Here is a 72,089-nt window from a genome sequence, read left to right on the forward strand (position 1 = left end):
GAATAACCTTACAATCTTTACATAATAACCTATCAGCCCTTCTGTTCCTCTTTAAGGCAATCCCTGTAAAATACTTTCAATTGAAACAAACATAACCTACGGAAAAGATGAAAAGAGATCTCAGTAGTGAATAAAAAAAATCAGAAACAGAATCGTGTAAGAAGCACAAGGCAAAAGGAAAATGCCGAAGGCTGATGTCTCAATACCAATAAAAAGAGGCCTCTCAGATCCAACCTCCCACTGAGCCTAAGTCCAATAACCACTAACGTTAGTGCCACATGGATATATACAGTAATAAGTAGAACTCTACAATTCAGAAGCAAAAATATCCATTCTCATTAGGTGATACCAACAACTCAAAAAGTTCTGTGCAACAATCCAAGGCAAGGCAACCGTGCCAACCTTAATCAAGAGTCCAGGGCAAAGAAAACCATCCAACAACCTCATGGGGTTTTTACCCAGAGTAGAGCTGCATTAATTTTGTCCTTAACCCATTCACAAAACTTTCCTCCCAAAGACTCACTACAAATTATTATCTTTCTTAACGATACAACAACAGACATATAAATAGTTTGGTCAATCTCAACGTATCCAACAAAATATATCACTAAGCCAAATTTCATGGGCCCAATTATTTTTAGAATTAAGATCAGGATGGGTAGGTTCTTCAAAGGTACAATGGAAGAATCTGGTAGCAACAAAAAAGAATAGTACTACAAAAATAAGGCACTGGAACATACATTCATTAAGATATAAATGCCAGAAAACATGTTTTACAGCATGAGAATTTTGTTACTCAACCTACGCAATTTCTGTCATAATTTGCTCTAAATTCAACCTACAATAACTATCCACTAAGTTCCAACACCTTGATTTCAACTTTTGGTTTTCAGATGAGTGATTAAGTGTCAAACAGCGTCAGAAAAACATCATCTTGGAATTTTGAGGCATGGGCAGTTGTCAGTAACTACCAGCAATTTGGATGCCTAGGTATGACTGACCACTAACTCATAGGAGATTAGCAATTGCGGCTCTGGGCTTTCATTATCATATTAGAACATGTAATCTTTTTCAGTCGGCTTTCAGCCTTCAGCCACCAAAACACTTCAGCCCACTAATAGTCCAAGCCCTTCGTTTGTGGTAGCTTCAATTTCTAATAGCATATATTGTATTGATTGTTCATAGTTTCTATTGTTGTCAACAGGGGAAACCAGACATTAATAATTAAAAAATACACATTATCTGTTTTTAACTAGTAAATCACCTAGCCATTGACCATCAATGCTTTGCCTCAAGAGGTCCAAATCTGCAGGCATTACCCACAGCTTTGGCAACCTTGGTAGTCGATAAAAACATGAAATACAGGAATGAAATAAACATAAATTAAAAATGGCAAGGCTAACAAGACGTATACAGAACAAGCATAGGTGCCTGTCACAAGTAAATATACCTCCAAAGCAAACTGATGTTGAGCCACATCAGTCTTGTTGAAGGCCAAAACTAGAGGCAATCGTGTCTTGTAGAGAATGCTACATGCATAGAGCATATTGCTCATGAAAGTAACAGGGCTTCCTGAACGAGGTGTATCAACCACATATGTAATTACTGTAGGGAAAGTTGAAGCAAATGCTTCAGTAATTATTGCTCCTGAAGCTGACCATGTAAATATCTCAATCTGCCCTGGAGTGTCCACAAGAACATAATCAAGCTGGTCTGCTCTCTTCTCAATGACTGATATGACCTGCAATTCCCAAACAGGCATCAAAAAGATTCAAAATACGGATAAAATATGAAAATAAATTCGAACAGAAAATCAACAACCTAAGCTCATCACAGTCATCCACACCCACACACGCATAGGTGTTGGGATCCAACATTTATTACTATCATGCAAATTTTTTTACTCATCCAATGTATACCAAGTTACCAACCATTGAACCATAGAATTCAAACACTTCCAACTTTTATTATCTGTCCATTCATATGAACCTATTGAATGGCTCAAGAGATTCCATGTCTGGGCCTCATATTCAATGGATCATAAGCTCTAAAGTGGAAGTCAGTAGAGCCACATTTATGGTAGAGGCATTCAGCACAAAATAAGTGATGAAACCATCCTGAACTAGTAAAATAAGAACAGAACCAAGGAGAAACTAAACCCAAGTGAAAACCTCATCAAACTTCGTAGAAAACAAATTAAGTGATGTCAGTATCCCCCCATTAGGACCCAGATTGTACTGCTTCATGACTTCCTTGTATCGAACGGTATCTCGTATATCAATGTTGGCACCAAAAGGAAGGGTCATGACAGCTGGGTCAAGGTTAATGACATAACCGCGCATGTTTGAAGCTTGGGTATGGCAAACCAATCGATGAAGGAATGTCGTTTTTCCACTTCCTGAGGTAAACCAGAACAATAGTCATACATTGCTGGTAATAAAACCCAACCTTTGTAATCACTTCAAAAGAGAACCAAAAAGAGAGATGTTGATTAGGTACCTGCCATTCCAACCACTATAATAATAACTGGTTTCCGCTTGAACTGAGGTGAAGATTCCTTAATGTTTAGTTTGTCCATTGAATCTGTGAGAACCTCTTTCTCTTTGCCCTTTGACTTCAAATAAAAAAGAGACCGTAACAAACAGTAAGCAAGTCCGCATTGGCACAATACATACACAGAAGACAAAATTTCAAGAGAAGGTAGAACATAATGTAAAGTTGGAAGTAGGTACATTTTTGCTTGTCGATTCCTCAGAGTCCATTTGCATTGGCACTCCTACCAATTTTGAATCATCAACGTCCATTGCTTTCAAAATTCAGAAACCCTAGAAATTCACAAGAACCATTTTGTTAGCACGTTCCGATGAAGATCCCCAATAACCAATAAAATAAGGCATAATTAGTTCATCTTAGCTAACAAAACAAAGGAGATTAGCAGTTCTAAACTGGAATTTCCTTGACCCAAGCCGATGGGAAAAATAGAGAACCTTCACTACTACTAGTAATAAGAGAAATAAGTATAAACGAGACTGGGAGGCAACAACTAAAAGGAGAACTCTTCGCCTACCGAGAAACACAGAACAGAGTCTCACCCACAAGTGATAAGAGATGGAAAGCGAGAACTAACAGAACAGTGAACAACTTCCGCTTCGAATATTAACCTCTGCTACTCCTCCTCTAGGGAGTACAAATAAACAGTGAGTTTAGGATTCGATGTTGTGTTGAAAGCCAAAGCCTTCGTTCACAGCCTCAGAAGCGACTAGACAAAGAAAAGATAAACCAACTCAAGAGCTCCTACACCTGTTCTTGTGATTTGAGCTGCTTATCTAGTTCGGTTGCTTGTTATTATTCCGATTCCCAGAAAATGAGTCTACTCTAGGATTTCCACCCTAGAATTTCGCAGTATAGATTAGAGAGACGGAGCAGTGCGTAGAGGTTTTGGTGGTTCTGCTTCCAAAAAATAGATGGAGAAGCAAGAACGAGTGATAAACAAGGCAGAGAGAGAGACCTGTGACGGAGGCGGTAGCGTCTCAGCCTTGTTAGGGTTCCCTGCGAAAGAGGAAGGCGGAAGGGTCTGTATCACCGATCGAAACTCACCCGCGAGTAGAGTCGACTATCACCGATCGATTTCCATAGCAGGGCAGCTGGGAAGAAACAACGTTTGCGAGAGAGACTAACGGCCGAAGTTGGAGAGGGTTGCCGTTTGAGAGGTTCTTGGGTTTTGGAGGTGTTTCATCGGGAATAAGACAGAAAACACTTCTTCCTTAACTACCTTCAAGTTGTCTTTATTACATATACCTTCCTTGAGGTTTGACATAATTATATCCACTCCCCTCATGTTTCGAAAATTACAAATAAATTCTGCCCAAACACCATAAGAGATGTAAATTTTGTAATAAAAAGATATAATTATCCTTTTACATATACGTTCAACGCTAAATACCAATAATATCTTTTCTCACTTCTTATGTCAAAATTCCCAAATTCTCCCAACTGAAATAGACAATGACTGAGAATAGAAACTTACTTTGTCTTGTGAAGGTGGACGAGGCTGTATTTTTTGGCGAAGTGAAGAGAATTTTTTGATGAAGGTAAGTTGTTGTAGGAGCTATACTTCTCAAGTTTTATTTCCTAGGATTACGACACAAATCATCACCTATTTTCTCACCCAACTGATGAAATAAGTGTAAAGATGTTCGTTGTGCCATTCATTGAAAACCTTTAAGATATAGGATGGATGAGAGCGCTATATGTACTACAAGAAAAGCAAGTTTCTGTTACGGTAAAAAAGCGTCTCCGAAAATATATAACCATTACCAAAAATAAAGGTGACAAAAATTTTATCCGTTGTCGTTCCATAGCCCATAATGTTGTAGACGAAAATGAGTTACGGTAAATGGGCTACCGTAAGGATGTGCATTTCAGGTGACGCTTATTTTTTAGCATCACTGTAAGTTACATTTTTAGCAATAGTTTTTTTTTTTTTTTTTTTGCCGTCTCCATAACTCATTTTTGGGAGACGATAGCATTTTTACCGTCGCCTTCGATTACATTTTCGATGACGGATTAATCCGTCACCATAAATAATATTTGCTATGGCTGTTTTTACCGTCACCGTAAGTTACATTTTTAGCGATGGTTTCTTTTTTACCATCTTCATAGCTCATTTTTGGGATACGATAGTATTTTTACCATGATCTTTGATTATATTTTCGGCGACGGATTAATCTGTCACCATAAGTAATATTTGTTATACCTGCTTTTATCCGTCATTGATAAATGTAATTTAAAAAAAAATTATATTTTTAAAATTACAATATCATTGTTACCTGTAATTATACCTGAATGCATTCTTCATTTCATAAAAAGATATATCAATTACACATCTATATAAATAAGAATTCATTGTTTTCATTTAACTTTAAAAAACAAAAATGTTTACAATCATGAAATCCATTTGTTTCATTACACTTTCTACAAACATAGTATAAAAAGCAATGATAAAAAAAAATATAAAAAATAGTATAAAAAGCAATGATAAAAAAAAATAAAAAAAAAATTCCAACCCAAATGCTTGTGTTTGAACCTATTGGTGCCAACCCAAAGAAACAACTCTCTTCTTAGCCCCAAATACATAGTAATTGCTAGTATTGATCCTTAAAGTTGTACAGCTACGTAGGATGGTACCTGCCATTATAAATTATGAGTGGAATATTAGGAAAAAAAAAATTTACACTACCAAAGTAAAAAGAGCATATGATTTTCATAATCAAGATATCAATATATTATTATTGATCACTAATATCTAGTTAAGCCAGTATCACATCCAAAACTTATCAAAATCATCAAAAATTTACACTATCAAAGTAAAAGAAGAGCATATATTTTAATATATGATACCCAGTCACCACCAAACAATCCAATTCAATCCTTCTACTCATTCCTTGTATCACATCCTTTTAGTAAAATAGCCAGAAGAAATTATGGAACGAGGCATCTAGGGGGTGGAGGAAGTACGTGAACACTAGAGCGTCCAGCATTAGTACGGATAATACCTTATTAGCCTATTGATACCCCATCTCTAGCAGGGCAAGGACAACTCTTCTACAAGTGATGATAATTTATTATTTAAGCACAGGAAGAACCAAAGTTGCAAGAAACCTATTTTCCTCGGAGAAAATAACAGTTTCAGTGGTCATTTAAATTATTTAGAATGAAATGTACGGGTTTCTAAAAAAGTCAAGTCATGGATCCAACCCACAGTTCTAGCATACCACACTATATAGTTCGATTGAACAATCACTTGAACATGAATCTAAGCCAAGGTCTCACTGAGAAATTTTCAGTCCAAACTAGAATATAAGTTAAATTTATTAATACCCTATATATCCCTTTTTATTTTCTTTTAGTCCCTTCTAATGGGCAAAGATTTGGAAACTTATTCCTCCATTAGGGACATTCAAATTCAATCAAAAGACGACAACTAAACGACTATCATTAAATTATTTCTTGACCTTGACCACCCACCATTAGTAGGATTTTCTAGATCTCTGATTTATTAAGAGAGTATTTCAAAACATGCACTTGAATATAGTTTTTCTATAAAAGTCAATACATTGCAAGGCTACAAGTTAGACACAATTTGCTGGGATGAGTGAGGAAGAGAGGTTTTTGACAAACTTTCCAAAGTATAAACCTGTTTTCATTAGCAATTTTTTTTCAACACACAATATAGTATATCACTTGTATGTATCATAAATAACATGAAACCCATTATAGATTCCCTACCTGGAACATTAACCATTAACAGTGAAGGGAATCTTGCTCTTTTAGATGGAAAACAAAATCTCATTTGGTATATAAATGCTTCTGCTTCTTCAAATAATAGGATTGCAATACTAGATGACTTTGGAAACTTTGCCCTTAAGGATTCAAATGGGTCATTAGTGTAAGATTTTCAATTAAGTGGGCTAGCATAGTCCAAGATTTGTTTTCAAAACCTTTTTAGTAGTATTGACTACAAATGGAGTAAGTAGAAAGAATCCAATATTATTGGTAAGTGATCTCAATGGAGATATTGGATTCTATTAGCACACCTTAATGGTATGAAATATTTATTACTATGTGTGGACCTAAGGTATTGTTTCATTAATGGGGAGGAAACTTTAATTTCTTTGCAGGGTTGGTCCCTACCCTCACCCCTATATATAGTTATCACTGACCCATTAAGTGAGGCTAATGACCTAAAACAAGAGAGAAAGATGATAGACTAGACCAACATTGATCATGTTGTACAAGGAGTATACAGAAGACATTGAGAAGTTATTATTCTTTAGTCATAGATTCAGGTATGCCTAAATCATGTCTTTGTAATGTTTATTATACATGCTCATCGATCTCCATGAATCATTTCCGCATTTATTTTCTATCAATTAGTTATTTGCCAGAGTTTTGATCATCCATCCAATACTTTCATACCAACACATGAAGCTTTGAGGGAATGATGAACTGGGAATTTATCTAACGTTAACATCTTGGAAAAGTGAAAATGATCCAGCACCTAGGAATTTTTTCTTAAACCTCTATTGCTAGTGTTATGAACTAGACTAAAGAAGTGAAGCATTGGAGATCAGGTCAGTGGAACGACCGAAGCTTTATTGGAGCACTGGGTATGCCTTAAGATTACATTAATGGTATCACCTTCACAAATGATGGCTCTGGAGGGTAGTACTATATTTATTCCACTTCTAATAGTTCTAACATTGCCACTGAGGTTCTTGATTCTAATGGAAATATAGAGAAAAAAGAATGAGATTAACAAAAGTAAGAAGGGGTTAATGTATGGTTTGCAATCACTAGCCAATGTTATATTTATGATACATATGGACCTTTTGGGATTTGTAATAAGAAGGAAACAAGCATTTGTAGATGCATGAGAGTGTTTCAACCTAAGTTTTCTGAGAAATGAACCCATGGAAATTGTCCTGTTCTAACCAAAGAAAGAAAGGCATCCCTTGGGTTGTTACAAGTTCTAACCTTTTCTTTTCAAAACCCCTTTTCTCCTTATCTCCTTAAACCCCACCACCCCATAGACCCTGCAAAAACTAAATAAGTTTTGCTGTAAATTTCACCCAAGTTTAGTTATAAACTAAACCTCTTTAAATTCTCATAGTCTCAGCCCTTGCTTAATTCTTTTGTATTATTATCTTCATTTTTCATGTTAAACAATGCCTTAATGATATCAATGCAATCTAATCTAATGATTTGGAATGTATTACAAGGTTGTCAAATTAGTAACTTGCTGAAGTTGGAATCTTGTTTTAGTAACATCCAAAAAACAAAACTAAAACATAACAAAAAATATCAAAATAAAAGGTGAGAACTTTGATTTTTTTTTTTTCTTTTCTTTTGCTAACAACGGGTATCCAAGCCTTTGGCTTGAGAACTTTGATTTAACAATAGTGAATCGACAGAGAAAGTGAATATGGGAAATAGAAACTATCAAAAATAGAATTAGAAACTATAGAACTGTAACAAATAGCTCAAAAATTGGCAACTAAAAACAACATAGAAGTTGGAGATGAAATTACAAGCTAGTGAAAACAAATCAACAACAAAATAGAAAGTAGTACAATAGTAGAAATTTTACTTACCTACATTAGGAAGTCTGGGTCATGTTCATTAATCTTTGTGTAAATGTAAATGATGCGGAAAAATTTGACCGGACTATCTCTCCTGCAGTTCCTGGTGCTTTGGCCGACCTGCACAGAAGAGATGACAATGAGAGCCGGGCTAACCCGACAGGGGACTCTCTGATGCCTAAGTTAGACCTTTCCACAACAGATGCTCAAGAGAGCTTTTATAGTATGAGAAGTGAGTAATCGATCCTTTGTGATGGAGGCTTACCTTGGTATTTATAGGCTGCTCATGGAGGGCAAGTGGGAGACGATTGTGAAGAGTCCTGCTTAGGCGTGGAGTCCTCAAGGGGAGTGGCTCTGTGATTCTGGGAATATTCTTAGAATATTCCCCTCTTAACTAGGAAAGATCAACCGTGTGACGTCATGATGACGTGTAGTGGATAGAGTCCTGTCCTCCGGAATAGCCTACGTTCCTTGAATGTAGTGGTGGACGAAAACACGTTTCTGGAATCTTTAATCTTGACGCCACCTCGGCCAGATGGAGGCCGAGGTAACAGCACGGCGTGATGGATGCCGAGGTGGAGCACGGCATGATGGGGGCCGAGGTATCAGCACGACCAGATGGATGTTGAGGCAGTAGCTCGGCCTGATGGAGGCCGAGGTGGAGCACGGCCTAATGGAGGCCGAGGTGGAGCACGGCCTGATGGAGGCCAAGGCAGTAGCTCGGCCTGATGGAGGCCGAGGTGGAGCACGGCCTGATGGATTCCAGGTTTGCGTACATGCTTCAGCCGTGCTGAGGAATGTGACATATTTTGCCTCATCAGTAATCATCCTGAACTCCATTTCAGAAAGCATCCAAGACTCCGTGTCAGCTATCTTCTGATCCTACTGAGAAATCTTCTCATAACACTCATATACTTGATCTTTCAATTGTGAATTCTCTGAAATCAGATCTGCAATCTGTTGAGAACTCTTCTGGGTGTGCAATCCCTCAATGCCATACATTGTTTTTGGGGTTACTCTAGCACCCACATTGCCACCCTCCCATGAATATCTGGTCCCATTACTTTTTTTCAAACGGATTCTTGATATTTAGGATCATTTTGTAGCTTTTCACTTACCTTTGCAAGTTCTTCATCAAACTTCGTCTGCAAGTAACATTGTAATATTTTAATGTGACGGCCATAAAAAGAAAAAAATAAAAATACAACCACTTAGTATGTTAAAATATGCAAACCATTCTCTTAGCTGACTCGATGTCTATAGCAGTCCGAGTCTTCTTGGACTTGTGAGTTTCTCCGAATAACCCAATATGAGTGGAAGGAATATGATCTGAGTGCTCATTTTGCTTAGAAATAAAACATAAATAATGAACAATAAGTAAATATTAGGGGTAAAATAAATCCAAGTACAATGTATTCGTTATTAATATAAAACAAATAGATCATTTACTATCTTATCACATATGCATAAGAAGTTGCTCCAGTCGTATAGCACATTTTTTGTTTGGACTTATTTGCTTTATTTCTTTTACAAATGGCCTAACAAGAATATTCAATTCAATTAAAACCATTATGAACAAAATATAATAAAATTAATAATTAACGAAAAAAAAAGATAAAGACTTTAAATTATTATAACCTGAATTTTTTTGTCCTCCCACAGATTAAACATCACATTTCATTGTTCTCTTGTTATACGCTGAAGATCAACGTTCGTACGTCGTTCTGAATTAATTTCATACTTATCATAAAACATGAATTTCAAATCCATTTTGTGATCCCTCTATCGGTCATTCAATTTATCCATGCCCCAAACCTTGCTCGTTTCAATGAGGTCAAATTTCTCCTGTTAAAAAAAATAAAATTAAGATATAGTTACATAATTTAACTAAGCATTTTTTTTATTAGACTTACAGATTATATTATGATAAATATAATACCATTATTTTGTTCCAAGCACCCTCTTTGTTGGGCTGTGGCACTAATTGCCAATCAGGAATTGTTACTAGTAAAAGTAGGTAGTTTCTTGCATGTATACCAATCCAAGTATTCAATTTAGTAACAGAGATACGATCAATGCAAGGTTGGCCTTTCTACATATTATGATATGAATGTTTTGTCCACTGGGCATGGTTGCAATGTCATGTGCCATAGTTCTTTCCCTCTGCCCCCTATGTCTACGGCCTATGAAAGATTAAATAGAAAAATAAATTAAGTTTTCAGAATAGTAATACTTGACATTAAGTTTAAAGAGTAATTTTAAAATTGACTTGATCTGGACCATTTTGACTCGTGCTACCACCTTCCGTATAACTCATCTTCCAAACAATATTAGAAAAACTTATTTTCAATGAAGTTAGTCATATGCAATATGTATGACTTTATCACAATATAAATTGTATGAATAACCACTAATATTTGAACCACAAAACTGAAACCACATCAAAACTGTTTGAGATTTAAAATGTAACCGCAAGCGTACGAATCAGTGTAGCTACGGGTCGAACACAGGGAGAGCAGCCACCTTATTTTTTATTTCTTTTAATAATGCGAAAGTGAACTGATTAATGGTTGTGATCTAATTCTAATTACCGTCCTAAAAATAACGTCCTAACCATTCGTCATCTAAGAATTTAAAGACGCAAGCCACACAATTAAAAATTAAATAAATAAATAACTAAAAGTAAACAACCCACGCAATTAAAAAAAAAATAATAATAAAGGAAAAAAATGCTGAAATAAAAATAAAGTAAANATGATCCAACACCTAGGGATTTTTTCTTAAACCTCTGTTGCTACTATTATGAACTGGACTAAAGAAGTGAAGCATTGGAGATCAGGTCAGTGGAACGGCCGAAGCTTTATTGGAGCACTGGGTATGCCTTAAGATTACATTAATGGTATCACCTTCACAAATGATGGCTATGGAGGGTAGTACTATATTTATTCCACTTCTAATAGTTCTAACATTGCCACTGAGGTTCTTGATTCTAATGGAAATATAGAGAAAAAAGAATGGGATGAACAAAAGTAAGAAGGGGTTAATGTATGGTTTGCAATCACTAGCCAATGTGATATTTATGATACATATGGACCTTTTGGGATTTGTAATAAGAAGGAAACAAGCATTTGTAGATGCATGAGAGTGTTTCAACCTAAGTTTTCTGAGAAATGAACCCATGGAAATTGTCCTTTTCTAACCAAAGAAAGAAAGGCATCCCTTGGGTTGTTACAAGTTCTAACCTTTTCTTTTCAAAACCCCTTTTCTCCTTATCTCCTTAAACCCCACCACCCCATAGACCCTACAAAAACTAAATAAGTTTAGCTGTAATTTTCACCCAAGTTTAGTTATAAACTAAACCTCTTTAAATTCTCATAGTCTCAGCCCTTGCTTAATTCTTTTGTATTATTATCTTCATTTTTCATGTTAAACAATTCCTTAATGATATCAATGCAATCTAATCTATTGATTTGGAATGTATTACAAGGTTGTCAAATTAGTAACTTGCTGAAGTTGGAATCTTGTTTTAGTAACATCCAAAAAACAAAACTAAAACATAACAAAAAACATCAAAATAAAAGGTGAGAACTTTGATTTTTTTTTTTCTTTTCTTTTGCTAACAACGGGTATCCAAGCCTTTGGCTTGAGAACTTTGATTTAACAATAGTGAATCGACAGAGAAAGTGAATATGGGAAATAGAAACTATTAAAAATAGAATTAGAAAGTATAGAACTGTAACAAATAACTCAAAAATTAGCAATTAAAAACAACATCGAAGTTGGAGATGAAATTACAAGCTAGTGAAAACAAATCAACAGCAAAATAGAAAGTAGTACAATAGTAGAAATTTTACTTACCTACCATTGGGAAGTCTGGGTCATGTTCATTAATCTTTGTGTAAATGTAAGCATCCTGAACTCCATTTCAGAAAGCATCCGAGACCCCGTGTCAGCTATCTTCTGATCCTACTGAGAAATCTTCTCATAACACTCATATACTTGATCTTTCAATTGTGAATTCTCTGAAATCAGATCTGCAATCTGTTGAGAACTCTTCTGGGTGTGCAATCCCTCAATGCCATACATTGTTTTTGGGGTTACTCTAGCACCCACATTGCCACCCTCCGATGAATATATGGTCCCATTACTTTTTTTCAAACGGATTCTTGATATTCAGGATCATTTTGTAGCTTTTCACTTACCTTTGCAAGTTCTTCATCAAACTTCGTCTGCAAGTAACATTGTAATATTTTAATGTGACGACCATAAAAATAAAAAATAAAAATACAACCACTTAGTATGTTAAAATATGCAAACAATTCTCTTAGTTGACTCGATGTCTATAGCAGTCCGAGTCTTCTTGGACTTGTGAGTTTCTCCGAATAATCCAATATGAGTGGAAGGAATATGATCTGAGTGCTCATTTTGCTTAGAAATAAAACATAAATAATGAACAATAAGTAAATATTAGGGGTAAAATAAATCCAAGCACAAAAGTATTCGTTATTAATATAAAACAAATAGATCATTTACCATCTTATCACATATGCATAAGAAGTTGCTCCAGTCGTATAGCATTTCTTGTTTGGACTTATTTGCTTTATTTCTTTTACAAATGGCCTAACAAGAATATTCAATTCAATTAAAACCGTTATGAACAAAATATAATAGCATAATAAAATTAATAATTAAAAAAAAAAAAAAGATAAAGACTTTAAATTATTATAACCTGAATTTTTTTGTCCTCCCACAGATTAAACATCACATCTCATTGTTCTCTTGTTATATGCTGAAGATCAACATTCGTACGTCATTCTGAATTAATTTCATACTTATCATAAAACATGAATTTCAAATCCATTTTGTGATCCCTCTATCGGTCATTCAATTTATCCATGCCCCAAACCTTGCTCGTTTCAATGAGGTCAAATTTCTCCTTTTAAAAAAATAAAATTAAGATATAGTTATATAATTTAACTAAGAATTTTTTTATTAGACTTACAGATTATATTATGATAAATAAAATACCGCTATTTTGTTCCAAGCACCCTCTTTGTTGGGTTGTGGCACTAATTGCCAATCAGGAATTGTTACTGGTAAACATAGGTAGTTTCTTGCATGTATACCAATCCAAGTATTCAATTTAGTAACAAAGATACGATCAATGCAAGGTTGGCCTTTCTACATATTATGATATGAATCTTTTGTCCACTGGGCATGGTTGCAATGTCATGTGCCATAGTTCTTTCCCTCTGCCCCCTATGTCTACGGCCTATGAAAGATTAAGTAGAAAAATAAATTAAGTTTTCAGAACAGTAATACTTGACATTAAATTTAAAGAGTAATTTTAAAATTGACTTGATCTGGACCATTTTGACTCGTGCTACCACCTTCCATATTACTCATCTTCCAAACAATATTAGAAAAACTTTTTTTCAATGAAGTTAGTCATATGTCAATATGTATAACTCTATCACAATATAAATTGTATGAATAACCACTAATATTTGAACCATAAAACTGAAACCACATCAAAACCATAGTAATCCATTTTTTATTTTCTTATTAAAGAACCAAGACAATCTCAACAAAAGATAGACAAATTTTTTGGATAAGAAATATAATAAAAGAGAAACAAATGACGATTATGGTTGTAATCAGGTTTTGGATAGGAAACACAATAAGAAATAACAGATGCTTTGTTAATTCAATTATTTTATGTGTTGTAAGATCTTTGATGCATTAAAAGAATAAAACCTAAGATAGAATTCTAAATCCATATGATTCTAAAAAAATATGTGACTTACTGTGTTTTTATGGTCCATCAAGTTGATATATTGGCATCTGAACTTTCCATCATATCTACCAATTCAATGGAGGCATCAACTATAGTACCTTCCACATCAAATCTTACCCAACTAACATAGGCATCACCGTCACCCTCTGAACGTTCTATAATTTGTCTATTTTGTATTATACTCTATGTATACGTCTGAGACTCTTCATTATCCTCCCCTTCCAAGTAAAAAATGTCCCTAATCTTTGTCCATCTGGCAACTTGCCATTCAGGCCTATGGGGATCTATAATGTAAAACACCTGCTCTGCTTGTGATGGAAATATAAATGGGTCGGCAAGCTGATCACGAGTATTATATAATGATTGGTTAAAATTGACAAGTACAAATCCAAGCTCATCTTTCTCAATTCCCTTTCTATTATCAGCCCAATTGCAATGAAATAACATTACTCTCAAATCATCTACATATTCTAACTCAATTACTTTCTTTCAAATACCATAATATGAGACCATTCCCTCAATAGGGTGTTTTTCATTTGCACCACTAAAGCTTTCTGCGATGGCATTAGCAAAGACCCCACTATTCTGAGTTTTTCTATTACTCTCATGGGACTTGTTATGAAACTTGATGCCATTGATAATATATCCATTATAACTTCTCACATCCAAGTTAGGACTTCGAGCAAGCCATCTAATATGATAAGGCACCTCAGGCCCATTCTGGCGTAGACACAAAATCTGATCATATACTAAAATAAGTTACATAGAATATGATGTTGTCTACAATTTAACTCCCTTTGATTGAAATTGTCACCCTTACATGCTCATTAAGCCATTTTGAAAACTCTTTGGCAGCACTTTTGAAATCTTCCAAGGGCGACCTTTATGACCCATCGATCTTTTAATCTGCTCTTTGTGGAGCCTAAAAACTACATAAAGAAGCTTTTAAGTAAACTGAAGAAATATATATAATTTACAAAAACATCAATAGGAAATTAATTTGCTTACTCTCAATATTCATTTAAGCCATTATAGTTAGTTAACATGTATCGATGTGCATGGTCTCTTTCTTTAATGTCTAGCCATATCATATCACACTTCCTAATAGGCCTACCCAATGTTGAGAATATGGAGGATGTATCTTCTCATTCTACTAAACCGGCATTTCTGATTGGTCTATTCGACCTTGTTTCCACACATTCATAGTATCTAGAGTAGAAGGTCAAACACTCATCCTCAATGTATCCTTCTGCTATTGATCCCTCTATTTGACTTTGGTTGTGCACATAGTCCTTAAGCCGCTTGAGGAACCTAAACAACCAAATTTATGACTATTGTTCATTCAACATATTATAGAACCTGCATAAGTAGCTTTACTATTTAAGGTAAAAAAATATGTTCAAACTGACCTTTTTGTTGGATACATCCAACGGTGTTGTACTGGACCAGCCAAGCTAGATTCATGTGCTAAATGAATAACAAGGTAAACCATAACATCAAAGAATGAAGGTGAAAAAATCATTTCTAACTTGCAAAGTGTTAAGCAAACACTTTCACCAATCCTCTCGAAGTCCTCCACTTTCCCAACTTTACTACAAAAATCTCAAAAAAAAAGTACATAATTCTATCAATATAATGCTAACATTCTTAGGCAATATACCACGCAATGCAACGGGAAGAAGTTGTTGCATCATTATATGACAATCATGGCTATTTATTGCTGATATTTTATGTTCTTCAACACATTATGAGATATTACTACAAAGTCCATCTGGAACCTTCACATTCCTTAAAACTGTGCAAAATAAATCTTTGTCAGCGTTAGATATTGTGTAGCAGGTTGGAGGTATGAATAATTTATTTTTCTCTTTAATGTACTTTGGTTGATGCTCTGACTGTATGTTCATCTCTCTTAGATCTAAACGGGCATTCCTGAAATCCTTTATCTTCTCTTTTAGATCCAACAATATGCCTATGATATTATCACAAACATTCTTCTCAATGTGCATCACATCTAAATTGTGACGGATTAAATTAGTTTTCCAATATGGAAATTCAAAAAATATACTCTTTTTCTTCCAGTTAAATAGAAGCTCTAGTCGATTCAATCTCCTTTGGCTCTCCCTCTCACTCTTTTCAATGTCTTTACCAAATTGGGAAAACTCAACACCTTGTAACTGCTCTAAGATGTTGTTCCCTGATAGTGGTATCGGCCATACTCTATGCTCCTCATGGCCATCAAAGCTTCTTTTATCACATTGAAATCTGTGATCTAGGGGAAAGAATCGATGATGGCCCAAGTAACAATGCTTTTCACTATATTTCAGCCAATGGGAAACTATTTCCTTATTGCAGCATGGACAAGCTAAAGCACCTTTAGTACTCTAGCCCGAGAGGACTGAATAAGTTGGAATGTCGTTGATGGTCCATAATAAACATGCATTTAGCTTAAAATTCTCCTTCTTATATGCATCGTAAGTCACAACCCTGATATACCACAATTCTTTCAACTCTTCTATCAATGGTTATAAATATATATCTATATCATTCCCAGGTTGTTGTCGTCCAGGAATAAGCAAAGTAATAATGAAGAAGTCTTGCTTCATGCACATCCATGGTGGTAAATTGTATGGCATCATCACAATAAGCCATATGCTCTTCTTTGATGTCAATGATTTGTTCGGGTTGAATCCGTCACTTGCTAACCCAAGTCTGATATTACGAGGCTCCTCACTAAAATTTGGATGAAGCTTCTCAAACTCCTTCCATGCTTGTCTGTCAGCTGGGTGCCTTAACCTTTGGTCATTTGTGCAGTCCTCTTGGCGCCATCTCATATGAAATGAGGTTTTAAATGACATGTATGACCTTTGCAACCTTGGAATCAATGGAAAATGACGTAATGTCTTCGTCGGAATTTTCTTTTCTAGAGTTGCATGATGTGCCATATTTGTAACAAGATTTGTCTTTCTTTGCTCCATTATAATATAGCATACAATTATTTGGGCATGCATCAATCTTTTTGTAGTTAAGCCCCAAAACTTTGATAATCTTCTTCGTTTCATAAATATTGTTTGCAAAGTATTTGGTTTGGGAAGTGCTTTTTTCAACAACTCCAATATCTTTGATAATGCTTTTTCGGTCATTTTGCAGAGACACTTTATATAATATAAACAAAGAATAAAGGATAATTTGGTAAACTTTTCACATCCTAGATATAAGTCCTTCTCTTCATCTTCTATCAATTTCTTAAATTTATCTGCATCTTTACTCGCGCCCTCTATACGCTCACCTGTGACACCATCCATAACTTCTTCATTCATATTTTCACCCTGCATCTCATTTAATATGGTGTGTGTAACATCACATGTTTCACCCTCATCATGTACAACAGTGTTAACATGGTGATGTGTATATAAGGATGACCCTTCCCCATAGAAACTCCATTTAGTATAATTACATAGAAATCCATCACATACTAGATATTCTAACACATCATCTCTAGTCATCCACAGTTGATTTACGCATTTTACATATGGGCATAGGATCCGATCTCCCATGGCTGCATTAGAAAATGCATATTCTATGAATTTATTGACTTCTAGTCTATATTGTGAAGACAACCTGAAACAGAGATCCTTAGAATTTTCAATCCAACTCATTGGCATTGTTCTCGCACATGACTACTAAAAATCAAAAGGTCTAGTGTTAAATCAGCATTAGCAAAAACCAACCAAAATGAATCTAATTCTAAATATATGCCTCATAAATGGATATAGAGAAATCCAAAACATGTAATACAAAAAGGCCAACTGAGAAACATTAAATTAATAAAGAAACCTGTATCCGTAAGCAATAGAGAATGCAAGAAATTAGCATATGAAAGACGTTACAATGTAGAATAATAGGAATTTGAGTTGATTTCTAAAATGTTATCATATTTTATGGTAATGATTAGATGCTTAGAAGAAGAAGCAAAGGAATTCTTTCTTAAAATACTACAGATATCAAATATGAAAAGGCTTTAACCCCATCTTCTTAAGGGGAAGTATAAGGATCAACAACAACTACAACAATAACAACAACAACAACAACAACAACCACCATCACAACAATCACCACTACAACAACAACACCAACAACCCAGTAATAGAAGAAAGGCTATGGAAGAAAGTCTAATAGGTAGCCTTTCACCTGAAAGAACCAGGCCAAGATTAAGTAGCTTAAACATGGTTTGATAAATAAATAGTAGTTTCCCTTTTACAAGAACAAGGAGATCCCATAAACTCCTACCACTGTTTTTTTTTTTTTTTATTCTCTTTTCTCATCCTTCACAATGATACAAGATGAAAATAAAAATTTAAAACCTAAAATGAAAATATTTCAGGAATATATGTAGATCAATATAAGAAAGTACAGTATAAGGACAATATATCATTTGGGAAATAATTTCTTATGTTTTTTTTATTTTATAATATATATCTAAGTGAAAGATTTCATATGCGATAATGTATGAATACAATCAATACTTCAGCTGTTGAATAAAAATACTCAATTCTCATATGCCTATCTATTTCAATTTAAATTTTAAATCAGGGGTTGCTAATATGAAGTGTGATACCCTGCTTTTCTAAACCTGGTCTAATTTTTTTGTTGGTTCGATTTGGTCTTGCAGGACCTGAACCCGAGCGACCTAAGGCGAGTGCCTTATGGAACATGATGGCAAGGGTGACTCTGAACTTAGGTTGACCAAATGAGTTGGAGTCAGTACCTAATGAAGTCCACGTACCCAAGCCATGCACATGCACATATCATCAGGCTATGTACACACAATAAAGGTACGTAGCCATATTTTATACCAAGTACGAGTGTTAATCGATTACCGAGAGGGAAATACGTGTCGGGGCCGAGCCCCATCAAAAATCTCAACACTTCAGTTAAGTTTTGGCCGAGTGGTGGGTGGTCATAAGTGGGCCGAACCCACCAGTGTGACCTACCACTCTGATCTCTAGATGTTTTGACCCCACTATAAATAGCATTTATTACCTTTCTTTCCCCACATTTATTGTTTTACATGGTGGGTGAGAAAAGTAAAGAAGAGAGAGAAAAGAGGGAGAGAGAAGGGAAGGGGGGAGAAAATGCTCATTGTGCGTCACTGAGGTTGAATCTTTCGATTTTGACGTTGGATTAACGATCCTCATCTTGACATCTATGATTTTCAGGTGAGTAAAGTCTATATTCTTTAAACCCTTATGAAACCCTAAGTGAAACCCTTCAATTTGGGTAGCAATCCTGCGGATCTTGTTATTATCTCTTGAGAATGTGAATAAAAGGTTTAATCAAGGTCCTACATGTTGTTTATGAAGGATTTAGAGGAAGACTTGCAATATTTGTGAAGTATTTGTTGATCTCTTGAGCTAAAGAGAAGATTTAGGGTTTTGAGGTGTTCTTGAGCAAAGAGGTAAGATCCACGCTCAAGATTTTGGATCGACCTTAGATCTAGGTTGGAATCATGATTTGAAGCCTTAAATTTGTGAAAAATTTGATCAAATCAACCCATGAGGGTTTCCCCAAGGTGGGATGAAGAATGGGAGAGAACAACAAAATCTAAATTTTGATTAGTGGGCGCCTGGGAATGGTCGGACCCACCAATCTAGTGCCCACCTATCCTAAGTTGGCTACTGGCTCGATCGATGAGCAAGATCGGTGGGAAACCTGGCCAGTTGCTCCTGACCCGTCGGTCTAGGGAGAGTCCCTAGGTTGAGCGACGAGCAAGGACTGGTGGGTGCCTCGCCACCGATTGACCCACCATTCCAAATTCTCAGGTCCCAATTGGACCTAAATTTGTCGGGTAACCTACCCTAGTTATTCTAAACACATTGGGATCAGCATGCCTTATTGGTTATGACCCTAAAGTGGAGGTAAACTAAACCCAACTCTTTTCATGATAGGTTGTACTAGAAAGTCGTGTCATCGTACATCGGATCTTCCTTGTACCAAGGGTGATCTTCGTACACAAATAGGTAAGTGGGAAGAGGACATTGTATCATTTCATTTTGGTTGTAGACTAGCCATATCATCATATTATTATTGTGTAGACTAGTCATCTATGAGTGCCATTGCATGCATTGACGTGTGCATTATAAAATTCATTTATGATTTGACATGCTGACATCTTTAATTGTTAAATACCTATTCATGCTCGTGATATGAGATGGATGACTTTAACCTATTGAATATGATGCTTTACTAGACTAGATATCATAGTCGGCTTGGACACAAATATATTGGTGGCTCGTCGAATGGAACGCGGTGGTACTGTGCAGTCATACTATCTCATATAGGAGCATGTAGTTAGGAATGACATATCCCTGTGATACGACCCTTCCCATTAGGGGTTTAGGTGTTGGGTATATCACTGGGGGGAAGCCCAAGGTTGTGTACGAATGGTGGCGGTTAGAAGTACGCCCCACTAATCATTAGGATTGTCGGCAACTTTGGTGATATAACAAGAGGGTCAATCGTACTACTTTTAAATTAATGCAAGGCAAGACCCATTTTGCTTTAATGCAGGGTAAGACCCATTTTACTTTAATGTAAGGTAAGACCCATTTTACTTTCTGGTACCCACGGCTGGCCTTCTCTGGCAACCCTATGGGCGTATTACGGGATGGGATTCACGGATCGTACCTGGAGCATATGCACACTGTGGTTACGAGTAGCATATGAACTATGACTTAGAATTATTGTCTAAGTGGACTAAGATAATAAAATGAACTGCACGCATTGAGGTTCATTTGTAATGTGCACACTTGTTTGGTCTTTCTTTTCATTTATTGGGCTAGTGAACTCATCCCACGTGTGCACCACTTTTTAGATGATCTAGCAGGTTATCTGGCTGAAGAACTATAGCTGAGACCCATTGTAGAGTTTCCAGTTAAGGATTGGTGGGTCCCTGAAGATCTTAGGCATGGGGCCGAGTGCCCTGCGATAGTTGTTTTGCGGGTCAACAACATTGATACCAACCTAGATTTCTTTTGATTATTTTGAAATGTTACCCCTTTTGTGCTCTAGGTGTTTAAATTGTTTTTCTTGTCTATATATCATACCTACGGGCCCAAATATAAATGCATTATATAATACAATTTGGGTATCAAGAGTATTGGAGTATTTACAGGTATGTACATGTAAGACTTCCGCTGAAATACAGGATTTGTTTGACTTAGCGTGTGTGTATGTTGTGTTGTGGTTACTGTATTAGATGATCCTGACATGTTTTGGGTTAACAATTGTTAACTCGGTCACCGATCCGATTCTGTATAGAACCGGGTGTGATAATGGTGGTATCAGAGCGTGATGCTCTACCCACACACAACATACAAGTTAGATCCCATAGAGTTATATAATAAAACCCCAGGATCGGGTAAACATAAAAGCCTTAAAGGAATAAAATCTATAATAAGATGAAAAAGTCTAAATATTTGCATTCCATGGCATGCATGGGACTAGAACTTAGATAGATTAACAAAAGACTAATTGGTCAATTCCATAAAGCATTAACTCAAAATTTAATGAAAATTTTGGCAACATAACGACACTATTTAATTTTCAAAAATTGTGCACAAGTCACTTGATAAACAACATACATAAATATAATCACAAACTAGGGTGACCCACTGTCACCATTAAACCACAACAGAATAAGTTAAAATAATTAAAATAACCCAAAAGTTATAAATCACCACAGAGTACTATCCAAGTTTCTAACCATAGTAAAGTATATCAAAATGTACAACCATCAAAGTATCATAATCATCACCATCAAGTAGAATGAAGGATAGGAAAGAAGGAATGTGGATGGGGGGCTGCTACTTCATTAATCATCCTAGGGTGCGATAGACGAACTTCCTGCCTTAGCCACAACTTGTAATGGAATTGGTAGTCGAAAAAGTCTAATCGATTGTTTATTAGGACCACCTGCCTTTGCACGTGGTGGAAGTCAGCGATGATGCCCTTGAAAACTTTATCCATGTCCTTTGTTAGGGTCTGAAAATTAGTCTCCATTCTCCCCAGTCTAAGCTATATTGCCAACTCCCAGGCGACACTCTCCTCTACCTGCTCAGAAATCCGATCATGCCCTTCCTTCAGGGCACCAATACTATCCATCAACCTCTGAAAGTCAAAAGCCCCACCTATAGGTGGTGGAGCTCCAAGCTGCGGATTCGTAGCCGTAGACTCTAGAAGCTCCTCCTCGAGGATCTCATCCTCATCAATCTCCTCCTTGTCTGAATGAGGGAAATAATCCTCATCCTCCTCGCTCACATACTCGGCCTCCATGTCATCTAGCACATGCTCATCAGCCTCCTGTGGTGCTCCCATCGGCATTGGTAACTCCATCATCTTCAAGTTCTCTTTAATGAACTTGTCCCCTGGGTATTTCCCTTCCTCACCCGTAAAATCCACTTGGAAATACTCAAACACCTTGGTAAGCAACCTACCATAGGGGAACCCAGAGTCACTAGGATGAGCTGTATGGTACTCCATCGTCTTCATCATGACATTGGGGAGGCAAAGTTGGGAGACACCCTCTTCCAAAGCCCCAAGAATGCAGTAGGCAAGGTAGATAGTCGTAAAGCTTACCTGATTTCTGCAGCTGGCTCTGGGAAGTAGGTTAAACTGAGCCAAACGGGAAAATACACGAGCTTCTGTATTATAAGTAGTCTTGGACAAGGGATGCTCTTTGTGCCCACATATGGTCTCAAAGATGTTCTCTTGCATCTCAACACTCAAACCAGGACCCACAGCCTTGATACTCGGAGGATTGTGGAAATAGGCACCCTCAGCCGAGATACTTAGAATTGCCGCCAATAGATCCACTGTTAGAACAATGTCTACCCCCTTCACTAGGCTGGTGAGGGAGTACTCCCCATTCCTAAAAGAGACCTCTAAATTACAGTAGAAGTACCGAATAAGGTCCTCGTGGCATGGGCTATTGGGGTAAAGTATGGGTTCCCAACCCAAGGCCGTGAATCTCTATAACATTTGATAAGCACTGAAGTCGTCAGTCACGACAGTCTTCTCCATCATAATCGACCTTATGGAGATGGTGGACTAGGCAACAGCTACCACAGTGTTATGGAATAAACTCTCATCGTAGTTTGTAGGGTCGATGAGGGGTTCCTAACAGGCTGGGCCCATGAGGAAGAGGAACTAGTGTAGAAACGCAACCCTAAAACGATGCAGAAGATAATAGACAAACAAAACAAACAATGCACATGGATTTTACGAGGTTCAGCAAGGTTGCCTACGTCCTCGGTGAGATGAGATCCTGCTTCACTATCAATGGAGAATAGGGTTACAGCGCTCGTCCTCACACCTCTCAGTATTGCTTGCATTACAGAGAAAGAAACCCTCGCTACAAATATATAGCGAAAAAACCCTAAGCCGGATTAAACTACAATTGCCCTCAAATAAAAAATTCGAGCGGGGGGCTGCGCCCCCTACACCCCTTGCTATGCAAGGGGGCCTCCTGCCCCCCTTGCAACCCCCACAGCCCACTAACCCGCTAGCGGGACCGCCGTCCTGCCTGTCTAGGTGCTGCACCAGTACTCCCTGGATTAAACTGTGACGGAATACAAGACATCATACACCAACAATCTCCACCTTGGCTTGAATTCTGTCAAGCCTCCTATAAAGATAACTTGTAGACGTCTTCATCATTATACTTCATTAGAGGTACAAACCTGCACCTATTTGGTGCGTCCCTCATCTTCAACAATGAGTAATATTAATCAAGTCCAAACAGGACTCGAACTTCTCTGTAGTAACTGGCTTTGTAAACATATCTGCAGGATTGAGATCTGTATGAATTTTTCTCAAGTGAATACTGCCTTCTGACACAAGCTCCCTGATCTTGTGAAATCTCACATCAATATGCTTTGTCCTTGCATGAAACACCTGATTCTTTGCAAGATGTATGGCACTCTGACTGTCACAATGTAACACTGTACCTCCTTGCTCCAACCCCAACTCACGAACCAGTCCAGCCAACCAGACTCCTTCCTTGGCAGCCTCAACTGCTGCCATGTACTCTGCCTCTGTAGTGGACAATGCAATTGTAGACTGAAGCATCGCCCTCCATGATATAGGTCCACCAGCCAATGTAAACACATACCCTGTAGTAGACCTCCTCTTGTCTAAATCACCAGCATAGTCAGAATCAACACAACCTGCCAATTCTGTAGAACTTCCCTTGCCACTGAACATAACACCTATATCTTTAGTCTTGCTCAAATATCTGAAGATCCACTTAATTGCATTCTAATGCTCCTTCCTTGGATTACTCATGTATCTGCTAACAACACTGACTGCATGAGACAAATCTAGCCTGCTACAAACCATAGCATACATGAGACTCAATTGCGCTAGCATAAGGGACTTGAGACATCTGTTCCACCTCCTCATGTGTTGTAGGGCATTCCCTTTCAGATAACTTGAAGTGGCCAACTAACGGAGTGCTAACCAGCTTAGCCTTTTCCATATTGAAACGCTCTAGCACCTTTTCAATATACCTCTTCTGAGTTACCCAAAGTTTACCTGTATTTCTATCTCTAAGGATTTCCATGCCAAGGATCTTCTTAGCGGCACCAAGATCCTTCATCTCAAATTCAGCACTCAACAAAGACTTCAAAGAGACTATATCATGTTTGTTCTTTGCAGCAATGAGCATGTCATCAACATAAAGCATCAACAAAATAATGGAATTATCACTTGACACTTTATAATAAACACAACTATCATACTCACTTCTTGTGTAGCCAATCTTCATCGTGTGAGAATCAAAGCGTTTGTACCACTGCCTAGGAGATTGCTTAAGGCCATAAAGCGACCTCTTAAGCAGACAAACATGGTCTTCCTTTCCCTGCACCTTGAAACCTTCAGGCTGCTCCATGTAAATCTGTTCCTCCAAGTCACCATGAAGAAATGCAGTTTTCACATCAAGTTGTTCAAGCTCTAAATCATACATGGCCACCAAAGCAAGTAGTACCCTGATCGAAGTGTGTTTCACCACTGGAGAAAATATTTCATTGTAGTCTATCCCCTCCTTCTGTGCATAGCCCTTGGCTACAAGTCTGGCCTTATACCTTTCACGCTCCTTCTCAGATGCTGCCTCTTTCTTACGAAAGACCCATTTACACCCAATGATTTTTCTTCCCTTGGGTTTTTCCACAATCTCCCAAGTCTTGTTCTTCTGTAGAGATTCCATTTCCTCCATCATAGCTGTCATCCATTTATCATGCTGTGCATCACTCAAAGCATCATGGTAGGAAGATAGACCACCTGTACCTACAGTGAGGGCATAGGCAACCATATCCTCAAACCCGTATCTCATAGGTGCTTTGTGAGTACGCTTCCCTTTACCCTTTGCCACAGTATAGGGAACTTCTATTACTTCATGTTGTCTTGGTAAGTCACTTGATGACTCATTCTCTCCTGTTGTTTCTAACTCACCTAACTCCACCTGCACAGTAGAACCTTCTTTATTTTCATCAACTGCTTGTGAATTGTAATTTGACTTCATTATATGAGACTCATCAAACACAACGTCTCTGCTAACCACAACTTTCTGTGAACTTGGATCCCACAACTTGAATCCCTTTACACCTTTCTTAAAACCAAGAAAGATACATTGCTTAGACTTTGAGTCTAACTTGGAACGCTGCTCACTCTCAACATGCGCATAGGCTGGACAACCAAATATTTTTAGAATAGAATAATCTACTGGTTTTCCTGTCCATACCTCTTCAGGAATTTTACAATCAATCGCCTTTGATGGAGACCTATTGATGAGGAAACATGCCATGTTCACTGCTTCTGCCCAAAATCTCTTGCTCAACCCTGCATTCAGCCTCATACTCCGAGCTCTTTCTAGAAGTGTTCTGTTCATCCTTTCAGCTACACCATTTTGTTGTGGTGTCTTTGGAACTGTGAAGTGACGTGTAATCCCTTTAGCTTTGCACAATTCTAGAAACGGCTTGTATGTGTACTCTCCTCCATTGTCTGTTCTCAAGTATTTAATTTTCTTTCTGTCTTCCTTTCTACCTCAGCCTTCCATTCCTTAAATTTAGTGAACACCTGACTTTTATGCTTCATGAAGTAGATCCAGACTTTCCTTGAGTAATCATCAACAAAGGTCACGAAGTATTCTGCCCCACCTTTAGATTTTGTTGTTGAAGGACCCCATACATCGTTGTGTACATAATCAAGCACTCCTTTACTCTTATGTTTTGCAGTTTTGAAGCTAACCTTGCACTGTTTTCCGAACAGAAGTTCAGTTTACAAGTTTTTACTCCCTTCAACATTTTTCTTTTATGAAGCTCCATCAATCCTCTTTCTCCCATATGCCCTAACCGCATATGCCACAGATAGGTATCATCTGTATCAAATACTGCATCTGTAGTCACAGATGCTCCACCTATAACTGTGCTCCCTATGAGTCTGTATAGGTTTCCTGCTAGCTGTCCCTTCATGACAACCATTACACCCTTAATAACTTTGAGAACTCCACCTTCTGCTATGTACTTGCAGCCATTTGAGTCAAGTGCCCCCAAAGATATTAAGTTTTTCCTTAATTCTGGTACATGTCTCACATCTGCTAAGGTTCTTACTATCCCATCAAACATCTTGATTTTGATAGTGCCTATCCCAATGGTCTTGCATATGGCATCATTCCCCATTAGGACAGACCCACCATTATATGGTTGATATGTATCAAACCAATCCTTATGTGGACACATGTGATATGAACATCCAGAATCTAAAATCCAAGAATCAGAAGGTTGATTCTTACCTGATGATATAGAGAGTACATCTCCATCATCTCCATCTGAACTGTCAGCCACACTAGCTTCCTCAGATGCCTTATCTACACCTTTCTTCTTTAAGTCTGCCTTCCTCTTCAAGCACTCTCTCTTCAGATGACCTTCCTTCTTACAATAGTAATAAGAGACCTTTGTCTTTGCCCATTTTGATTTCGATCGACTCTTCCCAGATCCCTTTTGATTTGATCTCCCTCTTTCCTGCTCCTTATCACCTCCGAAAAAACCTTCTCCTTGAGATTTTGTACTACTAGCATTCTTCCTTGTATCATTGGACATGAGGGCAGCTGTGACTTTATCCATCTCAAGGGTCTCCTTCCCGTACAAGAGAGTCGTTACTAGGTGATCATATGATTCTGGGAGCGACGACAACAATAGTAATGCCTTGTCTTCGTCCTCGATCTTAACCTCTAGGTTTACAAGTTTACTTACGATCTGATTGAACATGTTAAGATGCTCTAATAGATCCGTACCTTCCTCCATCTGTAGAGAATACAATTGCTTCTTCACGAACAACTTGTTTGTTAAGGACTTCGTCATGTAGATGCTTTCAAGTTTCGCCCATAACTGCGGTGCAGATTCGATGCCCACAACATATTGTAGGGCATCATCAGAAAGATTTAATCGAATAGCACTTACCGGCTTTTTCTCCATCTCTTCCCAATCTTCGTCAGTAATTTTTGCAGGTTTCTTCGACTTCTCCAACAACGTTTTCACCAAACCTTGCTGTATCAGAAGATCCTTCATCCTTTGATGTTAGAGGGTGAAATTGTTCTTCCCATTAAACCTCTCGATGTCATACTTGACATTCGATCCCTTCCCTGCCATCGTGATAGTAAACCCTAGAAAACGGAAACCTAGAGCTCTGATACCAATTTGTAGAAACGCAACCCTAAAATGATGCAGAAGATAATGGAAAAACAAAACAAACAATGCACACGGATTTTACGAGGTTCGGCAAGGTTGCCTACGTCCCCGGTGAGATGAGATCCTGCTTCACTATCAATGGAGAATAGGGTTACTTACAGCGCTCTTCCTCACACCTCTCAGTATTGCTTGCATTACAGAGAAAGAAACCCTCGCTACAAATATATAGCGAAAAAACCCTAATCCGGATTAAACTACAATTGCCCTCAAATAAAAAATTCGAGCGGGGGGCTACACCCCCTGCTATGCAACCCCCACAACCCGCTAACCGACTAGCAGGACCGCCGTCCTGCCTGTCTAGGTGCTGCACTAGTACTCCCTGGATTAAACTGTGACAGAATACAAGACATCATACACCAACAACTAAGGATAGCATTCCTTCCCTAAGAGGTAGTAGTCTTCCTCCTTACCCTTTCTAGAAGACATCCTGAAAATACCAAAGAAATGAGTAAGTAAAATGAATAGGGGCTATGAAAAGAATGTGATATGCATTATTTAAAAAAAGGGGGGGGGGTGAGATGAACCCTATGAAAAATGACATGGATAATAAAACCCCGAAGTGCAGGGATAAATACCAAAATGCAATGATATTAAAGGAATGAACTCGGAAGGAAATGAAAATTTTGTGATAAGGAAGCGGATGAGTGTGAGAACCTACTTAATACCCTAATGCAAATTGAAGAGAAGTGATAAGTTCAATGACGGAAATGGTTACAATTGAATCAAAGAAAAGGAATGGAAGTCCCCAAACATTTGATTGAAGACAATGGAGATTATGCATGAGTAAAAGTGGAGATAATTTTAAGGGAAAATTCATGTATCCCCACAATGAAGTTATTAAAACTATTTTATAAGCTGTTGATAGAGGATGGACAAAATGATACTTTTATTCATAAGAGAAAAGTGAAGAAAAGGAAGAAAACCCCCGAAATTTCTAAAGAATTGATCATAAAAAGGGGTTATGTATATCAAAAGAACGGAAACATGTTCACACACAAATGGAAATGGGTGCATGCAATGAGAGTGAAGAATAACATTTGAAGTATCAATTTGAACCAAAGAAGGGAAAATGAGAATAAAACCCTAAAACAGAGAAATTAGAGCAAAAGGTTGAGATTTCTCTCTATAATCAGTCAAGTGTGACCAATAAGCAATCGAAATCACAAATAAACTACTACATTGTTAAGAAACAAACTTTCCATAGAAGAAAATGGGACAAAAGAAGAGATTCTAAGATTCTACCATGAGAGAACACCGAAAACATCCTTCTCAAAGAGAAAAAGGAGAAAGAGAACTTACTTGTGGATTTGAGGAGATGAAATGGAGTTTGGAGTTGATACGGTGAGTCGTTGAGTAGAATTGTATGTTGAGGTGTTGGAACAGACCCTCAAATTTCCATAATTGAGTTTGGAAAGAAGAAAAGAAAGTGCGAAAATGGGATTCTAAAACCCCCTTTTCAAAAGGTCTCAGACGAGATCGCGTGGGCCCCTGCCCAACCTTGCTCATTGGCCTTGCCCGCTAGTTTGAGTACCAAGGCCCATAATGGTATGTGTTTGGAATTTTTAGTATTCCGTGCCTAGTGAGCCCTAATTAAACACCAATACGGGTGTTTTGCCACATGGTTAAACATCGTTGTGAGACCGAACTATGTATTTGGTAATTAAGTGTGGGTGTGGTGGTGTGGTGCATCGATGGAGCCTGTGATATAAAATGCATTTGATTGTGAATATATATACAAATGTTGTGACACTCAACCAATGCTTATATTTTGGAATAATCTAGGTACAAAACACCATGGTATGCACTAGATCCGGTGGTCGTGCCCGTGGTACCTCTTTTGGTCGACCACCCATTTTCCATGGTCCTCGACCCATGGGGCAATCCTCACATCCACCACCACAAGTGGATCATGATCTAGAGCATGTTCAGGGTAACCCACCCATGAACGAAATCCCAGGTCCCTGGTGGTGTGGTAACTCTTATACAATAGTTGCAAGGGGCCTTTCAGCAACAACAAAATTTTATGGCAGCTATGCAACAATACTTGAACCCTACTCTGCAGGGTCAGCCTCCTAGAGGGGTTACTCCATAGGATCCTCCTATGGGGTCAGGTATTGGAGTGCAATCCGAAGAAACACTGCTTTGAGTTATACCTCAAGATTAACCGGGAAGTATCCCTCAGGATCCACCATATGGCACTCCGCCATTTATGATGCCTCCACCCTATCCGTATTATCTATCTTATCATCCACCAACCACCACTCCGCCATTGATGATGGAATCTTTTAAGAAGTATTTTCCACCCATCTTCACCAAGGTCGGTAATGACCCGTTAGAGCCGGATTAGTGGATCCAAGAGTTGGAGAAGGTATTTGATATTATAGAGTACATAGAGGCACAAAAGCTTATATGTGCAGGGTTGCAACTTAGAAATGAAGCTGATTCTTGGTGGAAAGCTTCCAAGCCTATACTGATGGTAACTCACCAGAGCCTACTTGGGAACAATTCAAGGAATTGTTTTTATCAAATTACTATCCAAAGAGCTTCAGAGACTGTAAAGAAGCGGAGTTTATGGCACTAACTCAAGAAAGCAAAATTGTTCTATAGTATCAACAATAGTTTGAAAGTTTATTCTATTTTACTCCTGACTATATGAGAATAGCTGAGGAAAAAGCCCATAAATTTTTGAATGGGCTGAAGACATCTATTGGTATAATGCTGGAGGTGTTAGACTTAACTAAATATGCATAGATTGAGCAAGAACCAGGAGAAGATAAGCAGAAAGGAGAGCCACCCCTTACATTGGGACTGTGGAAGAGGGCAAACCCATATACTGGTTCGGGTAGCCCGAGTAAGAGCTTTTGTGGGTTATACTCTTATGGTCCCTCCATCGGCAGCCTTTCAGGCCATCAGGTTATCCTTCCCGACCTGCTAGTGGATCAGGCAATACATCTTTCTGCCTTAACACTAGTGTGGTGCCTACAGCTCTGAGACCCCCTCGTCCTCCAACTACACCAAGAACAGTACAGAGAGCTCCTGCTTCGTTTTAGGCACCATTGAACCGATGCTATAATTGTCATTCGTACGGGCATTTTGCCAAAGATTACTAGTACCTAGCAGTGGCACCACCTAATCAGCCACTTGTGCATAGACCTGCATTGACTCAGGGAAACCAGCCTCAGGGAAGGATGTATGCCCTAATAGCTGAGGAGGCTGAAGCCAATATAGAAGTAGTATCAGGTACACTTTAATTAAAAGACTTTGTGATTAAAATTTGAGTGACCCATTACACTTATATGCAATGCAATGCTAGGTGTCTTATCTGTATCAGGTATACCTACATGTCTTATTTGACTATAGAGCTTCGCATTCATTTGTGTCTAAGAGATTCACTAGAAAGCTTGATATGCCATCTAAGACTTTAGAATGCAAGTTAGTGGTTAGCACTCCTACAAGCACAGTAGAACAGTTGAAAGAAGTCTATGGGCCGTGTTCAGTTGAGATTAATGGAAAGAAACTGGATGCTCAGCTTATCAAATTCAACAAGCAGAATTTTGATGTCATTCTGGGCATGGATTGGTTGTAGTCTCATCGAGCAAATGTGATATGTGCCGAGAAACAAGTTAAGATAAAGGATGACGAAGGAGTAGAGCTTGTGTATCAAGCTGAAAGGTCAAGGCAACCTAAAAAGACCATCATCTCTGCATTGCAAGTAGTGAAGTTATTAAAAGATGGATGTCAGGGCTAACTTGCATTAGTACTAGATGTGGATGCAAAGGTTCCCTGATGTCTTCCCAGATGATCTAACTCAACTTCTGCCTGATAGAGAGATGGAATTTGCCATTGATATGATTCTTAGAGCTGCCCAATGTCTAAAGCTTTGTATATGATGGCAGCAGCCGAATTAAAAGAGCTACAGACATAGTTGCAAGATTTATTGAAAAAGGGATTTATACGCCCAAGTGTCCCTCCTTGGGGTGCACCAGTCTTATTTTTTAAGAAAAAGGATACTAGTTTACGTATGTGCATCGCTATCGAGAACTGAACAAGTTAACCATTAAGAACTGGTATCCGTAGTCGCGCATCAATGATCTCTTCGATCAACTGTAGGGTGCTAAAGTGTTTTCAAAGATTGATCTCAGATTGGGTTATTATTAGCTTAAGATAAAGAGCAGTGATATATCAAAGACAACTTTTAGAACCCGATATGATCATTATGAATTCGTAGTGTTGTCATTCGGATTGACCAATGAACCGATTGCTTTCATAGATTTAATGAACCGGGTATTCCATGATATCCTCATCATCGTTTTCATTGATAACATCTTGATTTATTCAAATTTGGAAGAAGAACATGCAAGACACTTGAGGATGGTGTTATAAAGATTAAGAGAACAACAATTATATATCAAATTCAACAAATATGAATTTTGGCTCAAGTAAGTAGGATTCCTAGGACACGTGGTGTCTAAGAATGGGATTGAAGTGGGCCCAGACAAAGTAAAAGCGGTAGTAGAGAACGGGTCAACCCAGATCTGGTATCAGAGCCGGACGGACCAGGGGAGAGTGCGTGCGTGTCTATCTAGGATACTACCTGTGTTTTATTGAAATTTTTTCTTGAATTTTGATGCCGATGACTAAGTTGACCAGGAAAGGCATAAAGTTTGAATGGTTAGAAGAGTGTGAAGGGAGAGAGAACGGGTCAACCCAGATCTAGTATCAGAGCTGGACGGACCAGGGGAGAGTGTATGGGTGTCTATCCAGGCAATCCCTCGTTTAGTCCCACATCGCTTGTGGATCCTGTTTGTAATCTATACTTAAGTCCCTGGGCACCTTCTCCTGATAAGCCGATTTTGAGGGAGAGAGAACGAGTCAACCCAGATCTTTCGAGGACAAAGGTATCACTTACAAAATTATAGTGAGGGTAGACCTAGGCCAAGAACAGCTGAGGAATTGTTCAATCATAGACACTAGTCCCTACGCAATGTTATTAAGAGAACATTCGGTGTCTTAAAAAATAGATTCCGCATCTTAAGAAGTATGAAGGCATACGATATAGAAGATCAGACACGAATCGTGGTCATTTGTTGTGGGATCCACAATTACATCAAGGAACAAGATATTGAAGATTAATTATTTAATGAGCTTGGAAGCAAACAACATGTTGATGACCCTATGAACTCTGATCCTTATACGTACCGTGCTTCGACATCTGATACGTCCCAGAGACATTCAGTGAGACAAATATCCATAGTGCGCCTAAATATAGCCAACCAATTGGCAATTTCTAGGAGAATGGCTACGATTCCATTAGATGAATATTGAATGTTTGCCAATCACATTCATTATGTATTATATGTTTGACAAAAAAATTTAGGCACTTTTTTGCTTCCAATCTATCTTTATGGTGTCACTAATTATATTTTTTTCGCTTCACACATTATAATTTGGTATGAATTGTAGTATTTGTGCTCTATATATGTCTTCAAGTGACACCGCAATGGCAAGATATGAATACTGTAATAGTTTGTGCAATAAGTTCACAATGAAACATGGACCTAATAGAGGTAGATCTTACTTCAAATGTCTGAGGCATAATGAATTTTTTATGTGGGTAGATGAATTTCGTTTATATGATTGTGGTGAGGGACAATGTAAGGTTCGCATCGCGAAGACAACGACGAACTTTAATCGTTGATTCTAGTGTTGTCCTAAATCCAGTGGGGTATAACTATTATCCTTATTTTTTGAAAGTAAGATATTTCCACCTTTATTATGTGAATACATTTCGTAATTCAGTTGAATGTAATTGCAGCCCCAAGAACGAGGTTATAATTTTTTTGAATGGTTTTATGGAGACTTTCCTTCAACAAGTGCACTTTCATCTGATTGTAGAACAAGCAATTCGATGGTTGGAGGTCACTCTTCTTCATCAGCACCATCCTCTGATTTTGTGAAGGGGTACATGGAAAGAGCAATTAAAGGTGAAGAGGAGAAGTCAAGAGTATTGAAAAATAAAATAGATGTGCCTGAGGAAAAACGAATGATATATACAGATATCCTAGATGCAATTAATAATATGGAAATCAACAAAGGTGGTAGTTAGCGGGTAATGACAAACTGGTGAAAATATGTAAGACATTGTGTACCTAGAATATTTGCATTGTCTTAGTATTGTAGGTTGATATGTTTTATTAAGAAAAATATTTAGATGTAAGTTAAAATAAGGAAATTCGAAGGTCGTTTGGTTGTTTGTCTTGGTAGAATGAAGGGTTATGAGTTTCTATGACAATTAAATAATGTGGAATTTTTTTGATTAAAATAAACATCAACTCATGTCCGAAACATTTCCAGAAACAATATTTATCAAACACCTTCTTTTCCGTTTCTGTTTCCAGAAACAAATATTATCAAACACCTCATTTTCCATTTCTGTTTCCAGAAACAAAAACTACAAAAACGTTATCAAACGGACCCTAAGATGAAGAGGTGGAACTTTATGGTAGGAGAGAATGTGGAACAATTGTATTTTCTTTATATAGTTAATATATTTCCTTGTTTCTATAATAATAATAATAGTAATAATAATAATAATATCACTTTTATTACCACGAAAAGTCTTTTTCTACCAAAAATATTAATAGCACATTAAGAAGAAATGATTATTTTTTCTTTTTTTCTTTTTTTCATTTTTTTTTTTTTTCCAATGAGGATGAAGTAATGATCTCTTAATTGTGTGAGGCGGTGGTCCTTGCCAACTGGGGAAGGGATCCTCTCTAGCACACATCCCATAATTGGTAGCATTTGGGTATGCATTCCGAGTTCTACTTAGCTGTCGTATGTGCATTAGGCACATTGGTGGTTGTTGAGGATCCGGTCTTGCCAACTAATCTACTCCTTAGGATATTACCACTATAACTTGGTAAAGGAAATGCATCTCTTGGTCTCTCTCTCTCTCTCTCAAAGGGAACACTATAAAATCTTAAAAAAAGTGTAAGAGATCGATACCTAGTTTTATCGCTCATCACTAGTGTGAGGGCCCATGAGAACGCAAGCAAGGGAATCAACAAGGATAGAGATTTATTATTTTACATGGGTTGGGCGGTAATTTCTCACCCTCTTGTGTTTGGGCGTAGAGTCCATGTGACCAGGTATGGTTTTTCTTCGAGAAAAAAAGAAGAAAAGAACATTGCCTAATCTTGTGGCTCCTATGCCCAAATACAAGAGTATGTGAAATTACCATTCCTCTTCCATGAAATAAAAAATGTCATCTATGTTGATGCCCATTTGGTAGGGGTGTCAATCGGTCAAGCCAGGCCGATCTCGATCGGGCCTAATCGGGCCTGGCGGTGTGAAATCCTTGCACCGTGAACGCCTGTTTACTTAAACGGGCCTGGGTTTGGGGGACATAGTACGGTTTGTAATTGGACCAATCGGTGTCGGGCTTTAATCGGGCTACCTTAAATGGGTCTTAAACGGGCTATAGGCCTATTTAATTCTAAACGGACTCTAGACGGGCCTACCATAAAATCATTTTTTAAGCAGATTAAACTATTGACTTTACAATTTAAGGATTTTTCTTAGAATTTAAGAAGATAAGATTCTTAGAAAAGATATTTACAATTTAAGGATTACTCATATTTTGTAGTATTAGTGGTTAAATAAGTATTTACAATTTAAGCATTTTTCTAAAGGGGGTTGGGTCAATTGGACTAAGTGAGTCGGGCCGGTTGGGCGCCCGACGTGCTACTACTCTGCACCGTAAATACCCGTTTAATAAACAGGTCGGGCTTAAGTTAGACCTTAAGTGAGTCGGGTTGGGTCGGGCCTACCGGTGCGGGCTGAGGATTGACACCCCTACCATTTGGGTTTTATTAGGCCGGCGCTGGTGCAGGGGCCACGCCATGAGCGGCAATCTCTTGCCCGGTAAATAATTAAGAGATGATAGGAAAGCGTTGATGAAGCTGCAACTCAAACTTGGTCCAGCCAGAATTCAGAGAGTCGAAACTCAGTGTCAGAGGGGGGAGCTGATGAGAGAGAGAAAGGAAGAAGAAGAAGGACGTACAAGGGCAGCAAAGACGGTGCCGCCTTGTGATCTTAGATGCAAAGGCAAAGCTGCCATTGAGTTCCTTGATGACCTGAACATCGGAATAAGGCACCCTTTCTCGGAGGATACACGGTAGGCTTCGATGATCAGCTTGATGGTGTTTTTGGAGAACCTAACCTACAAATTTGATTTTATTCCACCATAGATTAAAAGGGAAACAAAATTGAATTAGTAGCAGAGCTTGGATATTGCTTCCTTCAATCAATCACTGTTCCAAAGCTACAATTTTGTGGAGAAATAAACATATATTTTACAATGCCGCTGGTTGTGAAGGCAGTAAGTTCGAGCAGGACGAACGAAATTAAGGGCACATATGGAAAGACGATAAAAACAAGGGGGAAAAGGATAACGGTTGGTCACCAACCAACAGTCCAAGAATGAGAAGATTCGTCGGTGAACCCCTACTTTCCCCTTTTCAATGGACTTTGCTGTCTCTTTCTTAGTCTTGAAACCAGCATCATATGGGATCCACACTCCCAATTTTCCCTTAAGCCAAGTGGAAATACCAACAGTGAAGAGTGGAATGCATGAATGAATGAGAGGCCGGTTTTTGGGGCAAAAGCAATCTCACTTTGTTAATCAACCATGCCGATTTTGAAAGCAGGGAGTAGGCCACCATGGGTTGGTCTAGGAGCTGCAGTTTGGGTTCAGATTGCAGTTGGAAATGGTTTCAACTTCACTCTCTATTCCACTTCTCTGAAATCTGTTATGGGTTTCAGTCAACAGCAGCTCACCATACTTGGAGTTGCTAATGATCTCGGGGAGAATTTTGGCCTTCTTCCCGGTGTCGTCTGCAATAAATTACCACCTTGGATTGTTCTATCCATTGGAGCTTGCGCTTGTTTCTTGGGTTATGGAGTTATCTGGCTTGTTGTGAGCGAGACTGTTGAGTCTCTGCCTTATTGGGTGGTGAGTTAACTTCTGCCCTTACTCATTTCAGGATATGGTTTTGCTTTTATTTACAATTTGTCTGGTGAATCCCCCCTTTTTTTATTTTTTCAATTCTAATTGGAACTCTAATGAGTAGAGGATTTTGATCTCGTTTGTTGTTGTTGTGCGAGTGTGATTGGTCTCTTCTGTTGCAGGCTATGATGTGTTTCTTGATAGAACTTCTGAAAATAAAATCTCAATTTTGAGCTCGATTAAAAGCTTCTGTACTTAAGTGGTTTGTAGTTGTTGCCTTTTAGCAGTTTCTGCACTTGCTTAAGTTGTTCAGTGACTTGTGGATTATTTTTTTTTTGGGTGAATAGTAAATGCATTAATAGAAGGTTTTGAAAAACCTTTTGTAAGTGATCCAAGTGGGAAGATAGGGTCTTGCTGTAGATGAGGATGTCATCACAGTAGACCACTAAAAACTTGCCGATGAATGGTTGAAGCACCTAATTCATTATTCCTCATGAAGGTGCTAGGTGCATTTGACAAGCCAAAAGGCATGACTAACCATTTGAAGAGGCCATCCTTCATTCTGAAAGCTGTCTTCCACTCATCTCCAGGCCTAACCTGAATTTTGTGGTACCCGCTTTTGAGGTCAATCTTCCAAAAGATCGATGAGTTGGCCATCATATCCAACATATCATCAAGCCTAGGGATAGGGAATCTATACTTGACAGCGCTCTTATTGATGGCCCTACTATCAGCACACATCCGTCAGGTGCCATTTTTCTTTGGCATGAGCAAGGCAGGTACCGCACATGGGCTAAGGCTCTCCCTAATGAATCCCTTTTGTAGCAATTCGTCCACTTGCCATTTGAGTTCGGCGTGCTCTTTGGGATTCATTCGGTAGTGGGGTAAGTTCGGGAGAGAGGATCCTAGAACTAGGCCAATGGCATGTTGGATGTCACACATAGGTGGTAGCTCATCAGGTAGTTCCTCAGGGAATAGCCTCTCAAATTTTCTCAACAAGGGTTGTACCTCTCTAGGAGTCTCAGTGAATTTTTTTGACATAACGGTATTACTCTATATGGCAACTAGAGCATAAATAAGCCCTGACTCTTGGCACTCTCCCTCAAATTGTTGTTGATTTAAATTATTAAGTGTTTTGGAAGGGCATGTTTAGAGGTACTTCCCTTGTGTTCTGGAAACCTTACTTCCCTAGGGGCACTGGGGGTCATTCTAATCTTTTTCTCTTTGAATTCAAAGACATAGGTGTTGGACTTCCCATAATTGGTGACATCTCGTTCATATAACCAAGGTCTTACTTAGGATGATGTGGGCAACATCCATCTCTAGGACATCACACCACACTCGATCCTCGTATCCTGCAAAGTGTAGGGGAATTAGACACCTCAGAATAACGGGAATGGTGGACTGATCTACCTAGGCAACCTTTTAAGGTTTTGGATGGGGCTCTGGTTTGAGGTCCATTCAAGCAATAGTGCTCTTGGCGACCACATTCATGCAACTCCCGTTGTCTATGGCGACGCAGCAGTTCTTGCCCTGATGACATATGTAAGTGATAAAGATATTAGTTCGTCGCCAATCGTCGCTACTCTTAAGTTGGGAGACCATGCATCGCACAATACCTAGCTTAAGGTCACCAGCCTCTTCGGCATCCTCATCAAATATGGTCTCATCTAGCCTATGATCCTCATACTCATTGTCCTGAAAGCCTTCTTGGTCACCATCTTCAGGATCTTACGCTCCCACAAAAAGATTTCTGTTGGGGCATTCCCTAGAGAAGTGACTATACCCTTAACACTTGATGCACTGTTACTGACCACTCTTCTTGGGTGCTTCTCCCAAAATTCCTTTTTCCCTGTTGTCAAATTGATGTTGTGGTGCAGCAGGGGGTTTTGGGAATCCGGTTGAACCTTGGAAGGGTTTCCTAAAGTGGGGCTTCCCAGCTTGAAAACTCTTCTTCTGAGAATAAATTCTCATGGAGGATTTTACTTTAAGGGCTACCTGGAAGGCCAGTGGAACATCTCGCACTAGGTGGGGTGTCATACGTGATTGGATTTCGGAGTTGAGCCCAGTAAAGAACCTGGAGAGTGTCTGCTCAACATCCTCACAAATTCGGCTTCTAATTTTCAATTCATTGAACTTGCTCATGTATTCGGTCACAGTCAACTTCCCTTGCCTCAAGGTATTCATGTCATTTAACGATTGTAGCCTATAGGTGATAGGCAAGAATTCCCTTTTAAGCCTCTCCTGCATCTCTACCCATGTTGTGATTGGCTCAAGTCTTAGGCTGGTCTTTTGGTACTCTAGGTCTGTCCAGAAGTCCTGGACAGCTCCGATAAGCTTGAATTTACCGAATCTGGAGCGGACTTCCTCGGTTATATCATAAAACTCAAAGTACTGATCCATTTGCTTAATCTAGTCTAAAAGGATCCTAGCATCGATTTGACCATCATAGGTAGGGGCATCTACTTTAATCATTCTCCTGACATCATAGCCCCTATCGTACTCTCATCTCTATATTGAGTATGGTGCCTTAGACCAGGCTGTCGTCGACCCCTACCCTGACCTTTACCACACCCTGTGCCTAGGAAGTTATCCCTTATCCGGTCATATCCATCAATGTGGTTGTCATAATTCTCTATCTTAGGGCTAAGGGCTCTTATTCTAGGTAATTGTGGCCCTGGCGTCCGTCTGAGTTTAGGGCATTTGTCTCAAGGGCAGCAAACCTAGTGGTAATGGTCTGGAGATAAGCAGCATGTGCTTCCCAATCAGCCGCCTGTGCTTCTCGATCATCCCTACTGGCAGCTAACTCGATTTGGAGGTTTCTTAGGAATTCTTCATTTTGTTGAAGATCCCTCACCCATTACTCTGGCTGAATGGAGGTACTAGGAGGGTTAGACATGTCTTGGTATGCTCTACCACTACGGGGGGACATAAAGGAAGGGGGCAGCCAAGGTATGGTTGCCATGCTACACCTCAAGGACTACTCAGAATCTCCAATTGAGATAGGTAATTGGCTCTCTCGATCTTGAGGTCAAAGATGTCCCTCTCAGGATGTGCTTCTAGTGGGAATAGCATCTGATGCTATTTGGTCCCACCAAGCTAAGGAGGAAGAGGGTGTCTTCTAACCTAAGGTAACACTCTCTCAGTTTAGACTCAACTACGGAAAGGTTGTGATGAAGATTAGACCTCGACAGACAAGGCATATAGACAGAAAACAGCAGCACCCAATCATGTTAAAATCAATCAACAACCATGCTCTGATACCAAGATGATGTAGGAGGATACCTAGACAACCAGACTTCCTACAGGTATTGTACACGTGGACAAAGATAGGCTCACTAGGGCTTAGATTGGGACTGGGATTAAAGGGAGAACAGCACAACACATTAATAAGCATGCATGAATTAGAAGACAAATAAACAAAGTAGCAGCAGTCAATGACTCAATACTAATCTAGAAGGAAAAGCACATAAACTACCTAGACTTCAAGTGGGGAATATGGGGAAGGGAACATGGCAGCATATTGTAGTTTAAGCACATGATCAATCCAAGAAACAAAAGAGTAAGCAACACGCATCTCCTTAATTCAGTCAACTAATGAGAAAACCAGCAGGGATTCAATAATAAAATAAAAATGGCTAGGCCTGAAAACAGTAGTAGCAGTCTAGGTTTCAGCAGCACAATGATGGGGAAAAAAGGGGAGAAGAGGGGAAGGGGAAGAAGGAAATAAGCTTACCTTACCTGCTGTCCAGATCTGAGGAGAAAGGGAGAAACCAGGTCCACCAAGAAGGAGAAGTGCAGCTCCACATCAGTTGCTAGAGGCGGTGGAGTGAGAGGCAAGAAAGGGAAAGACAAGAAGAGAGAGAGGCAAGATAGAGAAACGAGAGAGAGGGAATCGAGAGATAGAGAGAGACGTTAGCTTTGTGCTTCATTCATTAATTCATTAAAAAAAAGTTGTGGCCAATGGTCTTACATAAGTAGTGAGATAATTACTAAAAAAAAGAAAAGGCCAACTAGGAAAATAATCTCATAATAAAAGAAGTTTCCTAAAACAAATAGGAATATTATTTGGTTTCCTACTTATCTCAAAGGTCTAAATAAATAAGATACTAGGAAATAAACTAACTAAAATAACAAATCAGCAATGGGGCCCACACAATCTTGGGCGATAGGAGAGAGGGAGAATCGACCAGCGATAGGGCAAGGCTGGACGATTCCTCCCTTCTTCCTTCTTCTTCCTTCCTTCTTCTCTTCTAGTTTCCTTCCATGAAATCATCCTCCAGCCATAGTGAATGCGGATATGGCTGGTTCTTGCGTCGGCATCACTGGTACACGTGGATGTCCCCATCACTCCCTCTGATCTATTTGAAGCTTTATGCTCATAATTGTTCCCCTATTTTGGATAGGCTTCATAAGAGGTTGGAATTATGGAAAAGGAAGATTCTCTCTTTTATGGGCCGACTTGGAACTTTTTAGATCAATTATGCAAGATTCTTATATTTACTGGCAGTTGCTTTCAATCATCCAGCTTTTACCATCTCTAAGATTGAATAAATCATGACTTCTTTCCATTGGAAAGGCCATGAAAACCCAAATTTTTTTCATCTCATGAGTTGGGAAAAAATTTTCCTTTCGAAGGATGAGGATATGCTTGGGCTTCGCAGGGTTAAGGCTGCTACTCTTGCAGGCATTATTAAGCATATCTGAAAATTTGCATATAAAAAGGGAAGTACTTGGATGGATCGGTTACTCTAGATACCGTCTAACCATAGTTCAAAATCTTGTTTCAGTAGACCATTTTGATCAGATCGAAAACTTGTGAAATTTCGTCAAAATAGTGCTTTTTTTGCCAAATTGTTTCGGTGCCGTTTCGGTGGATAAATGGTTATATTAGGCTCCGATGATATAGGGAAACCTTATTTTAGCCTATATAAACATATGTAAACCTTCATGCATACATACAAACTCAGCCTTATCACACAATGTGGTGGTTTGGATTTGCACCCTTAGTTGACAGTGTATGCCAAACCCTATTATATACCTTTTGTAATATTTCCTATTCTACACATTTGTTTTAGTACTAAAAGATAGAAAAGACAAGTAAAACAAGTAAATTCTGCACGATTAATGAAGAAACATAATATTGATTAATTATTTATGAAATAGTACAAAGTACAAGCATCATAGACACCCAAATCTGTCTGCTAATACGAACTATGATGTGCTGGATCGAGCCAACTTAATGTAGATGATGTAAGACTAGAATCACAAGTAATCATAATCCAGGCAGGATCTGAAAAGCTGGGTTGGAATAGGAAAAAATTGAGAACTCACAAACGTAGCACAGATGGAGCTGAAGCTTGGAGTAGATGAAGGTCCTATATGGGTCAACAAACCCTCAGAAGATGAGACAGCTCCAATGGTTGAATTGAGAGTTATGTTATCAACAGGAAAGAAGAAACTTTTGACCACTCTTCAGAAACTAGGGTTCTGGGCATCAGATGATCCTCAAAATTGGAATGAAGATCATTTGTAACCTGTCTAGGTATCATTCAAAAGTTGAGCTTCAACTGCTGGTTGGTTTGGGAGATCTGGAGCTCGATCCAAGTTTCCAAAACCCTAACAATGGCTGCAATCGATTCTGATCTCCTTGGCTGTATTTGACTGAACTTCAGGTCTTCAAATAATTCTCTGACACTCTCTCACAAAGGCTAAAACAGAAAATAAAAGGGGAAAAGAGAAATTGATGGAGGGGTTGAGAAGGGGGAAGAAGAAGGTTAGGTTTTGGGCATCTCACCCCTCAAGTTTAGGCATCTCACCTAGGCCTCTCACCGAACTGTATCCCACAACAAAACAGCATAAGGCATCTCAAAATAAGCTTCATTAACTTGTGAAATTGATTATGGTCTCACTTATATACACTAGGCACAACCTTATAAATTAGAAACAAACCAAAAAAAGAAACTAACATAAAATAGAAACTAGTGACTTCTAGTAACTAACTACTGACTTGTACTAAGAAACTAACATAAGAAATAGGGAAACATTCTAAAGGGCTAAATATGACTTTGGCTACTTGTTGAAGAAAAAAATAAATAAATAAAAAGGGCCAAAAATACTGTTAATGGGTACTGTTCACGTGAACAGTAACAAATTTTTTTTCCCCGCAATCTCTATCTATTTTCTCTATTGCCACTTTCAGTTTGCATATCCTGGCTAACAACTTAATTTTATTCTGGTTTGGGCTTTATCTATGTGTGTCTTACAACAGTGTTAATATTATGGCAGATTTGGCTTGCTCTTTGTCTCGCCACTCATAGCAGTGCCTGGTTCAGCACGGCTGTGCTTGTAACTAACATGCGGAACTTCCCTCTCACAAGGGGCACTGTTGCTGGCATTCTCAAAGGCTATGGGGGAATATCTGCTGCAGTATACACCGAGATCTACACTACAGTAATGCAAAACTCTTCTTCAAAGCAATTGCTGTTCCTCACACTTGGTATTCCTCTTGTATGTTTTGCATTAATGTATTTTGTTAGGCCTTGTACGCCAGCAGCTGGAGAAGACTCTGCAGAACATGGCCACTTTCTTTTTGTCCAAGTTGCCAGTATTGTTCTTGGCATCTATCTTCTCACGACGACTATATTGATCGATGTACTCAACTTGAGTGCTCCCTTTACCTACATATTTGTTGTTATCATGGTTCTCCTTCTCGTGGCTCCATTTGCAATCCCTCTAAAGATGACACTCTACCCTGCTGACCGTAAGAAACCAGGTACACTTGGCCTACCTGTTGGTTATTCAGATCATCAGATTCCAAGTGAAGACAATTCAGACAGAACAGAGCCATTGTTGACTCCATCTTCATCAGCAACACAGCTTGGAAGTTTTCATGAAATTGATGATGCTTCCGACATTGATATACTTCTGGCTGAAGGTGAGGGAGCAGTGAAGGAAAAGAAGCGACCAAGGAGAGGGGATGATTTCAAGTTCCATGAAGCTATTGTGAAAGCGGATTTCTGGCTTCTCTTTTTGGTTTATTTTTGTGGGGTTGGGTCTGGAATAACTGTTCTCAATAATCTGGCTCAGATTGGGATTTCACTAGGTGTGGATGATACAACAATTCTGCTGTCTCTCTTCAGTTTTTGCAATTTTATTGGCCGTCTTAGTGGAGGTGCTGTTTCTGAGTACTTTGTCAGGTTAGTATAATTTTCCCACTGGTATCCTATTTGTTGGGAAGCCCTCTCTCTCTCTCTCTCTCTCTCTCTTGGGGAAAATAGCACATGAAGTTCAATTATGCACTAAACGCTGGACCATAGCCTAAAAATCACACGGACTGGAAACTGCTGATTTTGATCAATTAAGAGAAAGTAACTAATTGGACAATCAGAATTGGAATTTTTTTGGTCATCTATTCCATATAAATTAATGATCTTTATACCCTGAGATCATATTTCTAAAACTTCTGATTGGATGACCCTTTCTTTTACAAGCATTGTCCAAAAGAAAGCAGTTTTGATGATGATTAGAATGATCTGATGGTGTCAATATCTCTTCTATGACCCATCAATGAGGTGATCTTTCATTTTTGCTGTCTGTGTTGGTGAAACCATATACTGTTGATTTGTGGCAGCGAAAGACCAGAGAGGACACTACACTATCGACCATATTTCCTTTTGATCCCAGATAAGTTTGTTCTGATGTGTGAGATTCTTTTCCTTGCAGATCAAAAGCATTCCCTCGGACAATTTGGATGACATGCACACAAGTAATCATGATCATTACATATCTTCTGTTTGCTTCAGCTCTCAGTGGTACCCTTTATGCAGCTACTGCTTTACTCGGGATCTGCTATGGAGCTCAGTTCTCTATCATGATTTCAACTGCCTCTGAGCTTTTCGGGTTGAAGCATTTTGGTGTAATTTACAATTTCATGGGGCTTGGTAATCCTCTCGGTGCATTCTTCTTCTCAGCTCTTCTTGCTGGTTATATATATGATGAAGAGGCCGCAAAACAGCATGGGTTGAATTTGCTCAAGAAGAGTGTTTCCTGCTTGGGTCCTGATTGTTTTAGGCTTACATTCTTCGTTCTAGCTGGTATCAGCAGTCTGGGCTCTATATTGAGCGTAATCCTCAGTATTAGAATTAAACCCGTTTATCAGATGCTATATGCTGGGGGTTCCTTCTGTCGCACTCAAGATTCGGGTCACTGAAAGCGAGTTCAGTTTTTTGATACATGAATATAAATAAAAGATAAAGCGCTTCTATGGAGAACACTTTGACCTAGCTACTTCAGCTATTCCAGTCTATGCTTGCCTCCTTACATGCCCAAGAGAATTGGGAGTTCCATTTCTACTTGAAGATCTTGCAGTTTTGGGGATATGTGTAGAATGCTCAAGGAAAGATTCTTTCCTCCATTGTTGTAAATTGATGAGATCTTGCAGTTTTGGGGATATGTGTAGAATGCTCAAGGAAAGATTCTTTCCTTTATTGTTGTAAATTGATGCATCTTCTTCATGCTAGTCCAGAAAAGATATTAATGGTATTGGAGGTTTCATGTATTAATGCTTGGAATATCAATTTTTGTTTCAAGCCTTTCTTAAATCTCTCTTCATTGTAAACAGAAGGTTGCATCAATAGTTGATGCATTCAATCTAGTCTTAAACAATGATAGGTGTGGTAGGTACCATACTGTAAGGCTGGAGGGAGGTATTTTGCATATAAAATCTCTGTTTTAACTGCAAAACATGAACTTGAAGATATTTATATCAGAACTTCATTATATACTATTATTTATTTATCTTCTCTGCCTTGGTAAATTTGAATAGTGACATTGATTATTCCTGCAAACTTGTTTCTTCCGTATGGATTTATTTTAAGCCACAAATGTGCTTCCATTATGAATGGTGGGTGAATAGTGGTTGAGAAATTGGTTGGATTCACCTATAATATATATATATATATATATAGATATATATATTTTGTTTGTGTGTGTGTAATACCCTGTGACCTCCCAAAATCATTTTTCTTGGTATCTTTCTTCTGCATTCACAAGGATTGAAGCTGGTTGGATTGTGGCATTCTCTTTAATCATGCAAATGAACAGAGAAAATTAATGGGAACTCTTAAACATTGAGATCTACATGCCTACACATCTGTTAAGTCTTCTTTGATGAACAACTAATTAATGGGGAAAAGTATCTTGTCTGCTTGCATGTATCTACACCCGGACTCAGGCAGGTGCAAAAAGATGGCATTCCACTGCCCCTAGATGCCTTTGGGGAACCTCACATTGACCTGTATGCTAGCTTAGTGTTCGCTTGCCCCCTTATTATTATTATTATTAAATCTCTTGCCCCTATTTAATGGAGAAAATAATTTTTTTTTTAAATAATTAATATAAAAAAGAATAAGGTAAGTGTTGAGTGTGTTGGGACTCAGCAATCACTAGGTAGCCTCCACTAGGCAACAATGGTTTCAAAAATCAGACCAGGATCGGATCGGTCCCGAGTCTTGACAGAATCGATACCAATCCACTGGTATGACAAAGGGTAAAAAAGTAGAAACAAATTTCTTTTAAAAAAAAAAAGAGGGGGGAGGGTTTGAAATCTGTCCAATGCAAGACCAATTTGGACCGATAACAAACACCAATCCCAATTGGGTACCCAAGATTAGAAACCTTGCTAGCCACACAGAAGTTGCCACATCCACTTGTTAAAACCGGGATATAATTCATTCCTAAAAAAAAAAAAAGTCTTTCTGTGCCTTCACATCAGATTATTCATATCCAATCTACATTCGATGTGAGATCGATTGCTTTCGTGTGGAATCCTAATAGTAAAATTTAACAAACAACAACTTCTTAAAAAGTTGTCGGCAGCGGGGAAAATGCCAGAAATGCTAATTTGCATCTATTGATAGAATCATTTGAGTAGCTGAATTTCTTACTCCGACCTCATCAAAAGAAACCAACGGTCGTTCTGAATTTCTTAGTAAGAGAATATGTGAAGATTTAAAACCAATCGGGGAATAGCTAGATTCATTACTAAACTCTTCAAATAACATGGTTTTACACACTTGCCTACTATAATCATTTCCATCACAAACTAAACTCTTCATGCTTTCTTTCTAACACAGCAACAAAAAAGAAGAGAGGGGGAAGGTGGGGAGGTAGGGAGGTGGGGAGGTAGGGAGGTGGGGCTAAGAAGGAAAATGGAAAATAATGAAGCAAAGCGGACATTTTCAAGACAAAAGCAGACCCTATATGGAAGGTAAAGTGGGTTTCTTCATGGCCCTCATCATTACAAAAGAAAAGAATTCTGTAAGAAACTAAGGAAAAAACTCTGGTGGAAGAACTGAAAAACCATCTCTCACCAATTTAAGAAGACTGATTAAGAACTTCATGTTGGTTTCAAATCCTGAAACATAGCATCCCACCTGATCTCTTGAACAGCACTAGCCCAATATGTATCATCCTCAACTTTGTCATCATTGCAAAGTTGGTAGACCACTGGACTCTTCCCCCCACTACCATTAATGGGAGGAGGCCCTGCAACCATTGGACTTCCATTTGTGAGCATCAACCTCTCTTGCTTCATTGTCATCACCCTCTTATTCCTCTTCAACATGGCTCCCCTCCATCGCTTACTATAATTAGGCTTCGAAACGACGACAAGAGCAGAGTCATTGCGATGAACCCATGTGTGGATATACTTGGAAAGAGATCTCTTTGTTTTCTTGACTGCAGCTATAAGCCTAGACACAGGATGTAACCTTCCACCCTTCTCCCTCTTAGCAAGCTTGAGTATTTCTAGCCTATGTTTGGCAATGGATATGCCCATACTTTGGAGGAATTCATGGTTGAAGTAAATTATATCTTCTTCCTCAAGCTCATTGTGTGCAAAAGCAAGGCCATATTCATATACAAGAGAAGGCTCAAGATCAGTTTTGGATAACCAAGAGAACCAATCCATGGTTTTCTGTTAAAGATTGGTGTCTTGTGTGGGATGGTATTGGGGGATATATATATATAAAGAAGGAGATAAGGTATGGAGTGTAGACTCATGAATGGGAGTGGAGGAGTTGTTGGGTTCACTTAAATGTTCTTGCTTTAGTTATACTCTTTTATGTAATTGCAAGGTAGTTGAAACTTGAAACTAAGAGATGAGAGTGAGAATTGGTTCTTGGGTCCCTCCAAAAAAACAGGTCACATGATCAAACACTTGTGAGTGATCCACTGAGCTCCCTAAGTTTTTCTTTTTGGAAAGATGGGCATCAATCACGGCTTGGAAAAAGGATGGTGAGTGGGTCACATCTCCCCCTAGAGTTGCGTGTATTGTGGGGGGAAGAAATGTATAGAAGCTCAATAAATTCTCTGGTTCTTTATTGAGTTAGGTTAATCTAGATCAACCTCTTTTCCAAAGTGACCCTAGTCAATAAGATTCAAGTAGAGCTTTGGAAAATTTAATGCTAGTCTACACACCTTTATCCACACCATCCTTTGAATGGTTTAAGTTTTGATTGTGGAATCTTGACCATCCAATCCAAGAAGATTTGAACACTATAGTGCTGATCCATGATCTGGATTTCAGGGTAGTTATGGCCAAATTGATTAAAAAATAAAGTCTTCAGAGAACCCACTCCCCCCCCCCCCCCCAACAAACTGATTAGCCTTGAGGGCATAAGATGAATGGATCATCGTGGCCTTTAAGAAAACTCGATCTTTGATTAAATAAGAAAGTATGATAATATGGCATCTTAGTTTGTACATTATCAAATATCAAATTTCAAAGTAGCGTATCAAAGGTTTGTCCTGGTCGGCTGCGAATCTACTTTCTGTATAAAAAGCCATTTGGGTGAGACTTGCAAAAGATCTATTTGGGGCAGTGTTTGAATTGACTTTGATTTAACTTGGTTGTCACTAACTAATTTTTAGTTTATTGACTGACTTGTACATCAAAATGATATTGTAATGGCATGAATATCCTCTTTTTTTTTTTTTTTTTTTTGGATTTTGTGGAGATTCATGGGCATTGTCTTCCATATAACCTCACAAAATCAAAAAAAATTTTTTTTTGGTGAAAACAAAATCATTCTATTTAGTACCATCATAGTACATACATTAGTGCATTTTAGTAACCCTAAGTACAAGTTTTCAACCATATTAATTGGCAACTAAAGAATATTTTAGTCCACAAGTATATGTAAGCTCCCAGAGAACAAACTGATGTTGCAATCATGGCTCATCTAAAAACTGTCAATACACCACATAAGGGTGTCAATTAGTACAATTTTAGTTTGGTACAGTAGATAAAATGGAGAAACCAAAGTCATACGGTATAAGAACTCGAATTCATTTTCAATACCAAAACTGTATCGATTCAATTTGGTTTCAATACAGTTTTTATTCGGTTTTAACTGGTTCCTTATGGTTACAGTTTTTATAGAGTTTCATAAATCATATGTTTTTTCTTTTCTTTTTTTTTTTTTTTTTTTTTTTTTGTAACGAGGAACCCTTGAACCTGCCCGATTTTATGGTTTAGGCCCAAGGGTAAACCCCGGTTATACAAGGCCACATCTGACCGGTGTAACAGAATAATCATGAGGATACTCGAATTAGAGACATCTGATAACACACAGTGCCTTTGGACCAGTGGAGCTACACCCAAGGTGTAACCATATGTCGTATATTATATATGAGATACATATATAATCTATGCTTAGATACATAATATATAATTACTATACATGTGTATACTTGATTGGTTAAAAATAGGTAATTCGGTAAGATTCGGTTCGAATGGTTTTGCATTAGATATAAAAACTGAACCATACCGAAGACGATTCATTTTCTTGATACTAAAATCGTACCGATTCTTATTCAATTTGATACAATTCCAAATGTTCGCAATTTTAGCATTCGATTTTGATTCCAAGTTGACACACAAGCTTCACATGTAAGGGGAATGACATATCACATGTTGAAAAACATGATAATGAAAGGACCAATGAACATGGGCATGGGGAAATAAGATTCTAACCTAAAAACTCAAACTAGTAAATGGAGGGACTAACTAAGTACATGAAGACACCCAATGTCCAAAACTTTTAATCGATGTGAGATTATTCCTAACATCTTTGGCCTTAATAAATCAAATGGAAAGTTGTACAGTCCACATAAAAACATGATTTAAGTATGGGACCTACTTTTCAAGTGGCTTTAACAATCTCATTTTTTTTTAACTTTCCTGATTAAGTCATGCATGACATGTTTGCAGTTAATACCTTCAAGTTGTAATCATAGTTATCAGAAGATTCAGAACTGTAATGGCTAGACATTATCTAGTCTGGATCGGTTTGGTTCAGCCAAAAGTGCTCTATAACATCCTTGGCCCAACTACTTAACAAAAACCAAAAAGACAAGTCATTTTTTGGTCTGATTATACAAAATTTTCCTTGGGTTCCCGGTTCAATGGGCTGGTCTGGTCTGTCTTTTATGGCATTATAAAGTATAAAACCGCATCATTTCAATATACTGTTAGTAATGGATGCAGCTTATGAGTTTGTGGCTGTAATAATTGAATTAACAAACACACTCTTTGCTCTTTGAGGATGGTACATCAAAACCCTAATTAAAAAACTGATGATTTGATCCACCTTATCTTAATTGCATGCGCAAACACACAAACCCTCCCATGGATTCCAAAAAAAAAAAAGTAATTAATTAAGGTATTGGGCCCAAGTTTTAAATTCGGTTGAGTTGGGTCAAATCTGACCGATTTCGAGATAATTAGAATCAAAATTGATGAAGACTGATCTCATACCAAAGTATGAATTTTATACCCTTGCCTGGGCCGACAGTTTTGCTAAACATGTCGGTCATATGAGAACTGAGAGGGATTGGATATATTACTTGTTTGGGTATACAGTGATAGGATTATAGTGACCAAGTGATCTATGGTCTAATTATAGGGAACGTAGGTCCATAATTAATGTGGCCCAACCTGGCCAGGCCTGGCTTAACTGTTAAATGACAATGTTGGTTACTTGGTTAGGCACAGCCGCACAGGTAAGGATGAGGACAGTCCAATGGTCCACGGTCAAAACATGGTTAGGTTAGGAGAAGGGCTAGGCCCACACTTGGTCCAGCCATGAACGGGGCGCCAGACCAGCCCGGTCAGTTTCACGTCAGTTCAATATGCCATGTGTTATTGTCGCGGTCCACAACTGTGATCACGGTCGTCTTCTTCTGGGTCAAATCCATCGCATATGGAAGCACTTAATGCGAATGGCTCTAATAAAGAAATGGATATTAGGATTTAGAAAGGGGGTTAGATGTGGGTAGAATTGAGAATCGTTACTTATGATAAGAAATAATAAAGTATGGAGGCTGAATTGACAAAACAACTTTCAGTTAGGGGCTTGAGAAAATATTTCTGTTTTTTTTTTTTTTTTAAAGAAAATATATGTGACAAATAATCAGAATTACCATATCTCAGCGCATATAATCTAAGGGTGTCAATCGGTTCCGGATCTGGTTTTGGTTCCAAGAACTATTAGTGCGATTCAGAATAGGATCAAGTCCCATCTCGGCTCTGAAAATTGGTACTCATACCCGACCTATCCGGTTTTGGTTCCTATTCGAGAACAAGCGATAAACAAAGGCAAAGGTCCCTAGCCCAATTGAGATTTGTCTCAAACGCCCAATTATCAGCAATGTGGTAGATTGGATGAGTTCCAATATCATATCTATTGATAAACAACAATAATTTTCAAGTTCCATTTAACAAAAAAAAAAAAAAAACACATATACATCAGAAAGATAAGAAAACTCATACAAAAAGTTACAACGCTATCGGAGATTGAAAATCAAACAAGTGTAACATTGTAAGAGATGGAAAACTGACCTACTGTAATGTAGTTGAGAATAATCGACCGATTGGTCGTCGAAAAATCGTGAGAAAAGGAAGAATGAAAGCTTTCAGCCACTACAATTTTGTCTAAGACAAAAAATCGTTGCTATGCTAATCGTGAGAAGAGGAAGAACAGAACACTTCAAACTTGAAGAGTTACATTTAAGTAGATTATTTAACTCATGGTTCATGAGTGCTAAGGGGAAAAAAAAAGGATTTATAGTTGAACTATCATTGTATCGCTATAAGATGATTTATCATTTAAGTGATTAATTATATCGGATTTCCATATAAGTTACGTCAAATTTTTAGTTAAAGAGGAAAAAGTGACATTAAGTTATTCGGTCCGGTTTTGGTTGGATCCAATGGTTCTTGGCATAAATCCAGATCCGAATCGAACTGAATTATAAATATTTATTTCAGATCCAGGATTTAACCATATTATAATGGATTGGATTTGGTTTAGGGTATTCGGTCTAAAACTGGATTTGGTTTTCAGTTTCGATTCCGAATGGAACCCTTACTTTAATCCTGAGTAGCAAAGAACGATACGCTACCCATTTTTCGTTGCAGTGCTTGTTTCAGCCTAATAAGAGTTGCACTGGCTGTTATGGCTTCATATAAATAGCTGCTAGAAGAACATGATTTTTAGAGAGAATATTATTATACGAAAAAGACTATTATCAAATTCCCAACAAGAACGCTACATATTGTAGAAACGCAACCCTAAAATGATGCAGAAGATAATGGAAAAAAAAAAACAAACAATGCACACGGATTTTACGAGCTTCGGCAAGGTTGCCTACGTCCCCGGTGAGATGAGATCTTGCTTCACTATCAATGGAGAATAGGGTTACAGCGCTCGTCCTCACACCTCTCAGTAGTGCTTGCATTACAGAGAAAGAAACCCTCGCTACAAATATATAGCTAAAAAACCATAATCCGGAAAGTACACAATTGCCCTCAAATAAAAAATTCGAGTGGGGGGCTACGCCCCCTACATGCAGGGGGCCTCCTGCCCCCCTTGCAACCTCCACGGCCCGCTAACCGACTAGCGGGACCGCCATCCTACATGTCTAGGTGCTGCACCAGTACTCCCTGGATTAAACTGGGACGGAATACAAGACATCATACACCAACACATATTACCTAACCCTATGGATTCAAAATGACAATTCTCAGGAGTTTCTACAGTGATCATCTATTTTGTGGGGGAAACTTCCCAAAGAAGATTTATTTTCAATAGAATCAGATTTCAGGAGAACTGAGGCTTTACCAATGTTGCTGGACTGAATTCCAACTCCCCTTCAATTCGATTGATGGAAGAGCCTTTACCACTACCACTAGGCCAAGCAAGTCATTATGGTATAGGAGGAAGCTAAGGTTTAAACCTGGCATTGAAACCAAGGTTTCCTTTGTTGGTACTTCTTGTCAGATGATGATAATAATCGAATTAATAAGGAACACTTTAGTTAGATTAGCCAAGTTTCAAATTCATTAGGCCTTTGAGCCAATTGGGTTGTGACTCGCTGGACGCTCATTGTAATACTGATATCTCCCGAAGAGGTAGATAATTACCAATTGATCCTTTCACTAATTAATACCACTTAACAAACTTTAGGGCATGTGTATAAATTATCATCTCATCCCAATCTCTCATAAATTAATATACGATAGATTTTGAGTAAATGATTGGACCAGATGATATTTACAAAAGTATATATAAAGCAATATTAGGATATATGAATTAATTTTCAAAATACTTTGTAAATTCTGTATAAACATGTTACATGATTCGAATTTCTATCTAAGTATATACAAACAATTTCTCAATGATCTTTTCTTAGAAAATAATGGATTCTATGTTGATCATTTCTTTGGTTCATTAGGAATATAGCATACCAATATATAGTAATAGTCGTAGCATCAATCATTGGTATGCTAAAATCCATAATAAGTAATTGTAATGATAAAGACATCTTATTCATCCAAAAAAAATGATAAAGACATCTTAGATCGGGGACTAATCACAAACTACTAACGAGATCTTGTACTTGATCGACTGAAAGTAGCACATGTAAGATTCACATATGATCTAGTTCAATGTACAAATATATAAATTCCCATTTGTGTCTTGTAATCAACATCACAAAGAAAATATAGTGTGACAATCGTATGAATGTGGTGCCTAACTACAGCCCTACCATTGACAAGTTTAGGGTGTAAACCTTGGACAATAATAAGCCCATAACATAATCTTGCAAACATAATATTAAATAAACATTTATTTATAAATCTGATCGATTTATCAAAAAAAAAATTATATATATATATATATATATATTTGATAGACACGTATCAGTAAGAATAATTTTGAAAAAATACCATATGACAGATGTTGAAAATACTGCCAATAAATTCTGGCCCATCATGCATTAACTTGTGGTTGCATGCTTCAATTGGATTATTGGAACACTTGCAATTGTGCTTTAATCGGTGGCAGCGGGAATGGATTAACATGATCTACTTTGTGAATTGGTTCAAGGAGGCGTTTTTAGTGGAAAGATGCTCTTCAATTACATATTTTAAAAAATAATAATAATAATTAAAGGAAGAAACAATGTTACTTGCCAGCTTATGTCTACGACTAAATACAATATATGCATAAAGATTGGACTATCTTACACGTCTTTCCATTGACCGGCATATTAGGTGTTTTTGCGCCAATAGGTTAGCGTTCTCGTACCTATAAATAAATAAGAAAAAATGTTTTTTAAAGCCATGAACTAACTTATAATAAGGGGAATTTCTTTTCTTACTATGTAAAGCTCTCTTCAATCTCTTATAGCACATGGAAGAAAGATTAATATTTTAATGAAATTAGAGTAAACCATAGTTTGAAAAAAAATAAAAATAAATTAAAATGAAAAAAAAAAAATTTGGTAAGCATAGGTATCAGCCGATTCTGATTTGAGTCGATTTGAATTGGTCGATTCATATTGAATTTCTACGGTTCAAATCAAATCTTTACAATTCCACTAATTGGACCATGTATGTAGTAAACGCATTGCAAGCCTGATCCTCAGCCCAGTAATGGAGACTGAAGCTTCAAACTTCCTTTCGTTCTTAATGAATTTTTTTCAGCTCTTTATCTGCACTTCATAAGCATTTCAATTTGCAGAGTTTTGTGTCTATCAAAACATGGAATAGATCAAATAAATTAGTGGAAAATGAATATTCCCTTGTCATGTCCAGACACAGCGGGTGGCATAATGATGTCCCCACCTCTATTTAATATCATGTGCATCCCTTTATTGAGCCTCATGCTAGTGCTGGAGCTGCACAACCAAGGAATCTTTTTTTTCCCTATACATAAATTATTTTTGATATTTAAACAGATTATTTATTTATTCTTCAGTGTTCTTCCCTCTTCACATTTTTATGACCATTGCAAATTGAAGAGCCGTAATGAGCCATCAGATGCGATCATGTATGCAATCCATATATGATGGTATTTATTTCCCCAAAAAAAATATGTATGATGGTTTTTTTTTTTGATAAGAGTATGTTGGTATTTAAATCATAAATGAGACCATTTTGAATATCCACTCTCTTCAGGTCGGTGGAACACACTTGGTAGTGTGTCTTGAGCAAGGTTTGAGAAGACGAGATCAGGGGTGAAAACGGTCAAGTCCACTACAGATTTGAGCTCGATTCAGAATCGGCTTGAATTGGACAAAAATACATCTGTTCAAAAACTGTTTTACACTTTATCCATATCAATTCACGCACCGATATGGTATTATTGACTCTTCCTACACTTGACTCAAGTGGGCTGACAATATTAAAAACTAAAGGTACACCATGGGGTTTCGGAAAAAAAGATTTTATTTAAAAGAAGTAAAAAAAAAAAAAAAAATGATGATTGAGCCAATTTGACCAGCCTAGATTTAAGTGGGACTCATCTCTTAGCCCAAGGACTCTTGACTACAAACAAAAGTCTTTTTTGGGGAGATCTAAGGTCCGAATTAATGTAGTCATGCATGAACAAGCTCTTGATCAATTAATGACCAAGGCCACAACCAAGTGGCCGTAAAAGTAGTTTTTTTTTTTTTTTAAAAAGCTCCAAGACAAGAATGGCAAAAATCAATTACAGAGATGGGAGAATCATCTCCATTTCTCTCCCAAAATCACAAATCTGAAAGTTCATTCCTGAAATCCATTTTTTCTCTCTCAAATCCCTAAGAAAAATCTACGAAAACCTCCTAAATCTCTCAAAAAAAAACTCTGAAAATCCTATCTCCCTAGCTGAAACTTGTTTCCCATTCTTTTTCTTTCTCTTCTCTCAAATATCTCAACCCCAAATAGCAAAAATCATAAAACCCCTTCTCCTTGCTGAAAGCACTTTTATAAAGAAGAGGAATGCTTCAACTATGGATTTAACATGGCTAACATGAAAGAAACCTCTCTCCCAAAATTTACCTAGTAGTTATGTAACTTATATTAGGAGATAGTTGTAACAAACCATGAGTCTATAAGCTTCTCCAAGCCTTGATTCTCTCACTTGCAAGAGGTTGAAGGAAGGTGGTTGTTGCTACAACTTCTTCTTCCTCCCTTCCCAACCATTTTCCAAAGAGAAATATTTTATGAAAGTGAAATGTCATATCTGCCCCTCCCTCTTTCTTATTTTCCTCTCTCTCTCTTTTTTCTCTCCCTTCCAACGTTGAAAAGTCAAACTACTTTTTTCCTCCAATCTTTTCCAATCACTCTCTCTCATGTGAATGATTAAATTCAGATTCGGGAATTATGAAGAGAATTATTCGGATTAATTCATTTCATTAATTCAACGATTTGGTCAAAAAAACGGAGATAATAAAATTCGAGTTTGGATTCGGATTCGAGAACTATTCGTTTACAAAAATAAAAATCGGACAAAAAATTCGGATGTTATTTTTAATATTTGCAATACTTGTTTCATATTATCTATCAATTATCATATGTACATAATATACAAATGATCTAAAAATTAAAATTTTAAATTTTAAAAATAAAAATATTATATTTAGCTTTTTTTTTTCTAAACTCATTTTCTATCACTCAAATAATTGAATCAGAGAAAGAGAGATTGAGAGGGGGGACTGAGCACAAATTCAGCTAGACCCATGTTATCCACTATGCATGTTTACCTTAAAGATTAAAGAGAGAGTAACGATGGTAAGACTTAGTCAAACCAAAATGGGATGAGAAATTATTTATTTATTATTTTTTTTTTTGTAGAAGTGTGAGAGATTACCTTAGGAAAGATAAGCTTTGTCGATTTCTGTTAACAAAAGAAGAAAAGTAACATTAGGATAATAAATGCATAATAATCACACTATTTTTTAAAGGCTTATTGACTTATTCAAGATAAAGTTTTTTTTTTATTTTTTACATGGGATAAAATTCGGTTATAATTCGAGTAAAATTTGGTTTGGCCTAATTATTCATGAATCTTAAAAAATCCTATAAAATTTGAGATTTTTTTAGAATTTTTTATTTGATTCGGATTCGGACCAAATTATTCGTAAAATTCGTTAAAATTATGTTCAACTGAATTATTCACTAATAATTCAAAGAATTTAATAACTATGAGAGGGAGTGGGTTCAATTTTTTTTCTCTTTTTACTTAAATATTTTTATTTTATTTTCTCCTCTATTTTTTATTATTTTTTTTTTTATTTTGGGTAGGCCTCCTCTCTCTTCTCTCTTTTTTCCACTCTCTTCTTCTGCGTGGGATTGAGAGTGGGTATCATTTTTTTTTTTATGTGGTTTTTATTATTGTGGGGGTCGAGCCAAAATTTGGTGCCTACAGATACAAAATAGTAGCAATGGAAAGCATATAAAAGATAAATTTCATATCAGATTAGAGAAGCTTATTAAGATTGATGATGGGAAAAAATGTATCTATAATGTTTTTTATTTTTCATTTAATTGTTTGGAATGGTTTTGTTGAAGCCTATTTCTTATGAACGTGTATTTTTTATTTTTCATATAACTCTAGTATTACATTATTAACACCAAATTTTTTGGGTTATACAATATTAAAACACATTAGGACTCTTTCCACCATTTGGTTACCATGTGTACTGATACGACCAAATTGATTGCCCAGTAGGGTAAGAACACGTGGTATCTAAGGAGAGGACACGTCTCGCTCACCTGTTAGAGTCTGCAAGGAGTCTGACCGAGTCAACCACGTGAAGAGAATATTCCCCACGAAGGAGATAAGACGTATCCGAGTAGTACTTAAAGAGAAAAGGAGGCGGATCCGAGGAGGACTCCTCCAAGGAAAAGAGAAACCCTAAACCCTAAGGATTATAAGAGAGGGCCCGAGCAGAGGAAGAAAGGTATGCAGAAAAACCCTCACCATTACCCTTGTGAAAAGCTGTGCGGCCGATCTCTAACTTGGGCGTCGGAGGACTAACCCCGGATAAACATCCAGGCCTCTGCCTTCTGTATTTGTGCAGGATCAACTCATACGGATTTTCAGCAACAACAGATTGGCACCGTCTGTGGGAACAATAGTAATGGTGGGGAGAACCTACAATCGTAAGAAGACGAGAGCAGCATCGAACATGAACATGGGGGAGGAGGAACCTTCAGGAGGGCTCCCTCCCTCGACGGAAATCAGACGAGAAAGGGGAAAAGATGATCGGGAAGGTTTCGCGAGGCACCAACATTCGGCCAGATATTCAGTGCACAGAGATAGTAATCCTCCGCCCCCTCCTAGAGCGCAGGAATATGTGACAAGGGAGCAGTTCGAAGCCCTCCAGGAGAAATATGACCGAATGGCCGAGGCAATGAAGGAGGTCTCCAAAGCTATCTCTCAGAAGACCGGCGGAGCACCGCGAGGCCCCCATATCCAGCCCAAGAGAGCTCGAGACGAGGACCGGAGCAGTACAGGATCGATAAGGTCCGGTTATGATTTTTGAAACCGAGCAATGAGAGAAAGTCCCGCACCCAGGGGAAGGACATAGCGTGCCATCGGAGACTGACATGGGGAACCACGCCAAGGAGACGAATAGAGACACGAGGACTCGGGGTTGAAGTAGATGATCCTGGACCTGAAAGATGAGATCAAGAAAGTGGCAAAAAATCAGATGGGAGATCGCGAGCTAGACCTCACTATTGACACGGCTCTAGCTGATGAGGTCATGAGGGACCCGCTCCTGATCAGCTTTCACCTGCCAAAGTATGACACCTACGACGAGTCTGGGGACCCCATCAATCATCTGAAAGGCTTCAAGGTCGCTATGCAGTTCCATCGAGTCTCAAAAAACATCATGTGTCGTGCCCTGCCATTGACAATCTGTGGAGGCCTAGCCGCTGGAGAAAGTTCAGTCTAGGCCAGGAAAGCAAAAGCCTATGCGAGAAGCGTACATGTGGCTGAATGGTCGAACAAGAAGGCGAGGACGGGGACGGTTATTTCCTTCTTAGACGATGATCTAGAAGGGGTGCACACTCTGCAAGACGATGCCCTGGTAGTCACCATGACCATAGCGGATTACAGAGTGAAGAGGATCTTAGTGGATAACGGCAGTTCAACTGATATCCTGTTCCTTGAGGCTTTCCAGAAGATGGGCCTGGACGAGGGAAAGTTGAAGAAAGTCGAACACCCATTGCAGGGATTCTCCAGCGTCCCAATAAAAGTGGAGGGATCGATTGAGTTGCCAATAAGAGCCGGCACCAGAGATCGCCAAGTAACAATCATGATCAACTTCCTGGTAGTAGGCATTACCTCGGTATACAACGCCATACTGGGGAGGGTTGGTTTGAACCTACTAAAGGCTGTCGTCTCCACACCCCATCTCAAGATGAAATTCCCAACCAAGAACGGTGTCGGTGAATGTCGAGGCGATCAGGAGGCATCCCGGAGGTGCTACGCCACTACCTTGTGGGGAAGAGAAAAGGCGGGTGAGGCGCTCCCAATAGAAGATCTACGCGATGACGCCAGTTATCAACGGGAGGAACCGACTGAGGATCTGGTACAAGTTGAGGCCGAAGATGGGCATAACGCTCGGCAATTCCAGATCAGGGCTATAATGCCAAGGCAACAATGAGAAAAACTCGTCTCATTCCTCCGAAACAACTCTGACATCTTCTCCTGGTCAGCTTCAGACATGCCTGGAATAGATCGAGAGGTATTAGAGCATCATCTGAATGTCAACCTGGCAAAGAATCCCGTGCAACAGAAGAAGAGGACTTTCGCCCCCGAAAGGCAACAGAAAATAGATGAAGTAGAGAAGTTGTTGAAGGCCCAGTTCATCCGCGAGATCCAATACCCGGAGTGGATATCCAACGTGGTGATGGTCCCGAAGGCAAATGGAAAGTGGAGGATCTGCATCGACTTTACCAATTTGAACAAGGCCTGCCCGAAGGACGGATAGCCCCTGCCGAAAATAAACCTCCTCATTGATGCCACTGCAGGATACGAAGCGCTGAGCTTCATGGATGCGTACTCGGGGTACAATCAGATTAAGATGTCAGAGGTTGATGTCCTGAAACATCCTTTGTGACCAAGGGAGGACTGTACTGCTATAAAGTCATGCCCTTCGGGCTAAAAAATGCAGGGGCCACCTATCAAAGGTTGGTGAATAAAATCTTCAAGGGGATGATCGGCAAAACCATGGAGGTATACATGGACGATATGCTTGTAAAAAGCCTAAAGGTGGAACAACATATTCAAGACTTAGAAAATGCCTTCCAGGTGCTGAGGCAGTACGACATGAAGTTGAACCCGGCAAAGTGTGCATTCGGAGTAGCCTCGGGAAAGTTCCTCGGCTTCATTGTCTCGGAGAGGGGAATTGAAGCCAACCCGGTGAAAATACAAGCCATTTGAGATATGAGGTCACCCCAAAATGTGAAGCAAGTCCAGGAGCTAACAGGCAGAGTCGTCGCCTTAGGGCGATTCCTATCTCGGTCGGCTGAAAGATGCCTCCCCTTCTTCAGAGCCTTGAAGGGATCCAAGAAGTTCGAGTGGACGGAGGAATGCAAAAAGTCCTTTGAACAACTAAAGGAGTACTTGGCCGCACCCCCACTGCTGACAAAGCCAAACGCCGGGGATACCTTACAATTGTACCTTGCTGTATCAGCGGTAGCTGTAAGTGCAGTACTGACGAAGAAAGAAGGAAGGCAACAACGGCCGATATACTACGTCAGCTGAACCCTGCTAGATGCCGAAACAAGATATAAAAAGGCAAAGAAAGTGGCATACGCTCTGGTAACAGCGGCAAGAAAGCTAAGGCCCTATTTTCAATCGCATACGGTATGCGTGCTCACAGACCAACCCTTAAAGAAGATACTACAACGGCCGGATATGTCCGGTCGCTTGGTAAACTGGGCCATAGAGTTGGGAGAATTCGACATCCAGTACAAACCAAGAACCACAATAAAAGCACAAGCCCTCGCAGACTTCATAGCCGAGACGACGCTCCTTGACAATCCCCAGGAATCTTTCGAGGACCAAGAAGAAAAGGCTTGACAATTGTATATGGATGGTGCTTCCAACAGCGCAGGAAGCGGCGTAGGGATCATATTGGTTAGCCCCGGAGTTTCAAGATCGAGTATGCCCTACGGTTCAACTTCGATGCCTCCAACAACGAAGCAGAGTACGAAGTGTTAATAGCCAAAATTAATCTGGCACAGGCTTTGATGGTACATGAGCTGGTGGTGCATAGTGATTCACAGCTCGTGGTATGACAGGTGAATGGAGACTACGAAGCCAAAGAGTAAAGGATGGCTGGGTACTTGAAGACAGTGCGAGAAAGAATAACATCCTTCAAGGAATTTGAGGTAAGGCAGGTGCCACGAGAAGAGAATGCTAGTGCAAACGCACTGTCGCAGTTGGCCACCTCCGACTTCGCAGACCTCGGACGATCGGTGTATTTTGAAGTGCTACCACAGTCAAATACCAAAAGACCCCAAGAGGTATTACCTGTAGGCAAACACGGCCATAGCTGGATGGATGCCATAACCGAATACCTCAAGGAAGGAAAGCTCCCAGAGAATAGGGACGAGGCAAGGAAAGTATGGATGAGGTCAGCATGCTTCCTTCTGAAGGATGAGACGCTGTACAAAATAGGATTCACCGTGCCGTACCTCAAGTGCCTGAACCCCATCGATGTCGAATCCGAGAAGTGTATGAAGGGATATACGGCCAACACCTATGAGCCCGGGCCTTGGCACATAAAGTGCTGAGGCAGGGCCTGTTCTGGCCGACAATGAGGAAGGATGCAGAGTCGTTAGTCAGGAAGTGCGTTAAGTGCCAGATGTTCGCCCCCTTCCCTAGGCAGCACTCTACCGAGCTCTCGTCCCTATAAAGCCCGATACCATCCGCCATCTGGGGAATAGACATCTTGGGCCCATTTTCCCTAGCCATGAGACAAAGGAAGTTTGTAGTGGTGGCGGTAGACTACTTCACGAAATGGGCAGAGGCCAAAGCACTGGCGACGATATCTGAAAAGAATGTAAGGAACTTCTTCCAGAGAGCGGTAGTCTATCGATTTGGAATCCCTCGGGTGGTGGTAACGGACAATGAAACTCAGTTCGCTAACTCGACTTTCATCTCGTTTTTATGATGCCCTTGGCATTGACCACAGGAAAACATCTGTTGGTTATCCACCGACCAACGGGCTAACAGAGGTAACCAATCGTACCCTGCTCCAAGGAATAAAGAAGAGACTGGATGATGCCAAAGGGTTATGGGTAGATGAGTTGTACAATATCCTCTGGGCTTACTACACAAATGAGAGGTCGGCCATCAGAGAAACACCCTTCGTTTTAACTTACAGCACCAAAGCTGTACTTCCGGTGGAGGTAGGGGCCGTAACCCATCAGATTCAGTACTACAATGAAGAAGAAAACGATAAAGGACTCCGGGCGAATTTAGACCTCTTGAGCGAAGTCAAGGACACCTCACAAGAAAGGATCGCCGCCTACCAGCAGAGGGTTGCGAGGCACTATAACTCCAAAGTTTGAAAGAACGAGTACAGAATGTGTGACCTTGTCCTCAGAAGGGTAGAAATATCAGACCCGAGGCATCAAGGAAAGCTAGCTCCGAATTAGGAAGGTCCTTACAGAGTCTAAAGGGTAATACGACCGGATTCCTATCACCTGGAGACTATGGGGGGAGAAAGGGTACCCCGATCATGAAACTCGAAGAACTTGAGAAAATTCTACCAGTAGTGAAGTAGCGAGCAATCACATTTTGTAATTTTCTGCTCCTAAGCACTTTCTAGTTGTAACTCCTCATCCTAAGCTCTTCGGATGATTTTACTCATGAAAAATATGTAAGCTGGTTTACGGCAACTGATAGGGATTCTCCTGTTTGATGGCTTTAGCTTTGCCGAAGGTCCTTACCTCGGTCATCACCACGGTTGTTGATTAAGGTAGAGCCGAAGGGAACTTGACGAAGGGATACAGCCGAAGGTCCCTACCTCGGTTGGGAGCTCAGCCGAAGGCCGAGTTGACCTGACCAAAGGTCACGGCCTAGGTTGGGGGCTCTGGCTAAGGCCGAGCTGACTTGATCGAAGGTCACGGCCTCGGTTGGGGCTCTGGCTAAGGTTGAGCTGACCTGACCAAAAGTCACGGCCACTACCTCGGTTGGGAGCTTAGGCTAAGGCCGAGCAGACATGACCAAAGGTCACAACCTCGATTGGAAGCTCAGGCGAAGACTGAGCTGAGCTGACTGAAGGCCACCACCTTGGTTGGGAGCTCAGGCTAAGGCCGACCAGACCTGACCGGAGGTCACAACCTCGGTTGGGAGCTTAGGCTAAGACCGAGCGGACCTGACCAAAGGTCCTTACCTCGGTTGGGGGCTCTGGCTAAGGCCGAGCTGACCTGACCGAAGGTCATGGCCTCGGTTGGGAGCTCCAGCCAAGGCCGAGCAGACTTGATCGAGGTCCTTACCTCAGTCGGGGGCACCGACCAGATCCTACTTGTTCAGGATCCCTCAAGTCCACGGCCCTTGGACGTGGGAAACCTCTTGGATAAGCCGATGGAGTAGAACTAAGCCTCGTACTAATCCTAGGGCCGCCAAGGGGTTCGGCCTTCTTGCACCTACCTATGAGCTAAAGATCCCTCATCAGAAAGAAAATGCAAAAAAGTAAAAGGCAAAGGTATCCGAAGAAAAGGAAATATTCATTCATTAAAAAGGCCCGAAGGCCGAGATTACACGAAAAGGCCCGAAGGCTCACATCACAAAAAGAAAAAAGAGAGGATAGCCCGAAGGCTCACATAACAAAAAAAGAGAGCTCGAAGGCTGAGGTAGGGTGCAGGGTGGCTTCAGGGGGCATCTGTAGGGTTCACGGCCTCATCATCGACATGGTGGAGGGTCTCCCCATCAAAGCCATCGTGACCAGGAGTCAGAGGCACCTCACGTTGCAGTTGAACCTCACCTTCCTCAATATAGCCTTCGTCGTCGGCATCAGCAACCTCGATGGCTGTTGGGGCTGCCTCAACACACTCTTCTTCGAAGATGAGCCCACTGTCCTCGAAAGAGACCTCTAGGTAGTGCTCGAGGACCCAGTCTCAGACCTCAGTAGCACCCATTGTGAACCCAAGGGCGATGGCACGTTTGACCTCCTCCCGAAAGCCCTCAGAGGCCCTATACTTCTCGGCCCCTCAGGTCTCGCCTCCTGAACCCTTGCTGTTATCTACGCCTTCAACTCCGTAAGCTTCTGATCACATTCCTAGCGAGTACGAAGAAGGTCCACTTCCAAGTGCTCCACCTTCTCGAGGAGAACCAAACGCTCATTCTCCAGGACTGCCTTTTCGAGTTCGGAAGCCTCGAGGTCTCAGGCTATGGCTTCGACGGGGATCGCCAGCTGACCCACTTGGTTTTGGGCCTGCATAAGACACCGATGGTCAGTACGTTGCAATGATCATAAATCAAGGTTTGGAAGACCGAAGCTTACCCCTGCCATGAAGATGCAGACGCTAGTTATCATGGCCATCGTCCCTTGTTGTTGTGCTTCGGTGGCATCTCAGGGGAGGTTGCCCTTTAGTACTAGCTCACGAGTGACACGGTCGACGGACAGGGTTTCGTCTTCTTTAACTGACCACCGAGGGACGAAGCCAACCTCAGCCCTAACATTCCCAGCCCTCGGGCTTCTGAAGTCTGCCATGAGGGAAGAGTCTCAAGCAGACAAGCTATGGCCCGGAGCAGCGAGGGCCTGGACCGCTTCGGTATTGGGACCTTCGGCCCTGGACCTTTTCTTCAATGGGGGAGCTTCGGAGGAGGGAGGACCCTTCTTTCCTTTCCTCTTTAGCCTTTGCCTCTGCTGCTACTGCGGATCCTGTGCCTTGGCCTCCCTTATCTGGACTTGCCTCTCTGCAGCTACAGCCCTAGTCTCGGTCCTAGAGATTTGCACTGCATGAAGACGAAGGGAGTTAGTATAAAACACAAGTACCCGAGGCAAATAAACTTGGGCTGGCCTAAGACTCACCCGGGCTAAGCCCGAATCTGAACAAAATGGCGTCGGACCTAAGGCTGTCGGACTCAACTGGAGGGCAGGTGTCTTGACGCTTTGCCATCGCCATCGACTCTGCGTCTATCCTAAGAAGGGCAGGGGTGGAGTTCACCGTCCTCAGATCAGGGATATCCCAGATGGTGCAGAAGGGCACCCCCTCGGACGACCTCACGAAGAAGAATTTCTCCTTCCACTCGTGGATCGACGTTGGGTAACTGTTCAGCAGCTGAATGTCTTTTCCGAGGGTTGAACTAGTACCAGCCCGAAAGCCCCTTACAGGCCTGAAAAAGGAAGCAATTGACGAAGAGAGGGAGGGAGAGAGGCCTCTGGCGCCTAGAGAAAAGGACGACGAAGCTAAGCATCTGCCGCCATCCGTTCGGCGTCAGCTGGGTCGGACAAATCCTGTAGTGTCGAAACACCCAGGAAAATAAAGGATGGAAGGGAAGCCAAAGGCCGGCCTTGAACTCCTCCTTATATAGGCACAGCTCTTCAGAGTTTCGATAGCTGGCTCGGTCGATCGGAAGCCAGAGCTCAAAAGCATCCGATATACTGAAGGAGGCCCTTAGCTCCCCCAGCTCTAGCCCATCCATGGTGGAAACGATGTGCAGGCCCTCCACCTCGAGGGAGTCCTGGACTTGGAATTTAAGCACCCTCTCCCTGAATCCCTCACCGTTTGAGCCACCCTCGGACCCAGACGGCGAGGCCGCGGACGATGAGTCGCGAGAAGAGGGTGAATCGGGGGAAGAGTTCGAGGACATCCCTCGGACCCCCCTGGACTCCGATACCTACGGTGAGATATTGTCCTCTCGGAGGACGAGGGACTGTACCCGGATGAAGAAGACATCGTACTTACTTTTGGTGGAGACGAAGCGCGAAAGGAAAAGGAACACCTAGACCGAAGGAAGGCTCTCCAAGGGAAAAACGAAAGTGGCCCACAAATGAACCCCCACACTTTATAAATAGAAGAAAAACGGTACGACTGCCCGAACATTAATGGCGTCGTCACGTCACCAATTACCACCCCTCGAGATCTGCGTCAAAGCAGACCTGACCAAAGGTCCCTACCTCGATTGGGAGCTCAGGCCAAGGCCGAGCAGACCTGACCGAAGGTCCTCAACTCAGTTGGGAGCTTAGGTCGAGGCCGAGCTGACCTGACCGAAGGTCCCTACCTCGGTTGGGGGCTTAGGCCAAGGTCGAGCATACCTAACCGAAGGTCACAACCTCGGTGGGGAGCTCAGGCCAAGGCCAAGCAGACCTGACCGAAGGTTTTCACCTCAATTAGGAACTCAGGCTAAAGCCGAGTGGACCTGATCGAAGGTCACAACCTTGGTTGGGAGCTCAGGCTAAGGCCGAGTGGACCTGACCGAAGGTCCCTACCTTGGTTTGGGGCTCAGGCCAAATCCGAGTGGACCCGACCGAAGGTCCTCACCTCGGTTGGGAACTCAGGCTAAGGCCGAGCAGACCTGACCGAAGGTCCTCACCTCGGTTGGGAGCTCAGGCCAAGGCTGAGCGGACCTGACCGAAGGTCCCTACCTCGGTTGGGGGCTTAGGCCAAGGCCGAGCATACCTAACTGAAGGTCATAACCTCGGTGGGGAGCTCAGGCCAAGGCCAAGCAGACCTGATCGAAGGTTTTCACCTCAATTAGGAACTCAGGCTAAAGCCGAGTGGACCTGATCGAAGGTCACAACCTTGGTTGGGAGCTCAGGCCAAGGCCGAGCGGACCTGACCGAAATCCCTACCTCGGTTGGGGGCTCAGGCCAAAGCCGAGCGGACCTGACCGAAGGTCCTCACCTCGGTTGGGAACTCAGGCCAAGGCCGAGCGGACCTGACCAAAGGTCCTCACCTCGGTTGGGAGCTCAGGCCAAGGTCGAGCGGACCTGACCGAAGGTCCTCACCTCGGTTGGGAGCTCAGGCCAAGGCCGAGCAGACCTGATCGAAGGTCCTCACCTCGATTAGGAGCTCAAGCCGAGGCCGAGCTGACCTGACAGAAGGTCCTTGCCTCGGTTGGGGGCTTAGGCCAAGGCCGAGTGGACCTGACCGAATGTCACAACCTCGGTGGGGCTCAGGCCAAGGCCGAGCGGACCTGGCTGAAGGTTTTCACCTCGGTTGGGAACTCAGGCAAAAGTCGAGCGGACCTGACCGAAGGTCACAACCTCGGTTAGGAGCTTAGGCCAAGGCCGAGCGGACTTGACCGAAGGTCCCTACCTCAGTTGGGGGCTCAGGCCAAAGCCAAGTGGACCTGACCGAAGGTCACAACCTAGGTTGGGAGCTCAGGCCAAGGCCGAGCAGATCTAACCGAAGGTCCCTACCTCGATTGGGAGCTCAGGCCGAGACTGAGCTAACCTGACTGAAGGTCTTAACCTCGGTTGGGAGCTCAAGCCGAGGTCGAGCTGACCTGATCGAAGGTCCATACCTCGGTTAGGAGCTCAGGCTAAGGCCGAGCGGACCTGATCGAAGGTCCTCACCTCGGTTGGGACACAGGCTAAGGCCGAGCGGACCTAACTGAAGGTCCCTACCTCGGTTGGGAGCTCAGGCCGAGGCCGAGTTGACCTGACCAAAGGTCCCTACCTCGGTTTGGCGCTCAGGCCAAGGCCGAGCTGACCTGACCGAAGGTCTCGGTCTCAAGCAAAACTAAGGTCGAAGCCCAAGGAATAAGGTCGAAGGGACGCATGAACAAGAAAAAAAATGATAAAAAACTTGGTTACTCCCACAGGAAGAGCCTCCTGGTGAGAGTAAGGGGGCTACTGATACGGTCAAATTGATTACCCATTAGGGTAAGAACACGTGGTATCTAAGGAGACGACACGTGTCGCTCACCTGTTAGAGTCTGTAAGGAGTCTGACCGCGTCAACCACGTGGAGAGAATATTCTCCACGAAGGGGATAAGACGTATCCGAGTAGGACTCGAAGAGGAAAGGAGGCGGACCCGAGGAGGACTCCTCCAAAGAAAAGAGAAACCCTAAACCATAAGGATTATAAGAGAGGGCCCAAGCAGAGGAAGAAAGGTATACAGAAAAACCCTCACCATTACCCTTGTGAAAAACTGTGTGGCCGATCTCTAACTTGGGCGTCAGAGGACTAACCCCGGATAAACATCCAGGCCTCTGCCTTCTGTATTTGTGCAGGATCAACTCATACGGATTTTCGGCAGCAACATGTACGAATGAAACATGTTAAAGCCATTTCAGGTTTTGCAGACATGTGAGACCTATTTGGTTCAAGCAACTCATCATCATCTAATCAATTACAATGATACGATCTACAAATCATGTACACGAAAAATGAAGTGAAGTTTTTCCTTTTTCAATTCTGTGTGTGTTGCTCACACATCTATATGATTTTCCCAAGTTCTTATGGTAGTGACAAAAATATTTCTCATTGTACTCCACAATATGTGTTTGTAAGAGTTCTAAGAGAAGTAGGAGTGGGGGTTGGGGTTGGGAATCTTGTCAAATATGCTGTAGATTTTAATAAAAGTTGTCGGGTTAATTATATTATATCATACTATTATATAAAAGCACGAAGTGGCAAATCTTTCACTTGATAATTTTGTCATTTCTTCTTCATTATCTCATCTTTCCATTTTTTTTTTTAAATTGTAGGTACCCTTTATATTATTATATTTTTATTCTTATAATACTTAAATACTATTTCTCTCTCTCTCTCTCTCTCTCAAACACACACACACACACATACACACACGATTTTGCCATTATCCACTTTCCTTTTTACTTAAACTCTTTCTCTCCCTCCCACTCTCCCACTCTCCCACTGTCACACATTCCTCCCACTCTTTATTTTTTTTACCCTTTTCGTTTTACTCATCTCTCTCTCTCTCTCTCTCTCTCTCTCTCTCTCTAAGCTCCTAAGAAGCTCAAAGTTGTCAAAAACATTAATATACTTTCTTACAGGAAGCATTCCATGGGTAGGTTAGACAGTACTGTCCACTAAGATCAGAAAGAAGATTGGGGCAAAGTAAGGTTAGACGGTACTGGCCTGAAAGCCTTCTATTTCTCTCTTGGAATCTCTAACTTACCGTGGTAGACTTCTATATTTTATGTCTAGCTTGTTTGTCCCATTATTGGACTTCTCTTTTTGTCTCACCCTACTTTTTTTCTCTGTGATAATTTGTAGATCCCCACTCATCTTTTATGTTCAATTCCTTTTTTTTAAGCAAATCACCAACCATTCCAAATTTACATTCCAAAATCTAGCACTGCAATTTACATTATTGGAATTCTTGTTTACCTTTTTTTTATGGATTTGATGTTATACAAATCCATCAATTTGTTCAGTGTTGATAATTTGCATTCCAAAGTTTGTGTTACTGTTAAAGTTCCTTATGGCTCACTGCTTTTAGAATCTCAAGAATTTTCAAAACTTCATAAAAATAGTAACTTGCAGATTTCTGCAGTGCATGTTACTGTTAAATAATACCCCCTTCATGAAGCTTTCTTATTAGGGATGTAACTTGGGAATGTACAATGTGATCTTTGGTACATTCATTCCTTTTTTTCTCATATAAATTGAAGAAGTGGTTATTGAAGTCTGAACTGCAAGAGAAACTGTATTTAACGTATGTGTATGTGAGTTCTTATTAGGAAGAGTTAATGCATATGAATTCCCTAATTAATGGGTTGTGAATGATTGAATGTATGTGTCTGATTGACGCTGATATACATTTTTCATGCTTTGCAGTGCCCGCTAAAGAAACCACAACACCTTTCAAGTTTTAGCTGTGGAGAACAACCGCTGTTGCAACCATTCTTTTCAAATCCAGTAAGGAAAAATGGACAACTTTAATTTTCCTCATTCTCCATCATTCTGATCCTGCTTTTGATTGGTTTGGTCAATTTCCACAGTTTAAAATAGTTGCAGTTGATACTTTGGAAATGTTGTTTTGATCGGTCTAATCTGGAATTTAGTTGCTTCTTTGAGTTTGAGTTTTGATATTCAAAGTTATATTTTGAAGGGAAAATTTCTACCACTTCGTGCCATCGTTCTTAGTCACATTTAGAAAATCTATTGTTTTATGTGTATATTCTTAGTACTATTGTCCTTTTGGTCTACATCATCAAAATTCATAAATTTTCTAAGGTGAGCATATTAGACCACCATGCTCCTTATTGAGTTATTGTTTGATTAATAACTCACTTAGGTCACTACCAAAAAAACGACCATGCTTACTATGAATGTCAGCCATTACTGTTTGAAAGTTGAAACATTCCTAAGTGCACAAGTTGGTTTCTCTTACTATAGTCTCTTAGTTCTGTTTTTAAGCATTAGATATACTTCTATCTTGATTTGCTTTCACTTGATGCTAATGTTAAGATTGATTACATGAATCTCTAAATGGAGTATTATTCATCTGTGGATGAAGGGGGTTCCCAAGCCTTTAGGAAATGGTGTTTTTTATTCCTTGGATCTAATTAGATTAAACAACTAAATCGGCAACTTGGCACAAGAAACTATTAGTTCTAGTAAATAAATAAATCTAATTAAACTACAGACGAGTTTCTCTTTTAATAACTTGCTACCTTATTTTTTGTTGGCTCTTGGAATGGAACCATTTCTTTTAGCTTTTTGCAGCTTTTGAGTGTTTGATCTCACTAAAAATGGAAGCGTACTGAGTCTACATATCATGAATATGGAAGGTAATTCATGTAGTGAAACCTTTCTATTATTCTTAAGATATAAGTCTCTTAGATGGTTCCCAAATGCAGCCTTTCAGTGGCAGGCATTATTATTTTGGGTTTTATTAGTTTGGATTTCTGCATAAACAATAAGTTCTTCTTATAAGTTATTATTTCCCCACCCCCTTGGACTACTCATAAAGTATTATTTTTGAAGGGACCAATGTTGCTTTCTTCAATTAGGTCTCTAGAATACAGGAAAAAAAAAAAATTACTAGAACTTCATGAGAATGAGATGTGCTCAAAAAGTTCCCACTTTGGCTTTTGATGAGTGAAAGATCCAATGTTTGTATCTTATAGAATGAGATGCTATTATATTATAGAAAATGAGAATGCACTTAATAGTATATGGTTTGCTTGCACACTCAAACTGTCTTTTTTGGATTGAGTTCTTTCTTTGGAATTTTATTTTCATTCCCCCATCCCTGGTGAACTTTTCTTCGGCTGATAATGATTGAATTTGAAGCACTTTTTGGCAAAATGAAAATTTTTTCTCTGGTTTATGGTTTGAGGAAGTTTCTGGACCATCTTTTCACACCCAGCTACCTCCAATAGGTCAAGGCATGCGGCACTAGACAACTCACCTTGTCTAGTCAGCCTTTTCCCCAGGATCTAAACTAGGGAGATCATAACACCACAATTACATTACTAAAGATCAGAGTTCATATATACACGCATAATCTAACAATAAGATATTTTACATAAGCTCCAATGCCAACTAAGTGATAATATATATTTATAATTATCCAAGTGAGAGTTACATACCTTACAAAAAAAAAAAAATATTTACACAGTTTATAATATCTCAGTAGTAGACTATATAATCAGAGTATGCATCAACAGAAATATATACACAAAAAGACATATGATTAGTCTATCCTATTCCTCAGAAGAACTGACCTCCGTAGGCACATTCATCACATCCACAGTTGGGTCCATGGTCGATTTCATCCTCTGGAAGATTTGCTAGGTAATCTATGGTCACTGTCTCATGATCAAGGCTGACAGTTGGCAAAGCATCGGTCTTGTCATCTAGAAAAGTAAATAAAGGAGGGTGATCAAGTCATGCTCAGTGAGGGGGTGGGGGCAAGCAAGAAAACATAATACGAATGATGTCATATATGCTCTACACCTTATATGATGCGCATGGGTTCATTTAGCATTACATTACTTCGTAGTCCATTACTAAGTTTGAGATCAGTGGTATAGTGTTACGCAACGTAGGT

General features: G+C 39.7%; 3 protein-coding genes across 6 annotated transcripts in view; 1 reads left to right on the plus strand and 2 right to left on the minus strand.

Annotated features, from left to right (window-relative positions):
- Positions 1 to 3,745, minus strand: part of LOC122071964 (GPN-loop GTPase QQT2) — a 13,972-nt gene extending 10,227 nt beyond the window's left edge. For 2 of the 4 annotated variants that reach the window (XR_006138311.1, XM_042636459.1), the window contains exons 1-5: positions 3,509 to 3,739; positions 2,733 to 2,825; positions 2,500 to 2,614; positions 2,172 to 2,398; positions 1,451 to 1,741 (exon numbers count right to left, since the gene is read on the minus strand). Coding sequence is in view for 3 of the 4 variants with exons in the window: in XM_042636459.1 (XP_042492393.1) it covers positions 1,451 to 1,741; positions 2,172 to 2,398; positions 2,500 to 2,614; positions 2,733 to 2,804 (705 nt within the window). In the remaining variant the exon portion in view is untranslated. Of the gene's footprint in view, positions 1 to 1,450; positions 1,742 to 2,171; positions 2,399 to 2,499; positions 2,615 to 2,732; positions 2,826 to 3,092; positions 3,423 to 3,508 lie in introns of those variants that run through there. The other 2 variants (XM_042636460.1, XM_042636461.1) reach the window with 2 other exon arrangements.
- Positions 3,746 to 35,712: 31,967 nt separating this feature from the next.
- Positions 35,713 to 45,310, plus strand: LOC122091920 (protein NUCLEAR FUSION DEFECTIVE 4). The gene is made up of 3 exons (XM_042662167.1): positions 35,713 to 36,756; positions 43,039 to 43,949; positions 44,476 to 45,310. Exons 1-3 carry the CDS (start codon positions 36,433 to 36,435, stop codon positions 44,960 to 44,962), a joined length of 1,722 nt encoding a protein of 573 aa, XP_042518101.1. The 5' UTR covers positions 35,713 to 36,432; the 3' UTR covers positions 44,963 to 45,310.
- A 1,450-nt stretch (positions 45,311 to 46,760) lies between these two features.
- LOC122071910 lies at positions 46,761 to 47,845 on the minus strand. Its single transcript, XM_042636383.1, has one exon. The coding sequence runs from the start codon at positions 47,720 to 47,722 to the stop codon at positions 47,150 to 47,152; it is 573 nt and encodes a 190-aa protein (XP_042492317.1). The 5' UTR covers positions 47,723 to 47,845; the 3' UTR covers positions 46,761 to 47,149.
- Between the last annotated feature and the right edge of the window lie 24,244 nt (positions 47,846 to 72,089).

This window comes from Macadamia integrifolia, chromosome 2, assembly GCF_013358625.1.
Source record: "Macadamia integrifolia cultivar HAES 741 chromosome 2, SCU_Mint_v3, whole genome shotgun sequence".
Lineage (NCBI taxonomy): Eukaryota > Viridiplantae > Streptophyta > Magnoliopsida > Proteales > Proteaceae > Macadamia > Macadamia integrifolia.

Bases quoted from the DNA above. Each gene is read 5' to 3' on its own strand.
- LOC122091920 (XM_042662167.1), top strand. From the start codon at position 36,433: ATGCCGATTTTGAAAGCAGGGAGTAGGCCACCATGGGTTGGTCTAGGA. The intron at 36,757-43,038 runs GTGAGTTAACTT...ATATTATGGCAG, and splicing joins AGTCTCTGCCTTATTGGGTG to ATTTGGCTTGCTCTTTGTCT. The intron at 43,950-44,475 runs GTTAGTATAATT...TTTTCCTTGCAG, and splicing joins GTTTCTGAGTACTTTGTCAG to ATCAAAAGCATTCCCTCGGA.
- LOC122071910 (XM_042636383.1), bottom strand. From the start codon at position 47,722: ATGGATTGGTTCTCTTGGTTATCCAAAACTGATCTTGAGCCTTCTCTT.